The sequence below is a fragment of the Pyrgilauda ruficollis genome, unplaced genomic scaffold (genome assembly GCF_017590135.1).
Source record: "Pyrgilauda ruficollis isolate IOZ18807 unplaced genomic scaffold, ASM1759013v1 scaffold11, whole genome shotgun sequence".
Taxonomy (NCBI): Eukaryota; Metazoa; Chordata; class Aves; order Passeriformes; family Passeridae; genus Pyrgilauda; species Pyrgilauda ruficollis.
Window position 1 is genome coordinate 12634256 of NW_024509210.1, and position 56632 is coordinate 12690887.

Consider the following 56632-nt stretch of genomic DNA (forward strand, 5'->3'; position numbering starts at 1 on the left):
CTACAGCTTTCCTTCTCACCACCACAAAGAGCATGGAAAACTTGGCTCTGTCCACACAACAAACCACACTCTTGGGTTTCCCAGAAAAGGAGGAATAGGTGCTGGGTGCACAGTGGATGCCTGAAGTGTTTGAAGAGAATCAGATGCAGCCCCCAAAATCTCTATCTCACTGCAGTGGCAAGCAAGGAGAGAGCAGTAAATTCCTCCCAGCCCGAGGAGAAAAGGTGCCTTTTGGTGGATGACACAAATTTGGGAGCAATTCATAATTAAATACGAGAGCAATGTGGCGGGGAAAAGGGCAAATTAGATAGCCTACCTTTGAATTGTGGCTAGCTGTAGTCAACAAATTCCAGTGACTGCTACAGCAAAAAGTGAATTCACTTTAGTTGATACTTGACCTGAAGTGTGTCCTGCAGAGGCACAGGACTGCAGACTGGCACCTGCAAAGCAATGGCATAACTGGACTGATCTCCCCTGACAGCTCCCCTCTCATTCACTTTCTCATGGCATTTGTAGCACCATTCTGTGATCTCCTTGGGGCCACTGATCCTATGGACAGCTGAAGTCCATGGAATTAGGCCGGTTTAACCGGTGGAGCAGCACATTTTCTCCTGAGAGTGCTCATGTCAGCAGAAGTCTGGGGGGAGCAATGCAGGGACTAGTGCTCTCTTTGCAAGCAGAGACCCTGTATAGGTTTTGGGGCTGCTTGTTGTAGGGAACTTTTACTCCTTGAACCTAGCCTAGGGGTAATTTGCCATGTTTCCCAAGACAACACTCCAGTGGGCTCAACCATGCCCAGGGCATCCCAGAACACTTCATGCCTGCTTGCATGTTTGGAGTTCACTGGTGACAGTGCAAATCTGCCCATGGGAGCTTGCACCCAGGACAGTCCTGACCTCTTCTCACCCCTGTTACCCATAGCCTGTGGCACCACTGATAACCAAGGCAGTTTTCCATTATGAACACATAACATGCAATTTAAATAGAGAACAAGAAAAAACATGAAAAAAAAACCAAACAAAAAAAAAAAAAAAAAAAAAAACCAAAAAAAAACCCTCAACAAACCCACTCTGCTATTTTACTCTCTCTCCTCCCCACCCTAAACATTCCAGCCTTCCCTGCCACTAGAGAGGGGAGTTATTTATTGATATTATGCAAGTACTGAAATATTTTTATTTTTCTTCTCTGCTGTCCATTTTCCCCGCTCTCTCCCTCTCTTCTCCGGGGGTTGCAAAGGTAGTTCAAACCCCTCCAGTCATCTCGGCTTATCAGCCACAGGAGATACATTCCTCTGGGCTGCTCCCTTTATAAGTCACTGCTGGCCGGGCGCCCGCCCGCCGCTCCGCAGCCTCCGCGCCGGCAGCGCTGCCCGCTCCGCGCTGCCCCGCCATGCCCTAGCCCGGGCCCGCTCACCCGCCCGCCGGGGGCCGCGCAGCAGCTCGGGGAGGGTCGGCAGCGATGGCACCCCCGCCCCCGCGCCCCGCCCGCCCCTGAGGGCGGCTGCTGCCGCCGGGATGTTCAGCTGGCATCGGAGCTTCACCCTGGGAGCGCCCTGGAGGAGAGGTGAGTCGGCCGCCCCGCCGGGGCCAGCCGGCGGCTGCCAACACCTCCCCAAACCCGCACCCCCGCCACCCCCTTCCTTCCCCTCGGTGGCCCCGCAGACGATACTTAGGACAAGCCCATCCCGGCCCGCCCTGCTCCCGGGCCCCGCCGGACGGGCAGCGCGCCGCTGCCGGCCCGGCCCCATGCTGCGCTCGCTGCTCTCCGGTTGCCTCTGTCCCCTCGCAGGTAAGGCTGCCCGAGGCGCGGCCCCCCTCAGCCTCCGGTCCGCCTGCCCCTGCCCCGGGGCCGGCGGGGACGAAGATCGCGCTTAAGGAACCGGCTTCTTTTCCTCATAAAACGGGCTTATTTCGCCTTGGTAAGCGTGGCAAAGCTCCGAAGAGAGGAGCAGGGCAGGCGGGAGCACTGTGGCTGCGAGCGGTCCGCGCTGCCGAGGGAGCGGCACCCACCGGAGCGGCTGCTGCCGGACCTCCGTGAGGCGGGTGGGCTGCCCTCCGCCCGTCACTGCAGGGCCACGGACATCGGCTCGCTTCCTAGGCTAGCGTATCGCCATCCAACACGGCTTGTCGCGGGTTCGAAGTGTTGTACTTTCTCCCGCCTGTGCAGGTGAGGTGACCCTGGCAAGAAAGGCAGCTATAGTCCTTCAGCTGATCACCTGTAACTTTTTAAGCCTGTTGTGCAAACAAATTATGTGGTCTCAGTATGCCTTTTCCAGGCATAATGGGGCCCCTATATTTTATGCCTTAGCCAGAGTTGCAGGCGTCGAGATCACAAGCCCCATGTAGCAGAATTCTCTTGGCATCCCTGTTCACCCCTCAGCTTGGCTTGTAGCAGCTGTAAACAAGATCGGCAAGTTCTGTGTCATTGGCAAGGCTGCACTGGGCTGGCTTGCTTGGCACGGAGGTGGCTACAGAGTTTGTCAGAGCGTAAATGGAGTGTGCAGTGCAACAGCAGGACGGTAAAAATGTTGCAAACCCATGTGTTTGGAGTGGTGATACCTCCTGAGGTCCTGACTTTCCATCCTTATGCCAAACTCATGTTTCCTTGGAGTGCTGCAGCAATGGAGCACTCCCATGGAGTCATCACAGCTGACACATTCTTGGGCATCCACTCAGGTACTGTCTGCTTGGATTGTGCTTCCCAGCTGTCCCGGTGTGGGGCAGCTACTTAGAGCTCCGTGTGAGCTGGAGCCTCTGTGAGGTGCCCCAGCAGGTAAGCGTTAAGTGCTGCTGCCAGCAAGGCTGCTGAAGCAGGTTATTCTGCCTGGATTCAGTCTGGAAACTGCTACCCAATGACACAAAGGGCTCTAGAGCACTGCTGCTGTGAGAACATGCCAGCATCTCTGTAAGATGGGGAGGGTGTTTGAGGAGTGTTTCACAGTATGGTGGGAACTGCTCCTTTTTGCCCTGGTTGTAATTTGACCATGAACTTGTTTCCTCCAAGATATATAGTGCAAACCTGATGGCAGGGTTAGGAGATGAAAGGAAGCTTGCTCTTCCACATGGAAGTGTCCCTCACCACGCAGACACAGTAATATTGTTAACAGGGTAGGTGAAAGCTTTGGTGTGGGAACAGAGTTTCCTACAGAGCACTGAGGGATCAAAAAGAGGTTCAGCTAGAATTTATCCAAATAAGAAACAGCAACATCACTCTCTAATCACTTCAGCTAGGAAAAAGACACCAAATATTATGTGTGTCCAGATTTGGATGCCATCTGTATTCAGAAACAGCATTCTTGGCTCTTGCTCTCACTGCAACTATAAAAGATTTCAGACATGCCAGAGTATGGTTACGCCTGTCCAGTGCTACCTTGTTTGAGCAGAAGCAGCTCGCCAGGGTTTTATCAAGGGACAGCAATGACTGCTCATGAAGAATGGCTTAACAGCGACCTTTCTAATACCATTCTCGAGTTCCTTTGGCTTCATTTGAAGCACTGGTGTCTAAATGGCCTTGGTCTTTGGGGCTATTGAACAGTTGTTTATCCAAGCTTATTATAGGCAATAAAACCTGAATAACTACATACCTGTCATCCCTGGGGGGCACGTTCCATGCTTGCAAAGGGCCTCCAGGCTCCTAGTTAATTTCTGGCTGAATAATCCATGAGCCAGCCTGCAGATCAGATGTACAAGGAAAAGATCTAAATTAGACAATTTTGCCAATGTGTGATATATTTGTTTCTATTGTTTTAATTTTCTGCTCAGGCATATCACTGAGTTGTGTGCTAAATAATCTTTTGCTGTTATACAGGGCTGCTCATCAAAGCACTGTTTCCTTTATTTAAGGTTTTGAACCTTTCTCTTGGAGGAACACGTGGGAATTTCCAAGGACAAGGATTTGCAGGTCTTTAGTGGCAGCTGTCATCTCCCTGACAAAAAATTCACAAATAAGACCCATAGGTGATTATGGGGGCTGAACTTCTTACCTCCCCCAGCCCTCAGGACTGGTTACATTGCAGAGTAGGGAGTACTTGGGCACTAATCCTTGTGCACCAAAATTATCCCTGGCCAGGTTTTCCCCCCGGGTCATAGATACAAAGAAATAAGTTGCAGTGTAAATGCAGAAACGAGTGGGAACAGTGCTTTAGCTGGTGCAATGAACAGGGTCAGGTGTTGATCTAAAAACTGGTGACTGCCAGCCTACACAAGTAACTGATAAACCAGGTGGTCTGAGGGGACCTGCTGAGCCCCGGGACTTTCTGCCAGAGGTCACTAATCTATCAGACCTGTCGTTTGGTTTCAAAAACTTCACAGGTCACTAGGAATGAATAGGAGCAAGCTGTAAAAGTGTCAAGTGGCCTCTCTACTTGGAAATCCATTTCCTCTTTAGTTCACCCAACTATATCACTCAGTAAACAATCAATCAAGCTCCCTCTCATTCCTCCTCAAATGCTTGAAAAGAGCTGTAATTAGCTCCTCTTTTCTAAAACATAGATACTAAAGCAATGAATGTCTCCTCAGAGAGTCTCAGTCAGAGTCCTTGAACCCTGTTATCTTTCTCTCGGCATCTACTTTATATGGATTTATCATTACCAGCTGCACCTGTGGGGACCTATGACATTTCTGGTCACTTTTTATTACCAAACTACGATCCTAAGGAACTTCACACACTTAACTAACATTGAGACTAGAGACCACCTTGGAGCCAAAGGATCTAAGTACTTTGTGCTTTTTGTTCAAGGACTATCTAAAATCTCAGCTTTGTCATAACTATTCCTATGCATTCAACATTTTGAGCAAATCAAATTGTATATGTATGCTCATGAAATCCACGTGCATTTCACTTCTCCAGCTGGATAAATTAAAGTTTAGAGAATCGGATCTATTGTGCAAATACTGTTACGACATGGCAGCATGTTCCCCTGCAAATGTGATTTTTTCAGACACAACTCCAGTAAAAAAACCCCAAAACAACAAGCAAACCAAATAAAATAAAACAACAAAAAACCCGATCTTTCTTCTGACAGTGATTTTCATGCCTTCACAAGTTTCAGCTGTTGTAGGTAGAAGTTGTAACTGGTGCACTGAAGACAACAGACCCTGTGATAAGCTTTCTGTATAATTTTTTCAGTTTGTGATTATCCTAATTATTTAGGAGAAGCTTTGCTCAGATTGGGCAGCCCAAGATCTGGCAGCACACTCAGCATGCTTCTTGAAAATATTGGGGAAGGCAGATAGTGTGCAGACTTTTGGTGACAAGTAGCACCTCTGCCATTGCCAGGACTATGATCAACAGTCCAGTAAAGCGCCAGGTAGGGATCAGGAGATCCACACCCTGTGGAAATCCATGGCAAAGCTGTGTGGAGGTAGATTTGGCTCACGGAGGGTCAGATGGTGGTGGTTACTGATTTTTTGGGGTGGGGACTTTGTTTGTTGGGTTGGTTTGGGGTTTTTGGAAGCGTAAGAGTAATTCAATTCTCATGAGCACTGAGGTCCTGTCCGTGCAGGCCTGCCTGAGCCCACAGGGCTGTGCTGGGGACAGCTCTTCCCCAGCCCGGGAGGTGACAAGGCTGCCGCGGGCCCTGCGTGGGGGCTGCTGAGGAGGTACCAGCACGGCCCCAGCGCCTGACCCCACCCTTCAGCACACATCGGGGAAAAGTCATCAGCAAAAAATGCCTATTGTTTCAGAAAGGAAGTGACCCCTTCTCTCTTAAATGCTGGGAAATTGAGACCTCATCATTGGTGAGGAAAAAAACCCACCTCTTCGAAATGAAAGGGAAATACCACCTGAGCCGTCCTGCCAGCGGTGCTAGAGAATGTGGCACAGTGACAAAACTAAGGGAGTCTTTTTGTACGGGAAGGAAGGAAAATGAGGGAATGCAAGGACTGAATGGGAGAGGCAGCCTTTCATTTCTAGGTCATGAGTCTGACTCCAGTGCACTAGTCACTGCTATCTAGTGATTCTTCAAAAGGCGACAATCATCTCTTAGTCTGTTACTTGGAGGCCACAGCCCCATCGCAGAACCAGTCCTGCATGGCAGGGTTTCATCCTTGGTGCAGATGGAGCCAGAGAGGAATTGCTAGGCAGGCTGTGTCCTCTATAGGATGCTGAAAAACCTTTTCTAGCAGTTTGCATGTGCACCTTCCTCCTGTACTCAGGGCTAAGCAGAATGTTAGGAGTGCTGTGGTTTGACTTTGGTCTTCCTTTGCAGGGCAGCTGTGCAAAGTCCCTGCTACTCCAACAGCCCAAGTCGTTGGTGATACCCTTAAGTTTGGTGGCACAGTAAAATTGGAAAGTACTGGCCTTATGAACTGCAGTGTGTAGGATGCTCCATATCTTGTGGCATGTGTGGCACACAGTAGCAGGGAGAGGAAGAGATTCTCTGAGTATCTCTGGGCTGTTCATCCTGTACAAGCCTGCCAGCACCACCCACTGTGGATGGGTTCACTGTGCACATGGACCTTGCAGCAGTTCTAGAGACAAGCAGAAGGCTGCCATGGCTCTACCTCTGCTATCCTTTGTAAGACAGTGGTGGATGGAGACAAGCAAAGCTTTGGCTCCAGTTGTGCCATGTTTAACAGAGATTCTCCCCATGACAAGTAGCCTAAAAATCAGGATGAGCATTTTGAGACAACAGGTGGGCAGAGACTGGGAAGGAAGAGAGCAGCAAAGGGCAGTGCTGGCACGGTATGGCTCTCTACTGCCAGTAGAAGCACTCATTCCACTGTCACCCTGGCCTCTTCCTGTCCACTAGTGCTTCCATTAGTTGCATACATCAGAAAACCATGTGCTATGATACTTAAGTCAATGGATCAGAGGCCATGGACCCTCTCGGGGATGTAGCAGACTTAACAGGTCTTGCACTGAAGGAATTGCCAGTGAAACACAACTTTGAGTCACAGGCATAGATGCAAGAAAGAAAAAAATCAGACATGGGTTTCAGTACTTTGGAGCATGGGGATTTGAATATAGGCTTTGGCTTGGTTTACTAGAAAGGTGGGAGCTTTTGCAAGAATTGGGCTTGAGCAGGATTGGAAATGTGAAGGAGTTTTTCCTGGGCAGTTGTTTGAGTTCATCTCGTGCATCCAACTTACTTGGGATAAAGAAATTGCTTAAAAGTAATTTTATATTGATGTATCTGCCCTCCTTCTCGTGGTCAGGGATCTCTGTACTAATACACTAGGCTGAGTCCTGGCAGCTGCTAGTTATTGTGCAACTGGAAAAATAACTTAGACTTAAAAGTCCCAAGAAAGTGAAGCCTTGGGACAGGAGATGGTTATTTACCTTTGAAAGATTTAAGTTTCTCTATTAGGCTATGCTAATTGCAACATAGAAATATCCTAAAAAGCAATTCAAACATGATGCAGAGCAAAGTTCTAGAGACCTAGGTGGGACACATCTGCTCCTTCCACTCCCTACCAGTTACCCTCAGGTATTAGCTAGTTCATTGTCACAATCTCCCTGTGAGTTGGGAAGCCGTCTGATTCTCCAGCTTTACAGGCACAGGAAACCCAGCTTCCCAAGGCTACACATGATCACTTACCACCAGTCACTGGCGTATATTTCAATCCAGGGAACGGTGTACACCTCTAGGGTGATTACAGAGCCATAAAACTCTTTGAAAGGGCTACTAGGCAAGTAGCACAAGCTACCCTGAGACAATGTTTGGCCTGGGCACACATGTTGAATATGCTTCAGGAACCTGTACTGATTCTGAAGCATGCACGTGAAACTCCACTCCTTCCCTGGCTGCCGCACCAGTGTACCAGCCAGCTTCCTAAAAACTACAGCATTTGCTATCTTACCCCCACTAGAGAGGGGTGTGGAAAACCGGTCCAGGGGACAAGAAACAAACAACAACAACAACAAAAATCTTGGCTGAATTCCCAGGAACATCAGTGTCAAACCTGGCTGGCCTCCAAATGGTAAATACATCTTACCATTGTTAATGCCACGGTTCAGCTCTCTACAGTTCTTCACACCTCCTTTCAGAAGCTGCTGTGCAGGATTTTTTGCAGCCATACCCCTGCAGCACACTCCCTCCAGTGCCAGGCAGGAGTTATCTCCCTTCCTTGCTTTACTCAGGGCCCCTGGTATTGCTGAACAAAGCACTTACAGACCAAGTCCTCAGCCAAAATTAGCTGACACAATTCTGTTAAGGGCCCTGGAAATTAGTTAATTTATAGCAGCTGAGGGTCTGGGTAGCTTTTTTTTTTTTTTTTTTTTTTTTTTTTTCCTTCTTCCCTCAATTACACAGATGAGCTTTAGTTGCACCATTCTGGTGTTTGTTAGCAAAATACTTGAAGGAGCTGAGTGTTTTTGTATGCCTCTTTCAAGATTTGTAGCAGGAACAATCTGCTTCTTAGAAGCCCCATGGTTTAGATTCTATATTCCAGTTAACAGAAAGGAAGAAACAACTGTTCTGCCAGTGAGGTGCAGCAAGAATAACTTGAGTTTCAGGTTACTGCCTTAATCATTGGAGATCTTTTTGCTGTAGCACAGATGACCTCACTGACCATGGGAATGTATTATTAAATGAATGAGGATGAGGTGCCTAAGTGTGTTGCAAAGTCCTGTTTTCCTTTGCCAGCATTCTGGTCTTGTGGTAGGGGGATGATAACATTTTGCCTCATCACAGGGCGTTGGAAGAATAAATCAGAAATGGTCTGTGGTTTGCAGGACCTGACAGTGCTGAGAGCAATGGTTTGCAGCCTAGAACAGATAAACAATTTTTGTAAAACATGTCGCTAGTGACCACAGTAAGGGGAGAGAGAGCAAAGAACTGTTGTTGGCATCAAGGCGGCCATCCCACAGACGGCCAAAGATTTCATCTTATTTTCTATTCTTTCTACTCCAGCCAAACCTTGTTCACATTGCAGCTTTTGTAGTCCTAAAAGATATGCAGTAAAGCATCTGACATCTCCTCCTGTAAGTAGCAAGACCTCATTTTAATATGCTGCTTCCTGATTTTAGACAAAGCAATATTTGTGTAGGCCAGGGTGAAACCAGTTAAGCAAGAAAAAACAGGGGCAGATTGAAAGAAGTGAGAGAATCTCCAGTCAAAGGAAAGCATGGCATGATTAATAAGAGAGAACAATCAGTCTGTGGGAAAGAACTACCGTTGCATATAGTAATTCCTGGTAAGAGTGACAGCTGTATGGTTTGTTCTTAAAAGTAACTGCAGGAATGCAACTGCTCTCCTCCTGACTCTTTTTGTTGGCCAGCTGGGGTAGTGGTGCCATCAGAAGAGCCTGTAAGCCTTGTATTTTTCATGCAGATACAACATTTTGTGTCTGGCTGCCAAGAGGTGTTTGCAGCTGAGCAGGTAGATCCTCTTGACTCCAAATCAAAGTGACTCAGTTCCACCTCCTCCTTCCAAGACCTGGCACCCAGCTCCCTCTTTGAGCTGATGTTTTGCTGTATGTGAAGCTGCAAACCTGTCCCCCTATTTCTTGTCCTCAGGTCAGGGTCCCTCATACATATCCCAAAAGTGAGAGTAACAACAGAGCCTAGTACAGGCAGCTCCTGATGAGCTTTCATGGGTAATGTCTTTTTCTTGTCCCCCATCACAGCAACATCCTGGTGTTGTATTGCTGAGGTCTGGCACTGACTGTTCTAAACATGGCTCTTTGCACTGGGAAGATGCCTGTGAATCCTGCTAAGGGAGGCAGTGAAATTCTGTATATGATAAACAATTCTTATATAAGGGGTATCAGCACTCCGTACCACAAGAAGCCTATCAGATTATTTGTCACTGACTGCCCTTTATAAAAATCCAGTGTAAAATATTAAATCAGTGGGTGTCTGTGAACAGCAAAGGGCATATTTCAGTGGTATGCCAGGAAATTCTCAAGATCAAATGAAGGGAATTCAAATAAAGTAGAAAACTATCTATGTAAGAGTTAGCTTGGACTTAACGAGTAAAAGTCTCCCTTATCTAAGTACTTTGCAGAAAGCAAGCTGGAGGAGGTAAAGATGGGTTATTTCTGAAACAGGGAGCTTCTGGGTTACCACAAAGGAGAACTGCACAGCAGAGCTCTCTCCCTGATCCACTCACTGCTGGTGGGGTGGATCCCAGGCTTTCCTGCCCACCTAGGGACATTTACTTTACTGGGGGTGAGTTTGTGAAGCTGCTGCTGGGTCTGATTCAGGCAAAAAAGAAAGAGGAGAGGGGAATGAAGTAGAAAGTAAGACATCCAGAAAAGTGTATGCTCTGTAGCCCTCTTAGGCACTCTGGGTTGAGCACTAAGGGAAAATATATCAGGGAAAGTGAAGTTTTGTTCTGCATCAATTCTTGGTTCCAAATCCACAAACATACGTATTTGGAACTGAGATTTGCAGTTTGCTAAAAGGTAGATGCAGAACTTTCACACTGGCTCTCATATCATTGTGTTCCAAGTGTTTGCGCTATGAAATATTATATTCAGAAAAACGGTAAGAAAAACCTGGGAGCAGATCTTTGACCCCTGAAGATCAGCCTTTCATCCAGAGATTGTTCTATCACATTACTGTGTAAAATAATTGTGACTTGAAAACAAGTCTTCTTTGTCTGTGTGCAAAAGCTCTTGAGCAAGGCTGTGCCCATCTCTTTTGTCTTCACAAATAAGGTAGGAGCTCACTTAAAGACATTACTTCATAACTAAAACCATAGAGGGAGTGAAAAAGATCTACAGTGCTTTTTACACTTGCTTTTCTAATCAGAACTTGATTTTTGTCACATATATGTGAGCAGAGAATACCAAAGAATTTTCAAATTGCTTGTTGCAACCAAAAATTCACTTAAGCCTGTGGGAAGAGTAATTTCATTTTACTCTTCTTTCTGCTGGTTCAGAATACATTTATTTGGAAAAAAATATTTGAGCCTTAAATTATTGTCTATCGGGCTGAAAGAACATGTACATCTCTCCATCTCTATGCAGATAATTACAAAAAAGTTGCCTGCCTACATATGTTGTTTTCTACCTATCTATTAAATCAGAATTGTGCTTTTGTGAGCTCCCCTGGAGGACTCTGAGGCTATGAAACACAAGCCTTTTGTTGTAGCAAAGCCCACAAGAAAGCTTCATATAGCTCAAGAAAAACAAATTAGGGCTGTTCCCCTCTACCACCTTGGTATAGGCAGTTTTACATTCCACATCCCTCAGGGGATGCATTAGACACTGAGTTTTGTAGCCTCCTGTGACCTTCTACTTGTTTCTTTTCAGCAGGTAAGAAGAGCCCACCTGCTGAGGACAAGGTTGTGTTAACACACATGAAGATACTGAGCAATGAAGGAATTCAAAACCCAGGGTTAATCCCAGAGGCTCCAGCTGACACAGCCTGCACAGAGGAGTCCCATCTTCCCGGTGCCAGTGTCCCACCAGACTGCCTGGGAAGTCCAGATGCCGCAGCTGCAGCAGCAGATCCAGACTGTGTGGATGGCCCGGCAAGCACTGACTACGTAGCCACCCTGCCTGACCTCAGCACCTTCGAGTCCAAGTGCCGGCTTCACAGATTCTCCAAATTCGAATCTGAGGACTCGGGGGTTGAGTTGCCAAGCGGTGCTAATTCTCCATCTACACCCACGGGCTCAGAGAAGAGCTTTGTGCTTCACAGCAGAGACTCATTTTGTGACTCGGGTGTGCTTAGCACCTCTTCTTCTCCAGAAATTGACCATCAGTCAATGAGAACATGTAAAGAACATGCCAGAAAAGTTAGCCTACAAGATCCAGAGAGCAAAAAGCAAGCTGATTACTATAGTCAGGAGGCAGATGCTGTGCAGGATCCTACAGCTTCCCTTGAAGACTTCAATGACCCTCAGGAAGAAAGTCCTGATGATCATTTTCACCAGGATGACAAGCAGTCTCCAGAAAAGGGACCTACTGCAGAGATGGACCTTTCCAGGGAAAGCACTCTTTCCACCCCAGGTCCCATAGAAGAGCCAAAGACCATTACTGACAATCTTCCAGAGAATTTTGGCAGCATGCAAGACCTTCAGATCCCTGAACACCAGCTGAAGAAATACCCCACAAGTGATAGTCTGGATGAGTACATGGATGAATGCTGTAGGCTGAGTGAGGTAAGAAACACCTGAACTAGGTCATAAATTTATGCCTGTCCAAACACCCCGGTTCATGTCCTGTTTGTCACAAATTAGACATATCTGAGTGAGTTTAGAATATCTCCCCTGAAACTTGTAAGCAGTAAAAAATGGTAATTGATTTTTAAGGTTTCTTTTCATACCAGTAAAATTCTGAAATAATTCGTAAATATCAGGTCTGGGAAAGGACAAAAAATGACTCATTGAGATCTAGTGTTTCTAAAAGCTCTAGGTGAGAAGATAGACTTGATTCTGGTCTCAAAAATGAAGGTTATGAAGTTAAGTAATCATTCTCTGATACACGGGGTGGGGGTCAGAACATAGGTTTATTTTCAAGACCAGGTTATTCCTCTCTCTGGGAATAGCTGGCTTGCTTTTGGGACACTGAAGTTTGCAAAGAACTTGTCTAAGGGTTAATTCATTTCTGTCCAGGCCTGTTGTGCCCTGTTGAGTCAATTGTCTCAAATAATGCACAAGCAGGGAGCTAATTCACAAATTCAGATTTTTGTCGGGCTGGAGCTGGAGATGCTGTTTTAACTTGCCAACGTAGCTGTGATGGACCAAACTGCAAAGACCTAATTTCAGCAGGTTGTGCCACTCCTTACTCCCTCTCTTTCCCCTTGCTGGGTACCTTGTGCCACTGGCAAGAGAATAAAAAGCCCTTCTGTGCACCTTCTCCCATAGTAGGTGCTGTTAAGAGCTCCCCCCAGTTCTTTGCCTGAAGCCTCATGCTGCTGAAGTGAGGACAGATCACTGCCTTGCCTGCACACTGCGGTGGGTTCTGGGAACCAGCAAAGCAAAGATCTCAGTGGGGAGCTGATTCTTGACAGAGAGACAGACCAAAGAGCCCCATGAGCAAAGGGAAAGAAAAAGGAGAACGGCAGACTAGGTGAAGAGGGTCACAAACACACAAAAGCATCAAATGGTGCCTAGCGGGGATTTTTTTTGGGCGGTGCTTATTGTGGTAATAGTGATGAATTGGAATTGGAGATGGGTGGGAGGAAGCCAAGTAACAAGTGATGTGTGCTGTGCAAATAATTTAACCATGACCTCACTGCCCTGAACAATCGGGCATTGGACTTCCTTTCCAGCATGCCAAATCCTCTTGAGCAGTGAGGAAGGTCAGAGATGTCTTATCTCTGCTAACATTGCATATCAAGGCAGTACAAGCAACACACAACCTATCTGAGCAGTGTTTTCCTCCCCAGAGCTATCTCACACATGGCAGAAGACAGATGTCTAATTTGCACTGATCCCAAACAGATCTGGCCATTTGACAGAGAGTCCAAGAAAGGATGACAGCAGCAGAATCTGACCATAAGGAGACTTCATAAAAAGTTACCTAAATTCTCTCTTGCACTCTGCAGAGTTTGCACCCAGATTTGGTCTTGTCTGACAGCTCCTGTATGCCTGTGAAATTCCTTTAAATTCTTAGTGAAATGGATCCTCAGTTTACCAAAGCAGAGCATTTAAATAAACAAGAGAATAAATTAGAAAGAAGCTGAAGAGGAAATTAAGCTCTTGGTGGCTTATCTCCCCTCCTTTTTAATATCCTCACTGGCTGAGTGCTAAAGCCCTGTGCCCTAGAGCACTTTTCTTTGTTTTCTGAGCTGTGTAAATACAGCTGTGACCTAGATGCTGGGGAAGTTTGCCCCTCTTCACAGCACACCCCCAGGCTGATGTATCTCAAGAGCAGCACTCCTCAAACTGCTGGGATGCCAGGTAGCACCGAAGTTGACTGGGAAAAGAAATGCCCATGGGCTGCTGCACAGCTCTGCAGCAGCTGCTGCTCTGTGTGCCTCAGAGCAGCAGGACAGCCTCTGGCAGATGCAGAGTCCTCTGCCCTCACCAAGCTTATAGCAGGCTGACCTGTCCTCACTGTCATACAACAGAGACCTGTTCAGAAGTGAGGTCCAGATGATCATTTGACCATACAGCTGACAGATGCATCTCGGTTCATCCCATCTGAGGCTCTGCTCCAGGCTTTCTCTGTGGTTTTCACATTTGCCTGTAACCTGTCCAAGACACAAATGGTACTTAGAAACCAATCTCTGCTATGGCCTGTTGTCTTCTGAGGGACTAAGATATCCCTAGAAATGAATCACTGTTGCCTGAAAGAAAGCAGGCCAGCACAGTGTATTCCTACCCTGCTTGGCAAGAACATGGCAAACCAAATTGCTCCATCAAATAAATTCCTGCTGCATTAAATTAATGTTGATAGAAATGCAAAAGTGCTTACACTGGCTTATAGCTAATGCTCAGTGAGAGCATTATTTAGTTATAAGTGACACCATCTTCCTCAGTTCTACTGATGGTTTTGGGAACTTTCAAGTAACAGAAGAGCAGTTGAGTTTCCCCAGCTCAGCTGACTGTGGCAGTGCCAACTGTGCTTACTGGCTCACCACAGCCAAACAAGGATTCAGTCTCTGGATGAAGTTGTCCCTTGATGTCCTCCTGACCATCCCTCACTGCTGAGGCCACTTCCAAGAGAACAGGAAGGAAAATGCTGAAAAAGAGAGACTGGAAATGACCAAATGTTTTGACCACTTGGATTCAGTTGGTGAATGGCTTTGGCTGAAAATATACATCAAATCATTTCAGTGCAGCATTTTTAGACAAATCTTTCTGATCTTTTGTTTTGAAGTGTTGTTATTTTGAAATTGGCCTACATTTTGAAAGATGAAAGAAAATGGAAGCTGTCAAACAACAAGAGAAACAACTTTGAAGCCTAAATAAAAGCATTTCCTTTTAAGCTTGAAGTTTGAAGATACATAGCTTTTGATGCTTTTGCTTTACAAACACTTCCTCACACTCTATACAGTTTACATTTAAAGTCAGCCCAGCCCATACTCCTAGAAGAAAAAGGATGGGAGCACTGTCATCATTAAGTGAAAAAAAAATCATTATTCATGCAGTGCTATTTGTCCTGGGCCAAAGCAGTCAAAATGTTTCTCTACAGAGTGGTACAGTTCAGGGGAAGGATAGGGGTACCTATGATGGTCAGGCCCCTCGCCTGTGCGTGCCACTCAGGGGAAACCAGAAGCTATCAGCAAGCACAGCCCCTCCTGGACAGCAGGGTGGAGCCGTCAGAAATACACAGCACGATCCCTCTCTTTCCTGTTATTCACAAGCCTTTTGGTGCTGTCAGCTACCAGTGACAAATGCTTCCCGCTCAGCCTGTGGTGTCACTAATTGGTTGCTCTGGGTCCGGGATGGGAGGGTTGAAATTACGTTGTTCCCTGTCGGGTGGCACAGTGACCGTGCTGCCTGCACCAGCTATGCTCGCAGTGAGGGATGTATGGCAGGATGCAGCCTAGTATAACCCAAAACTATGCAAAAGAAAAGTGAAGAGCATTGTGTGAAGCACAGAAACCTAAGGTACATCAGTGAGCATTTTTCTGAACAAAGAAAAGCTTCCCCTGCAAACTGCCCATCATCTTCAGCTCGTGCTGCCAGGTCCAGCCCAGGACAGTTCTCCATTGAGCCCAATTGCAGAAAAGCACATCACATGCATCCAAGTAACGAAATGAGGCTGGGCAAAGTGCTGGCCAGATGATCAGACATACAGATTTTGATTATACATCAGTTGGACAAGAGACTTGAAAGCAACTCTCACTCTTGCAGCTCCCACTGGACTTCAAATCTTTGTAGTGATCAGATGCTGCAGTGAGCACAATATTCCCCAGAGACAAGAGGACAGGCTCCCACCTCTGTGAGCTGTGTAGCCACAGAGGAAAAGATATGATTTACGCCAATCAAAATATTGACTAGAGGGCTCTAGATAAGCCAGAGTTCCCAGTGCAGATGCTGATCCTGTATTTTTAAGCTTCCTAAGAAATCTGTGGGCCAGCACAGCTGTTGTGGTTTATTGCCAGGGACACACATACTGAAAACCTGTGCCCAAAACTTAGTCAGGTGAGCACTGACAAGGGCAGAGATCCCTCTTTGGTTACACAGGTGTCCAGTCAATGTACTGCATCTTAACTCCTCAGGGTCAAAAAACCATAATGTGAGTAACTCAGCATAGCATAACTGGGAGCCTTTAACTCTGTTCCTTCCAGATGAGGGTCTGGCTCAGTCTCATGCCTAAAAGCAAAATCTGGCATGTATTTATACATTACATTCTTACTTTCCTAGAGAAGCTTTAACCATGTGAGTCATAAATTGTGTCTTTATGATCCTCCACATCTTCACCTTACAGAAAAGTAGGCAAGATATTTTTCCTTCTTCATAGGCTTCATCATCTCAAAAACAGGCACACAGCTTTTGTTCCAACACTATTTGACAATTACCATGTGGAGAGTAGGACAAATTTCAGTCATGAAGCTTCAGCCAGGAGGACAGAGAATGGAAGAGTCATCCTGGAAAATGTTTGCAGTTTTCTTGTGGTTGCTGACTCTTCACTTCTCATGAAACTGTCTCACATGCTGAGAGGAAAATATTTAGACCAGAACATGACAGACCAGAGTCTATGCTGCACTTGGCATCACCAAAAGATAGCTAAGGGTCTTTAGGTATTTCCAGTCTATGAAAAAACAAAGTCTTTGAAGGGTTCCTAGAGAGACTCTCTCTGTGCAATTGTTTTGGGGACAACCAGGTAAATTACACAAATATTCTCTGTGGAGCACTTGCCGTATCTGAGCAATCCTAATCCTAACCAACCCTGTGGCAGGGTGAAGCACACCCCTAAAAGTTTTTACCATTGCATTCTGACCACAGAGGAGGCTGGCCCTGCAGAAGTGTGCAAGCACTGGAGGCTCTGCCTGATTTGTGCTTTCTGAGATTACTTCAATAAAATGCAAATTCATTTGTTATTAGGTAGCCCAGACTGCCCTAAGCAGCCTCTGAAGGCTGGCTGTGAAACAGGGATCTTCAGCCTATTGAGTCCAGTCTGGTTTAGGTCCTCTACAGGGGTAGATCCACCTTGCCCCAAGACCTGGAGCAACTACTCTACAACTTTTCCCTCTCATTTTCTGGGCACCTGTATTTACTCTCAGGAGTTAGAGATTCTCTCTAACTTTTGCTAAAAGCCAGTTTTTTTCCATGCTCGTCCCAAACACACCTTTGCTTTCCAGAGCCTTCAGCCCTAGACACAGAGCATGGAAAACCAGGACCTTCTTCTCTCCTCCCCCTGCTCATTTTGCCCTACAAACCCAGCAGACACAGACATGAAGCAGGACTGTACAACATTAAGCACAGGACAAATATGGAGCAAAAAGAGGGTCTTAAAGTGGAAGAGGTCACAGTCAAATGCTTCATTCTTTTTCTCCAATCTAAGAGCCAAATGTTTTACTTTACCCTCTTCTCCATGACCTTGTCTGTCCCTTGTAGACTCCTTTTGTGCTTCCACTGCTATAATGGGTTGGATTTGGCTCAGTGTCTCCTTAGGGCAGTACAGACATGCCAGCAGTCATGCAGTAGCATACTAGCAGGAAGGGGAGTTGCTAGGTGTGCAAAAAGAGGTACAGTGTGGCAGAAAGCCTATATTTTCAGAGGTAATAAGGAACTTCTGACTGTCTGTTGGACCAGTGTACAGAAAATGGCTGTTCATTTTGAGACAGCTCGAAATGGTCAAATTTTCAGAAGCTGATACCCATGTACTTTCTGAAAATTATGCTTCTCAAGCTGGGCACCCCCAAATCCTTAGCTGCTTTTAGATACGTTGATTATAGTGCTTTTGATTCAAGCTTTTCCCACCAGATACAACATAGGCTTTGTTCTCCCTTTCAGTCCTGGGGCTGTGCCCCTTCCCACTGCACAGCCACAGTAAATTCTCTGTTTTACGGCTGAGTAACTTTTGTCTTGCCACCACTTCTTGCAGGCTCTGCCTGAGAAGAAGATAAAAGTCATGAAATGAATGACTGCTTGACTTGGAGTCAACAATCTCTGTCCCAACTTCAGACACAAAAGCATCTGGATTTAATAATACCTGTTTATAAATATTGTTGTATCATCATTTGTTTAAAAAAAAAGTAAATCCTAATGCTGATTATTTTTGAACACACCATGAGCTTTCTGACATAATGAAAAGACAGGAAGAGTCCCAGGGCTGGCATTTCCCCAAAAATGTAGATTGTTGTGGGAAAGGAGACAGAGTAAGCTTCCTGCTTTTGTAGAGGGAACTTATTTTTTGAAGTAAGATAAACTTAGAGCACTGCTTTTGTAAAGATCGAGGCTTATTTTACTCACTGATATCACACGCACATCAACAGGCAGCGCCAAGGTGGAAGTGAGTCCCTGCATGTGTTTGTTAGCAGCACGTTTGACACAGTCTGATCACGGCACAGGGGAGGACACTCGCTGTGCATGGGGAGGTCTTGGCACCAGAAATGGTGAGGTGCAGAGCAGGAGGCTGGGAAGCATCATAGCTTTTCTTCTGCCATAGGATTACTCTCTTGTCTCCAGCATTGCCCTTGGTTGAGCAGCAGTGAGACTCTGTCAGGTCCTGGGTGAAGAGAAATCGGTTGTAGAGATTATCCTTCCACAGCCAGACAGCAAAGTTGCTCCTGCAAACTTTCTTCAGGCATCTCTTCAAGACTGTGAAAGTAGCAGCAGGGATGTAAGCTGGGATCTACTAGAGACTAGTGGAAAGATGTTCTTTCACTTTGGCAGCTTGATTCAAGTACGTTTCTCTCACAGACACACCAGTGATGAGGGCCAGAGTACAGCAGAAAAAGTGTACCCTCAAGGTGGTAACAAGTCAGCAAATCAATGCAACCTGCAGATACATGCCTTTGGGTAGGAGCTAAGCCCAGCTTCAGTACACATAAGTGTGACTTGCACTGAGGATTGTGGGCTAAGAGAGCCATACTAGTTCCAGCCATCCATTGCATACAGTTGAACCATATTTGTTTGTGATGCCAGTAAAAGACAAAAATTAGCCTGGGAGGTGGGACTAGAAACAGGCTGTCATGAGGTTTTCCTCTGCATCAGCCTGTGAGCAGCCAGAGGACTCCCTCTGACAGTGGAAATTGCTGAGTAATCCAGAAAAGAGCTTCAGCAAGTGATGCTGTAGCTCAAATCTGGTATTGGTATGATCAAAGCCCCTTGCAAGAGCAAGCCTGACTTTATCACAGGACATGACTGTAAGGAGTACATAGGGCTCTCAGCTCCTAGTAAGAATTGCTCTCTTGTTACTCCATGGTCCAAGATGCATTGTCATTGCAGGTGAACCAAAGTAACAGCAAAGCTCTGGGATCTGGTCTGGGATACCTAGAACACATCTGCCAACTGATTGAGAAGATTGGGCAGCTTCAGGAGCACAACCTGCATCTCCAAAAACAAGTGTGCAGCTTGCAGAAAGAGCAGAAGATGAGTCAGATAAAAGAGGTAAGCAGACACCATAGTATCTTCCATTGAGTAACACATCTTAATAAATTCAAGGCCCAAACAGAAAGTTTTGTGTGCGGGAAGATGACAATTTACCACATCCAACACCTGCCTGGGCTGGGTAGGGAGGCCTTACCCACCACAATGGGTTCAGTTTCCTGAGGCTGGGCTTGAGTTTCTGTTCTTATTCAGTTTTGTTTCCCAAACGTGCTTGCTTCTTTTGAGTTAAAAAGCACCCTTCTCACCTCATGCAATGGCCTGCTCTAAGTCACTAACTTCTTCGCTACAGCTGTAAACTTCCCAAGAACACATCTCCTCTCCTCAATGCTGTCAAAACAAAATCCACAGAGCTCCATAGTAATTGTGTTTTGAATTATAAGATCTTTCATTTCCTTCTGGTTTCAAACTGTCAAAATCCCAGAATTTTTCACAAAACAGACACAAGGGGAAAGAGAAGCAGAGATACCATGACCCAGCTCCATGCTTTCTTTCACTTCCTGTGCTCCTGAGCTGCCAGATGAAGAATCTCTGACATGAAACCATTTCAGTGTTCCCATTTGTAATTTTTTCAGCCAGAGCTAGATGGAAAATCTCACTGAAATTTGCAAATAATTTCAGGGTCTTCCTAGCATTTCCATCAGCATTTTTTAGCCCCAGCATATTTCATTGAGCTATACCCCAACTCTTCTTCAGTCATCATGCCAGATTGTCCATCTTTTTCCCTCCCCTGCCTTTTTGTTTATTTTAACACTCCCTAAAGGAACATAAAGGGTTTATCACACTCAGCTATTTCTTCCCACCTGTGCTGTGGTGAGTCTTTTATTCTCCTGATAGCATCATTTTTCCCCTGGTGCTGCTCTCCCACCTGCTGGGACTGGATCTGTAGTAGGTGACTGACTCCTCAGAGCCAAAGCCAAGTTCTGAGTCAGGTTGCAGAGCAGAGTAGCTTGCCATTTCCATGTACCCATCTCTCACACTCAGAGGAATGCAGCCTCCTACATAGAGCCTGGGAATCGTTAACACATTTCCTGAAGCTTTACAACTGTGAGTCATTGCTCAAAGTAACTCTTCCAAGCTGCAAAATCATCTGGTGTACATGCCCCCTCCGCAGCTCCCACTGAAATAAAAGGCACTGTGCTTTCATTTAAATATTTGAAACTTTGATCTTTTTGGTACTTCTGAAGGTCTCTCAGCAGTGTCTTCTCAGATGCATTTGTCTCATACTGTTCAGTGGGGAGTTGGATCCTCAGATGTAACATTCAGTGCTTGCTGCGTGGTCTAAAAAACTGGACACTCTCGGGTATCCTGTGGTGCCTGGATCTCCTATATTTGAGCAGCTCTCCATCATTTTGTTCCTCAGTCATAGCCTCTGAATAGAAGAGGAGCACTGCTACCTCTATTTGCCATGAAACATGAAGATTGCTATCCACAATTTGGAGGGCATCCAAAGACTCCTTTAGAAACCACGTTCACTCTCCATGTAGACTATGAGCATGAAAGGTTTCCATGTCCCAGGCATGGCTAGGGAAGACACAACCCCCAAAACATGGGGTTAACATGGTATTAAGAGCTGGTCACAAGGATTGCAGATAACCAGTGCTCGCAATGCTGTTCTTGAGAGGTGCACAGACATCACCACTGAAATGATGGCTTTGATCCTGGAACACAAAGGGAACACTGCTGCTCCACATCCTTTCTTTACAGGGAAACCTGTAATACCATGGGCCAAAACCAGCATCTTTCATCAGATTTGCTAAGCATCTCCCAAAGGTATTGATGATGCAAAGTGCCACACTGCTGTGACAACATATTCAGATGAGAAGTGACATTGAAACTGTCGGTTGTTTGGGGGCTCCAGAGGTGCTAAACTGGTGTTGGCCTGTCCTGGTTCCAACACTAGAAAACTGTTTGGTTCCCTTTCTGCTTCAGCTGGATAAAGCTCTCCTTCCATCCTATCCTCCTAAACTCTTCTGCAACATGGTTGTGCAAGGTAGAAGATCTCCCCTTCCTCACCCCACCAGCAAAAGCAGAAGTACACTGACTGAAATACCACATACAGTCCATCTGGCTGGTAACACACAAGAAAACTGTGGCATCCCATCAATAAACATACAAGATATTGTTGTCTGTGCATGCTCCAAAACAAATAACATCTTAAAATATGAGTCATTGTTATAACTGATCTGTTTATTTACACTAATGCCTTAGCTGAGCAGCTCTCTGTTTAGAAACTCGTATTCAATTCCTTCCGGGAAACAAACTGAAAAGACACTGAGTATCAGGCAATTTAAGTTAATGCTAATGAAACCATGAAAGCTGTGTATTACTAACTACAGGCTGTTCAGCATTTTAGAGAATAAAATAATTTGTCTGGGTTCTGGTGGGTCCTAGGACAAGGATGGACATCCCTGGGCTGGAATGTTTACAATTTCTCTGTAGTGTCGCACCACCCATTACCTTGGATTGTTGCAGCCTGAGAGCCTGCATACTTTCTTTTTGTCTGGTACAGGAATACATTCTGCAGCATTGCTCCTGTGGAGCTGCCAGTATCTTCCTTAACTCATATCAAGACATGAAAACAAATTTTGCTGGGAGGAGCAGACCTCACAGCCTCTTGGTTCAGACTGGAAACCTTTCTGATCTTTCCATCATCCCAGAAATAGGAGCGAACACCGAGAAGCTGAGCAGCTGCAATGGTGAGTTCAAATACCTCTAACGTGCCCTCCTGTTTGCCACCACTTGGTCAAACAAGCTGACCAGCCACTTTCTTTTCCCAAGGAAAGACAGTTGGGAACAGAGGAAGGTTTTAGTAGAACTAAACCCTAGCTGAAATCAAAGAGAAGCAATTTAAATTGCTCTGTCTGTACTTAGGATTTTAACACTAGCTGCTTCATGTGTGTGAATCAGGGGTTTTTGCTTTATAGCTGTGGCTTTAAAGATTAGGACAAGTGAATTACAAAATAGGTCTTTTGGAAAATTAGCATGCCTGAATGGGACCATTAGTGGAGCTCCCTCCACCCAGGAAAGATAGGATTTGATCTAAGATGGAAAACCTTATGCCTGTTGTTAGTCTTCTACCCTCTCAAGTAGGCACAGAATCCATTCCTGGAGGGTGACATTCTACAGATCAAGTGGAAATAAGCCCCAGCTGCAAAGCTTGGATCCAGAGACCAACTTTTCCACAAGGCTGAGAAACATTTGGCTCAGCCTACTGATGATAAAACCAGATGAAAAGTCTGTTAGATGTGAACTAGCTCACTAAATAAGCCTGATCAGTTTATTTCAAACCTTGTTTCTAATACTTGGTGAAACACAGAACAACTTCGTTCAGGATTAAGTCAGAGCCTTTGGGATCACATGGGGTCTTATCCCATGTTTAAGTCCTTAGGGTTCTCATCCCATCTGAAGTCATAACTTGCTGCCAGCACTGCCCAGAGGCCATCCTAGCAGGACACTGCTAAGAAATAAATCCTTGCATTTCATTGCAGGAAGTGAGAGATATCTGGAATCAGGAAAGAGCCAGCCGATGGTGGGGCTCAGGAAGTCATCAAACAATAGGAACAACAAGGAGAATGAGTTCAGAGAAGTTGGGAGTATGGTTGAGGGACAGGCTTTTCTGTCAAAGGACCCTGCAGTAAGAAAGGTGAGTGATTAGCTTGGAATCTGACTCTGAGTGGGACCCATGGGAGAAGCAGAGAGAAGTTCTGCTCAGGCAGATCAGAGTGAGGTGCCAGGAGAGGAAACCAACCTTGTCAGCTACTGAGTGGAACTGGACCCAGCAAGGGTCAGGGGCAGTCTGTGTCTCTCTGCTCCCAACCTTAAATGAAGAAGGACTATATCTTTATGCCAAGAAAGGATCTTTATCTATAAAGATCCTATCTATCTTTATCTATATCTTTATACCAAGATGGATCACTGGTGCAGGGGAGAGGAGCACTGCAGACAGCAGCATGAGGTTTAGTCCTCACCAACTCCAAATAAAACTTTCTGTGTGGACTCAGTCATAAATATCTCCACTACTGATGCTAGTGAGATTAATCAAGTATTCATTGCCACTAATTAAAATTTTAGTGGATCAATCCTTAGCTGGCCACACTTATTACCAGACTGGCAGCATATCAATGTAATTAGCTCCAGTCCTCAAAAGCATGTTCCAGGGAATATGTTACAGCAAATCTGTGTTACTGAAGTCCAAGGGAGTGAGGATGAATGCTTTCTTCTCCCTTTCTTTCCCATTGTTTGTGTCTGCCTCAGCACTTTCATGTTCCGGTGGGGTTAAGAAGTGCTGAAATGCCAGAGCAGAGACTCTAATCAGAGTATTCCCAGCCCTGCAAACAGGAAAGAGGAAGGAGTAGGTCTCTCACGGGAAAGAACTCATGAAATTTCCACCCTTAAGTTGCAGATAGGTCACAAACACTTCAATGAACTTCAGAGCCGAAATTAAGGCTGAGGCCTGAAAGGTGCTCTATGCTCTGCCTTGTGTCCAGCCAGCTTCCGGAGGATTTTAAGCATGTGGGAAGTTCTGATGACTTCACAGGACCACAGAGCAAAGAACCATGCTCTTTAAACTGAATCCTCATCCTCACTTGTTAAACCACAACTTGGTATTGTACTGTCACTTTGTATTGCATTTTGTATCCTGAACATGAAAGGCCCCATTTATTCCTACAGTGCAGGTACTGTATGGGAATTCTGTACTGTATGGGAATTCTGTCTGTTACGCTTATCCCCAGGCTACTAGGTACTATACACATTAATTGGCAGTTTAAATACAAAAGAGAGCTGAGAGGTGGAAGGAGAAAGAAGGGATTATCACACATGTGAGTGATTGAGTCTAAAAAGAAATAAAGAACTCGACCTAGGCTATGAGTACGTTCCAGTGCAGAGCTGAGAACAGAGCCTAGTCTGTTGCAAACGCTGGAAGATGGTCTCGCTGTCTTGTTATTTATCAGTGTATTTCCCTTTTGTTCTTAGGCTCTGGACGTCAGCAAGAACATCTCGGTACGTACTGCCTTTGCAGAATATATTTAACTTGTGTCTACATTATCAGTGAGTAAGCCCGTGTAGTGCACACCATTGTATGAACAAAAGAGGTTTACTCACCCCCGGTTTACTCTCATGGACGACAGGAGCATCAGCTGCTCAGGCTTTCTGCGGTATCAGCAGTGCTTGCTTGTCTGCTACATCACCAGCACAACGAGGGACTAACTGCTGAGGCCTCAAAACCCTTCCATAGCACACATTAATCCTAGCAGTAAACACAGAGGTTTGCTATTTCCTTGAGTAAACAGTCTTGCTTACGTGCAATTAACTCAATAGCACTGAATCAGGTGTTGCAGTTCTCAGCTGAGCCATGGCCTCATCTCAAGTTTTGAACTGAAAACTTTGCAGATTCCCAAGAACTATTGCAATAGGCATTGCTGGGGCTGGTAAGTGTGGCTGGGCAGCTGCCAGGTTGTGCTCTCAAGGTGGCCACAACTCCTGTAGTAATGGCTCTGCTGGTGGCATAGCAGCACCAGCACACAGTGAGGAGGAACCTCGGGACAGGGCAGAACAATGTCAGGAACGTGACATTGATTTGAGAAATTCACTGAAATGGGAATAATTTCCCTCCGTTATGCTAGTTCTGGGATATGATAATTTTGTTTTGTTCCCCAGATTTTCCAGTCATCACTTTAGGAAATTTAAAATAATATTGGAAAAAAAATTTAATTTTTGGATTCATAGCTCCATTTAGTTCACGGGTCCAGATAAGCCCAGCCTGGAGAGACCAAAGATTAGAGATGGCCTCCTGAGACTCCCTGACCTCCTGATAATCTCTATTAGCATTTCAAATGTAAGGCCAATAGCTGTGGCTTGCTGAGTGACAGGGAAACAAAGGCTTGATCTCTTCTAATTCATGTTCCACAAAAGCTACCACCTTAAAAAGGCTGATACCAATGCACCTGGCCTAATAGAAAGGATAAGAGAGTAAAACTGCTTTTTTGGGTTTCGTTGTAAAGGCCCCCTGCATGCATGTGAGTAGGTAGGAAACCAAACCAATCTTCTCCTTTAGCACAGCATAACAATAGGGTAAAACGTGCCCTTAGGCAGCTACTCAGCATTCACAAGTGATGGCACCTCACTCTCTGAAATCCTAAATCAGAAAGAACAGCAGAATCCTAGGCAGAGAAATGTTGCCAAATAAAATATGAAAAAGATGGCATTACTCAGAGTTCATCAATCCTGTCTCCTTGTCCTATACAGGTGCAGGCTGGCCACTGGGTATCATTGCAGTGTTAAAAATTGTTTTGTGGGCCCTGCACCCTATCTGTCTGAAATAAAGAAACTTCCCTCTTCCCACGACCCTGGAGTACCCCAAAGAATCATGTGTTGACCAGATGAAGTCTGCTAGCAACTTGCCTCTGGTCTTTTAAGTTGAGGTTTCCTTTTGCTCCCTAGGGTGAGAGCCATGCTTGGAGGAGAATGAGAGATCTTATGAGGAAGACACGGTTGACAAACCAGAACAAGCTGGGGCTGTCCTCTGCTGCTCTGAAGAGGTCCTGCCCACAGCTGTATAGGTGAGCGAATGCTGTAGGAGATTTTCACTTAGTGTTGGGAGGAGGTGGTAGAAGCTTTACCTCTGGTTGTTGCTGCAGAGAAGACCATTCCTTACCTTATTTCCATTGCATATGCTGGTCCTGGCTAGCAGTAGTGTTTGCTTCCTTAGTGCTCAGATGCTCCAGGATCCCAGCTGGATGTTACCTGTGTGAGAATCATGGAAACATTAGGGTCCCTAAAATAGGGCGCTTCTCCCCAGCAGGCCAAGGGGATGATGACAATTAGCCAGAGCCATTCTATAGCCTAGTTATTTGTCTTTCTTCTCCCTCCTAAGCATTGCAGTCAGCATTAATGTTCTCTTTTGTCCACTTTCCCACCTTTCATCCAGTGGAACAGACCTTATTGTATGTGATGTGTGTTGGGATGGGACAGTCAGGATCAGCTGGATGGTTTTGTCAGAGGAAGAAGAGATGAAGTTTGCTGCTTATGGGTGGGACCTGTTTGTTGCTGTAGATGAATATTTGGGTCAAGTATGAGGTCTTATTTCTATTAAGGGATCCATGCTGCTCCCTTGGGCAAGTTTGTCTACCAGGTTGGTTGTAGCTTGGCCTCTTAAACTGTGTTGTGCACATCCAACTGACAGTTCTGCCAGCTATCCCTTGCACAGATATTCCCTGTGCACTTGCCAAGTCCTCCCAGCTAGTCTGGTGAATTTGGAGTGTTTGTGTATGTAATCAGGTGACAGGAAGAGCCTGGGTATCTTAGTCACCAAAGCTGGAGCATTATGTGGAGCTGTGCACCTCCCTGTATGTTTTTTCAGCTGAGGTCTCAGTAACCTTCAGCGGAACAGCTCAAATGTGCCTAAGTCCCCCTCCAGTTTCAGAGGGGGTGATGGTGGGGAAACAGCAGTTGGTTAAGCACTCAGGAATGTCCTATTGTTCCCCTTAAGACAGCCTGTACCTACCTTACAAAATGGATAAGGGAACTGGAAATCTTATAATTACAGCTGGAAAAAAAAATCCTCTGTAATACATGGAGTGATTTTTCCAGCTGGGAAAAGGTTGGTTGGGGCCCAAGCACACGTAACAGGAGAGCTTCCTCCTATTGTTTGGGAAACTGAAAGAAACACAAAGCAGAGAGAGATCAAACAGTTCCATCTAAAATAGATGGTGAACCAGCTGGGGTAAAAATACAAACTCCTGTGAACCTTCCCTCTAAACCTGAATAGAACCAGCACTTTTATTTGGGTTCCAGAAAAGTTTTGTCTCTGTAACTCTTTGCTTGCCCCATCTCCACAGCACAGAGGATGGCACCAGCAGTCTCTGCATAAGAATTGAAGGCTAGGTCATCAGCTGCCTAAATTCATGTATTTCCACTGAAGGGTCGGCCCTTATTAGGGCTCCTAGCAGAAATTCTAGATCCCTAGAAATTAGTGTCCTAGAATGGTCAACTACGGCTGTCATGGAAAAACTGTACAATGAGATGCCAAGTGGACAGTTTTTTGCCTGGCTGTATCCAGGCATCTTCAGAGCTCTTGTACACTGATTTTTGCAGGCTGTTTCCAGTAGCTGATGAATGGCCTTTTCTTCTACTTTCTTCTCCCGTATATCTATATAAAACCCATCCCTCTACTCATGCCCCTTATCTCCCTCTATTTCCTTTTCTTCTTCATTTTAGCTCTTATTCCCCAGCCCTACCTGTATTTGATCTTGCTCTTTTTACCCCAAACCCAGCAATACAAACCCTGTCCTTTTCACTGATGTGTGAAAAAGGTGGCCACCATGTTCATGTGGCAGTTTGGATATGCAGTTGCCCTCAGGCTCCTATGAAGTAAAAAGTTAGGCTTAGTGGAACAATGACAGACCAGCAAATGCTGCTGGAAAGTGAGACCCTTCCAGTGGCAGTACCAGAATGGTAAAGCAATAAAGTCTCACTCACCTGCAAATCTTGGCAAAGCAAACCTTGAAGCCCTGATACTCTCAGCATTTAAAGCCACTGTCTTTGTTATAATTTATGAAACATGTTTGTCCTGGCTGCTGGTCCTGTTTGTATATGCAGACATATGTAGTTGGCCAGCTTTTGCTTACCTGGGCTTTTTTGGGCTCCAGGTCTTGCACTGGAACAGGCTGGAGCCTGGTGCCTTGTATTAACATAAGTTCTGAAGGAGTCAGAGATTTGTTGCTTTTGACACCCAGTCCCACTTGAGTCATTTGGGCAATTAGAGAAAGTCTCTTTGTTTTTATAACTAGGTCGAAACAAATCCCCTTTCATGCTCCTACTCTGTGTATGATGAATGATCTGCTGCAGGGTGGTTGTTTTGTTTTTCTTTTCTGTCTCTCTTTTTTTTTTTTTTTTTTTAAACATCCACAGAAGAATTCTCATAGCAGAGAGAGCTTAGTTTCTTTTAGCAGGAGAGAGGGGAGGCCTGCCAAAATAAACATACTGGCACAAGACTCAGTGGTTTGTCATACATTGTTTCAAATAGGCTCAGGTTTTCATTTCATTTTCTTTTTCTTGCTAATACATTTGCTCCTGCAAAGCAACATCTATTCTGTGCAGAGGACCAGAACAGACTGATGACTGACTTCATTATAGTTTTGTGAACTTAAGCAGCACATGGTCCTCCACTTTCCATGGCAGGATCTAATGTAGGCAATCCCCTCCTGACATTCCAGTGCAGATACACCCACCTGGGTATCTATGGGAGCTGTAGCTTTAATGCAGATGCATTGGGAACGAGCTAACCTCAAATACAGTATTTTTCATGGTAAAGATGATGGTTTCAGTTTGAAGCCACCAAAAGCTTGCTGCCATATGATGCTTACTTTGTGGTTAGTGTGAAGTAAGCTAGCAAGGACAGTGCAGTTCTAACATTACAAAACCCCATCTTCAATATTGTGTAGTAAAGGTTGAAAAGGGCACAAGAACCTCAGACTCAGATCTGAGTGATGCTCTTCACATGGAAGATTAATACTAAGGTATTCTCAGTCCTGTGCTCCGGGTTGAGAAACCACCAAAGAATTAAGAACATCAAGGCAGAAGATTGACTGGTCCGTTGTAAAAGAGCTGAGAGCAGAACAGAACATAAAAATGTATAATATTTTTAAAAAACACAATATAGTAGTTCACAAAATAAAGATTCTGCATGACATTAGTCAGGACTTTGAGTTGAAAATTTTTCAAATTGAATATTTGAAGTAAATAGCTATTAGCTATTCATTTTCTGTAAATAACTTTTGAGTATTGCTTTAAAAAATCCCAAAAATGACAGCTTTTTTTTCTTAAACGGAACCTATTTTAAAGATGTGTCTAGAAAGTTTCAAAAGGTTTGTCTGTCATAAGTCCTGGAGGCCTGAGCTAAGTAATTTCAGCCAAACAGGATGTATTATACTTGTTTCAATCATATATAATAACATTCAAAAAATTAAGCTGGAGACAGTCTACAGGACCTAGCACAGTATTGTTCTTCAAAACACTTCATTTCCTTACTATTTTAGGCCAGAAATTTTAACTTCTGTGTGATGTTCAGCCACAAGTCTATCCCCCGTCTTCCAGCTAGGCAGAAAATACTGGTTGCTCCAAACAAAATTATATTTGTGTCCATCCATTACAATGTGGCTCCCTGCCAAATGCTGCATCTTGTACTCTTTTTTTGAATGCTGCCACAAAAGTCTGGACAGCATCTGTTAGGGAATTTCACACTGGAGAGGGGGAAGCTGCATTGGGTATAGCTTAAATACATATGCATAGCATATTAATGTTAATAACACAGCCGTGCATTCTGGCCACTGTCAACTTCACTTGTATTTTTCCATTTGTTAAGGCCAGATATTATGTCTTCAGAGCTGAGGAAAACTGAGAGGAACTCCATGATTGTTCTGGGACAAAATACAAAGAACGAAAACTTATGGCCTTTCTGATAACCTGAGGCAAATGGAGCAAGGTAAAGTAAGTAAAGCAGCATGCCTTTCTTTGTGGGTTGGGGTTTTTCACCTCTTCTTGGCACGAAAATGAGGCAGTCCTGTTCCTTCATCCAGACACACTCCAGCTTGCAAAGTCAGAAATAAGTCCAATTTTTGAAATTAAGTTCAAATTATGTGGATTGATGTCTACAGAGAACTAGCCCATATATCTTCATTTTAATAGTCCCCCAGCTTTTGGCTTGTTGTATTTTTTTTAACCCACAATTTAAAGGCAACTATAGTCATACAAGCTATATCACACAGCCTTTTTACAAAACATAAAAGACACTAAATTAATTTATCTGCAGTCAGTCAAAAGACTTCCAAATAATAAGACAATGAGATATCTTGGGAAAGAGAAAATCTGTCCCTAATAAAGACTAAAAGAAAACCAGCCTCAGCTTCATCTTCCACCTTCCCAACTCAGCCCACAGGCTAAATATAGAGAAACTCTCTCTAATCTCACATTCACTGCATGTTTCTGTTTCAGAAAGTCAAGGCAAGAACACCAAAGAACACAAAATCAAGAATCCCAGGGTTACTCTGTGCAATCTACATCCTACAATTGTCAACAGAGCAACTCTGAATTAAGTGTTGGAAGGGAAAGAGGGAAGGGGGATGTTGAGAAGGGTCTGTGGGCAGATACATGCTCAACTACGTATGGCTTCGCTCCCGAATCTGAAGCGTACTTTAAAAAGTCAAGCCACAGATGAAAATTGCTGTTAGCATCTTGGCAACACAAGCAACAGGGACTTTTAAGATTTGGAAATTCTTCCTCTTCTCTGGGTTGGGAACAGAATTACCTGAAACACCAAAGCTTTTAAACTATCATTACTTTCTGGGGACTTCTCCAGCTGAAATAAACATTAGCTTTATGGGACATAGCATCATCTGGAGGAGTGCCAGAGACTCATTGCCCAGGGCAGAGGTGGCCGTTGAAAGGACAGCCTCCTCCCTCTGGGAACCTGAGTTTCAGTCTCTGTCCCCAGCACAGTTCCTCCCTTCAGAGCAACCTATAGCCAACTGTGCCATTTCACTGGAATCCAACAGGAAAACAAAGTATGTAAAACTAAGGTCATTCCTGAATCCACTACTAGCTTCCTGTCCTGTGGGCCTGCTCCTTCTGCAGAGGTCCCTGGACTCTAGTGCTACCCTGCACAGAAGTTGGCATTGTACACACTCATTGTAAAGACCAGAGTAAGCAGCACTGCAGGAATCAGCCTTTCAAGAGACTGGAAGGACATCCAGGGCAGCCTCTGCCCCAGCCATTGTGTAATCAATCTTTTTCTCTTTTTTTTTTGATGGGGGACAAGACACCAGGCTTGAATTCCTGCTCTTAAGTCCCATTGAACTGCTCTGTTGTGCTGTATGGCTCCACCTGCGCTCTCTCTACTAGCAAAACTTGAGCAGAGCAAGGCTACAAGGGAAAGAAATTCAAATACATCCTTTATAAACTCATGCTCTTTTGGGATACACTAACAACTGTGAAACACCATGACTGTGTGTGGCGGCTGCCTTATTGCCACATGTCCACTGCTTCCTACTCAAGGACCAGGCAGTGCATGCTTCTGAACGTCCCATGGTTGCAGAGGTCTCTGCACACTTAGCTCTTATTGGTACTAGCAAAATAATTAATACACATGGGGTAAAGATTTAAGTAAACTAACATTGCCTCTTGATAAAGGATTGTTCTACCCCATAAATTAAAATATAATTACAAGTCAAGCAATTGCTGATTACAAATCCCTCCCCAACCCCAACTTGCCTGAGAACCAAGATTTGGCAAGCTGGCAGGAATGATCAGCTTCAGCAGGCTTAGTCTTTCCATAACAGATGCTTCTCCCTTGCTCATCCACATCAGCTGGAACCATTGAAGTCCTCCAAAATAGAACAGGATCTTTTCTGAGACTCAGAGCATCTCAGCCATGCCGTTCCTGGGCTAGTATAGTTTGCAGGGATGAGTGAGGGCAGGGTTCAAGTACTCAGAAGGATTGCTACCATTGTTACTTAGCATCGCAATAAAACCCCACAAACACAATGACCAAACCCCACAACCCAAACCCAAATCCCCATTAAAAAGAAAAAAAAGGTTGTGCTGACTCAAGGTTAGCACCCTAAAGTAGGTGCTGTGTTTAATGTTTCAGCTGTAGCTGCTGCTGCAGGACTTGGTTATTCACTGTATATCTTGCTAGCTTCATCCAAAGCTAGACAGATTTATGACTTTATTATTCTGTGAATATTCTGTATATATCTCCATAAATATAGGGGACAAAAATCCTGCATTAACTTACATCCTCCATTATCCCTCCAGCTTTTTTTACAGTGACTGTACAGAATGTGAATCAGTGCAAACTGAATTTAAAGTGTTTTAAGACATAGCATTGTGAATTGGTATTTTCTACAACCCTCTCTATTCATGGTATAAGTTTGTTGGGTGTTTTGTTTTTTTTTTTTTAAACTAAAATAAACTAGCACTCTTCTTTATTATAGCATTATGTTAAATATGCTCATGTATTTTTCAGAAATAAATGTATTTATAATGTGTAATATACTGTATAGTTCTCCACTCCAGGATCCATTGTAATCCGAGCATAAGAAATTTAATAAAAGTATCACTATTATGGTAATTGTTTTCAGATATTTTATTAATGAACACTTGGCTTGTAGAATAGCAACTGCCACACCTTTAGGGTATCAGGTGAGCATAGCTAGTCAAGAAAGGAATTGTTACCTCCAAGCTTTTAAAGATCTTCTTTAGCTTTGGCAAAGAAGCAAGTTTGCTCTTTGGAAGCAGGTGCTGTTCTGAAAGATCTAGAGGGTGAGGAGAACTTTTTGAAAGTTCAGGTATTACAAAACACGTGTTAATTTTGAGCAGCCTTGTGTTAGGTGCTGCTGCTGGACTTTGCTTCCACAGACAGGCAGCACACGCAGCATTTCCAAGAAGAATCAATGAAGGCACTGGGACAAAGTGTGCTGCTGCTCAGCACAGGGGTTTCTTTCTGAAAACCTGGATTCAGTAGCAGCACTACACAACAGCGTCAAATGACAGATCCTAGCTGGCCTCTGAGCTGCTCTTCCTCAGCCTTGATTCCCAGCCAGCAGCACCCTCCTGGAAAGAGCAGCTTCCTTTCCCCTGCAGGTATCTAAGGCACTGTGTACAGCACTCCCAACACCTTGACCTGGACTGCATAACCAGGTGATACAGAGTGAAGCTAAAGAGAGCGCTGGCATAAGAAGTCACACACAGGCATTCAAAAGAAAGTCATGGTGAAAAGTCAATGAGACTTAACTAAAGACAGGCCAAGAAAACAACTTAGACAGAAGTGCCTCTGTGAAGGTGGAAGGGAAATAATACACTTTCTGCAGAAGCAAATATTGCATTACAGGAGCCATGAGAACCACTAACACACCAGTGGTATTGGAGAACAGGCAGTGCACACAGGGCTAGGGCAAAAGAGGAGGAAATCTCCAGGATACCTTTCACCCTGTACCAGTGCTTCAGAAAAACAACTCCCATCTCACTGCTGCTTAAAGCCTTCCTGCCTACAGCTGAGGACCAAGTAGCAAGCCTTAAACACAGAAGACGCTCCAGAGTGGATAAGGAAAATAAGTTTATTCCTTTGCTCACCCACCTCCACTTAGCACTGCAAGTACTCTACAATAAGCATCATACCAGTGTCCTACACACAGCCCTGCACCAAAAGACACAGACCCTGCAGGGACGCTATGCAATTCCCACAGGGTACACACCCAGAGTTCCCTGCCACTTAAAAGGGATCTGTCAAGGTAAAGCCATCAAGATCAATTCTTGGTAGTTTAGGAAATCATTGTACCTAGTCTCCCTGAACTTGCAGGAGCTCATGTAGCCAGAATATGGCTGGGAGACACCATGCACATATTCACCTGCTGACCCTGCAGAGAGGCTCAAGTCCCCAGCAAGTTGGTGGCTCCTATGTCCAAACATCTGTTCATGGAGTTTCTGCACAGTCTTTCTGTAAGTCCCCTTTCCTAGCCCCCAAGCTGACTATAGGAACAGCCACCTGAAAGGAATGTCACCCTTTTGATAGTTCTCATACATTACAGTGACCCAGCTGTAAGCAGCAGTTTAGATGGCAGCCAAGACCAGCACAGACAGGAAGGACATGCAGAGGATGAAGGAAGGTGAAGAAAACCTCTCTGTGGACCACTAGTCTGATCAATGAGTGTCATGGGAAAAAGGGAACTTTGTAGACAAGGAGGTAAGGTCATGAACGCTGCTAGGTGGCAGCTACCTCATGTGGAAGTGCAAACTCTCATGAACTTCACTTTCATTAGATGAAAGTCCATGAACCTACATGAACTTTCATGAACTGCCCTGACAGCATCTGAGCTGATGCAGGAATGTGGCCAGCAGACCAGCAACTAGCCAAAAGTTGTTGGCAATTTGGTTTTTCCACCAAAGTATTGAGTATGGCTCTAAAGAAGTAAAATAAGATTTAAAATGAACAACTAGAAAATTATTGCACCCATCCAAGCGAACAAGGATGACTTAGAACTCCCTTGTGTAGGGAAGGTACAAAAACTTTTGCAAGGGATGGAGATCTTCACTAGCTCCTCTGAGTGAAAGGGAAGCTCACATTAACACGCTGCTGTGCAGCAAACACAGCTTGCCCCAAGGAAGCACTCAGTTCACCCAGCTCTCTTGCTATTTCACACCAAGTCCCACATCCCCTATCCTTGCAACACCTTCTGATCAGCTTTGCCTGCAAACGTGTCACAGTTTGGGAGAGACAGAGGGTTAAGGCCAGACTGAACAAGCTGAGCACAGTCCTGAGGGCTGGTTCTACCAGCCCTTGCCACTGCCTTGGGATCCCCCCGTACACAGGCCCTGTGCAACTTGGGCAGGAAGCCTCCAGCTCTTTTTTAAGCCCTTGCAACACACCAGACATGCTCTGCTGTCTCCCAGAGCACCTAGGGAATTTCCAGGGCACCTATCTAGTTCCTCATAGTGGAGTCATACTTCAATGAAACAAGAACGTGTGTGTGCCAGCTTCCAGCAGTAGGTTGGATGAGCTGCTTTGGTAAGTGCAAGGACTAGTTGCCAGGTTGCAGTGGCCTATACTCAGCCTCAGACAAGTGCATCTCTGTCCCAGCTTGGGAAGCCATTTCCCAGAGACTCTCTCAAGTTCTGGGTTTCTCTCTTCTCTGTGTTTTTCTCCTTTTTTTCTCTAGGAGCCCTTGCAGAGGTCAATCTCAATGTCTCATCCTCTTTTCTGACATCTTCATTTTGTCTCAGCCAGCAAGTCCTTTCTTGTCTATTGTCAAGCCTGGAGACCTTTCTAGCATTGCTAGACAAATATTTTATACTCTCCTCTCCTGTTGTGAGGGCAGACACCGCTAGGGAGAGAGACTGAGGCTATTGCTGTGCAGTTGCTGAGGAAAACAGTTGCATGTTCATTGGCAAAGCACACGCAGTGTGAACTTTACTGATTACCTCTGAAGATTTCAGGAACAATGAAGGATGGCTCACACCACCGAGGGCTTCCACAATCAATAGTGAAGAACAGAAATCCCAAATGTCACTGAAGTATTTGGAAGATGCTCTTGTGACAGTGAATATCTGTGAGTGCTTCAGTAGGACAGTGTGAACCATGATTTCTTTAACAATTAGCATTATGTAAAACAACATAGATTTTGTGAGCATATTACATATATTTCAGATTTCCTAATCTCTGCCGGTTGTCATCTGCAGTTGTTTGAGATAAGGTATGTCTTCAATGAATAATTAATACCAATAAAAGTCTTAGTTTCATAACACAGGGCAATCTAACAAATGATTGACTAGTAAACATTGACTGACTCAGCCATGTGACCCACAACCTGCTCTTGAGCTAACACAGACCTTCAGTATATAAACTCAGATTCTGACAGCCAGAGTCACTCCCTCCTGAGCCACAGATGAAAATGGAGCTCCTGGGAGGAGCCACTGTTGTCCTCCTGGTATGCATTGCTTGCCTGCTCTCCTTTGCAGCATGGAAAGGAAGGTCTGGGAAGGGGAAGATGCCTCCAGGACCAGCTCCCCTGCCCATTCTAGGTAACCTGCTGCAGGTGAAACCAAGTAACTTGGCCAAAACCCTCCAGAAGGTAAGGCCACTTCTTCTTCTCTCTTTCTGCTGTGGGTGAGAAATGTGTGGCACCTGTGCATGGGGTCAGCCTGTGGCTATGGCTCAATGACTTGCAATTCCAGAGGAGCAGAAAAGGCATGGGCATTGCAGCTGCTTCCCCTCATTGCTGTTGCCATGTTGTTCAGGGCCTGATAAGTGGGACCCATCTGCACAGCCACAAAATCGTACTCTCTTGGTTTAGAACTAGTTACCGACGTGTGAGGCTAACTGCCTGCTTTGGGAGGCAGCAGCATAGAGACTTTCCCATTCTTCCTTAGTATTTGCTCCATGGCCATGTTCTCTCTTGCATTTTTACAGCTCAGTGAAGCGTATGGACCAGTGTTCACAGTGCACATGGGCTCTGACCCAGTGGTGGTGCTGCACGGATACGATGTGGTGAAAGAAGCCTTGATTGATCGTGCAGACGAGTTTGCTTCCAGGGGACACATGCCAATTGGAGAGAGGACTAACAATGGATTAGGTAATTTGCTGACTGAGCTCCCTCTGAAGGAGAAGGGAAGGGCTGAGGATGTGTACAGCAGATCAGAGCTGGAGTGTACCTTGCATGAGGGAAAATGCCAGGGGTGGGTGCAACCCACCTGGAGAGGGGAAGCCAGAGAAGGCTACAGCCACTCAAAGGGTGGAGGTGACAGAGAAGGGGAGCCAGATTGTCCTCAAAAATAGGCAGGGAAATGGCAAGGGGCAACAGCCAGCTGCTGCAGCAAGGGAAATTGTGTATGGGTGAGTGATGAATTATTCACAAGGATGTTGGGCATGTAGCAGAGAAGGCCAAAAGCAGGCAGTTGGACTACAGAACCTCCAAACCACACTGTGACGCTGTCTTGTCAGTGCTCTCCAGGGACAGGATTCACTGTCACCATGAGCCACTGTTCATCTCCCACCCAGCATGCCCAAGACAGGTCATTCCTCTTCCTTTCCCCTGTAGGGATTATTTTCAGCAACAATGAGCCATGGTTGCAAGTCCGGCGGTTTTCTCTCACCACTCTGCGGAACTTTGGAATGGGGAAGAGGAGCATTGAAGAGAGGATACAGGAGGAATCTGACTACTTGCTGGAAGAGATCCACAAAACAAAGGGTACAGTCCATTTTCAATATATTTTATGTTTGAAACAAAAGAGGCTATATTAAGGGAGTTCACATCTTTAGCAAGGAATGAAGTTCCTGTGGATTTGGTCCATGCACCAGCTACCCCTCATTACGAAGCTGAAATAATTTTGTGACCATGTCCTGCTCTGTTTGGAGGACCCTTCGGTATCACTCAGAGACTGATCTGATATTTCCACTAACAACCAGAGTTCAGATTACCCACAGTAGCCATAAGTAGACATACAATATTTCATGGGGTTTTTAAAAATAATCTTAACATTTCTGAAATCACAGGAACAGCTTTTGACCCAACCTTCATGCTGAGCTGTTCTGTCTCCAATGTCATATGCTCCATTATCTTTGGGAGACGATATGATTATAAAGACAAGAAGTTCCTGGCTCTGATGGACAACATGAACAACATCTTTGAGATGATGAACTCCCGCTGGGGACAGGTACATTCAGCAGGCATTTCACAGTGGCAACATTCTCCCAGGGGAGCAGGAGACCTCCTTCCCAATCAAGTTCCATTTCAGTCCTCTAATTAGGACCCCATCAATGCTTTGCTGCACTGAAGGCATTTCATTCAAGGGCAAGAAACTCCCTCACCAAAGCTGGAATTGGCTTTGCCAGCTAAGTGCCCTAGTTCCCAATAATCCTGGACACCTTTCTTCTCCACTTCTAAGGTTCCTACTATTACTACTAGTAAGCAATTCCTGCCAGAGTGCCTAGACTGATATTCCTTCTGCTTGGCTCAGTTGATAGGGTGGTGGCTTTCCTGGGCATTTGGGTGATATCAAAGGATGGGGCAAATATCGTACTAGGGACCTTCCTGTTTCTTTCCTTCCAGCTCTACCAGATGTTCTCAAATATCATGGATTACCTGCCTGGCCCACACAACAATATATTTGCAGAATTTGATGCTCTAAAAGCCTTTGTAGCAGAGGAGGTGAAGTTGCACCAAGCCTCCCTAGATCCCAACTCCCCTCAGGATTTCATCGACTGCTTCCTCAGCAAAATGCAGGAGGTAAGGAGACAGATGGCCCCAGCTTGTCCCCAAACACACCTATGCTGTGTCCTTCAATCTCATAAATAACACAGATATGGGGATGACCCCTTTCCAGTCAGCTGTGCAATGGGAAAACAGCAACAATACTCCAGATACTGCCTGTATTAGAGCTTATAGCTCTGGGTCTGCATGCTCTGCACCAGGCACCACTATGTGCAGCTGTTGGGAGAGGGGGAGCTTGCTCTGCTTTCACCAAAACACAGGGACTTTTTCAGTCTGGTCTTGCAGTTCTTTCACTGGAAAGCAATTGGAACAGCAGACAAGCAGTAGTGTGTCATTGAGTGCACAGCTTAAAAGGAGGTTGGCACTGAGCTTACTGTTCAAGGCTGCATTGCAATGCCCCAGATGGCAGCTGCACCTTAGTAGAGAAATGCCACAGCTCAAGGAGAAAAGGAAGGTCTGGGAAGACATGAGAAAGGGCCACTTCTCTCAGCTCAGCCAGAGGAAAAACAAAGCCTTTTCTTTAGGAGCCTTTTGCTTTCCTTAGGAGAAAGACCATCCCAATTCTAGTTTCCACATGAAGAACCTGGTAACAAGTGCTTTTGACTTGTTCATTGCTGGAACTGAGACAACAAGCACAACTGTACGATATGGGCTTCTGCTTCTTATCAAATATCCAAAGATACAAGGTACCAGTTTGTGACCTCTTCCTCTCTAGCTCTTCCCCTGGGCTGGGCACATGACTAATACCAGATCCTCCGCCCAGATTTCCCCCTCATCTCTCTATCTCGGTTTCTCTCTCTCTTTCTCTCTCTGGGACCTGACTGTGTCCACATCTTTATTTAGCCAAATCAATAGGAGAGCTTTCTTTGCATGGGCAGCAGAGGAGCTGTGTTCCAGTCTAAACCAAAACCAACTTAATGCTCCTGCCATCTGTGATTTGTAAACAGCTCAGGGCAACCTATTTTGACTGGTTTGGTTTCATTTACTCATTTGGTGGTTTATGCCTCTCATGACAGAGAAAATTCAAGAAGAGATTGACCAGGTAGTAGGACGATCAAGAAAACCCTGTGTGGCTGACCGGACCCAGATGCCCTACACAGATGCCGTGGTCCATGAAATCCAGCGCTTCATCACTCTTGTCCCCCTGGCTCTCCCTCACACTGTGACCAAAGACACCAGCTTCAGAGACTACGTCATTCCTAAGGTTAGCTCCCTCAAGTACAGCAGTTCTTGGGCTGTCAGTTAGAAGCCACAAGGTAGAACTGTTGTGGCCTGACCTTGTTTTCACCCCGTCCTTTGTGAGGCTTTTATCCTCAGGCAGCTGTAGCTGACTTGCACTCTCTTGTTGATGTTCCATGGGCCAAGACTAAAACAGTAGCTCTGAGCAACACTTTTGTTCCCTTGCTCTGCAGCTTTAAGATTTGCAGAAGCACAGAGGGTTCACCAACACCCAGAGCAGTGATTCTTCACACAATAGGCAGCAAAGCTGAGGAGCAGCTCACCACCATCCAGGACAGCCTGTGCACATGCTTGGGAGCAAAGTCAGTTGCTGGTTATTGAGCACAGAAAGACTCTGAGCCACAAAATGCTGTAGGTGATGTTTGCATTGAATGCAACCAGCCAAACCTATTGGCTCTGCTCTAGCACACTTCCTGAGGCAGTCTCTGCCGGCCACTGCCAGAGGCAGGCTGGTGGGCCAGAGCAGCGCATGGCTTGGCCTGGCCTGCTGCAGCAGTGCTCGTTGCTCTTCTGGGTGACTGCGGGCAGCTGGGAAACAGCAGTACATGGGCTGCTGGTGGTGTGATTTCCAGCTCTCTGTGTACAATCATAAGGCAGGACCCAGAGAACTGCTCAGCTACCAGCAGAGAACTCTGGTGTCATTGCTGCTGAATACTCCAGCCCCTGTTAATGGCTGGCCAGGAAGAAAGAGAAGAATTAGGTGGGGCCCTGATAACCAGAGCAGGGTGAGGATGAATGCTCTGGAGACAAGAGGGAGAATTCAGGAAGAGCAGCCAACAACTGCTGTGACATTCAGTAGAGTCTCCCTAAAGCTGCCTCCTCTAAAGAAGGGTCCCCAAAGGGAAACCAAATGCACTGGTAGGGTTATACAGGGAAGCACAGTCTCAACTTGTCGGGCAGTCACATTGAATGACCTCATTTGCCTGCCTCTCATGTTCTGCTCTTCTTGTGTTACTTCAGGGCACCACGATTTACCCTGTCCTCGCTTCTGTCCTCTACGACAGTAAAGAATTTCCAAACCCACATGAGTTCAATCCTGAACATTTCTTGAATAAGGATGGCAGCTTTAGGAAGAGCAACTACTTCATGCCCTTCTCAGCAGGTAAAGCACACGTTTGCTCTTTTCCTCTCTCTGTCGGCCTCCCGCCTCTGGTGACCACCCTGCCCTTCCCTGCAGCACACAACTGCCTCTTCCTAGCACACTCCCACAGGTGTTTCCTTGGGGTTTACTGCTCTCTGGATAACTCCTCTCCATTGCCCCCATCTTCAGTGGCATCTCCCATCTCCTTCAGGCCTGATGGCTTCTCAAATCTCCTGCTAGGAGTTGCCAATGTAATGACGTGAATAGGGTCCACTGGCACTAAAATACCTGTCCCCTTCGCACACAACCACCCAGGTTAAGCCCCTGTTAATGGCTGGCCAGGAAGTGGGAAGGTAGAGGATTGTGGCAGGAGAAATTTGTGAGGAGAGGGGAATTGCACAGGAGCTTGTTTTCCACAACCTTGTGTGCTTTGGATATTTTGGACTCACAGAAAAGAAAGGACATGATGCATCTACAAGGTCATTATTGTGAAACACCAAGAAAGAGAAGAATTAGGTGGGGTGTCCCATGATAACCAGAGCAGGGTGAGGATGAATGCTCTGGAGACAAGAGGGAGAATTCAGGAAGAGCAGCCAACAACTGCTGTGACATTCAGTAGAGTCTCCCTAAAGCTGCCTCCTCTAAAGAAGGGTCCCCAAAGGGAAACCAAATGCACTGGTAGGGTTATACAGGGAAGCACAGTCTCAACTTGGCAGGCAGTCAGATTGAGTGACCTCATTTGCCTGCCTCTCATGTTCTGCTCTTCTTGTGTTACTTCAGGGCACCACGATTTACCCTGTCCTCGCTTCTGTCCTCTACGACAGTAAAGAGTTTCCAAATCCACATGAGTTCAATCCTGAACATTTCTTGAATAAGGATGGCAGCTTTAGGAAGAGCAACTACTTCATGCCCTTCTCAGCAGGTAAAGCACACGTTTGCTCTTTTCCTCTCTCTGTCGGCCTCCCGCCTCTGGTGACCACCCTGCCCTTCCCTGCAGCACACAACTGCCTCTTCCTAGCACACTCCCACAGGTGTTTCCTTGGGGTTTACTGCTCTCTGGATAACTCCTCTCCATTGCCCCCATCTTCAGTGGCATCTCCCATCTCCTTCAGGCCTGATGGCTTCTCAAATCTCCTGCTAGGAGTTGCCAATGTAATGACGTGAATAGGGTCCACTGGCACTAAAATACCTGTCCCCTTCACACACAACCACCCAGGTTGTCCTGAACAAATCTTTTTGTGACAGCTCCACTTTTTCCCCAGCACCTTTTAAGTACCTCTTAAGCTACATGCAACCATTCACCTATCAATAGTCCCAACCTTCCTCTTCCTCACCTGTGCTTTATGTCACCCTGCTCTCTCTCATCTTGACTCCTGTCATGTTCCCTCCACAGTTAAGTCTTCTCCTGCTCCTGTCCTTCACACACCCATCCAAACTGTCAGGGGTCTTTTGCCAGCAAATTCTTCTCTTGAAAATGCCCTTGGTAACCCTGACAGTTGTCTCACTGCTATGGCTGTGTGTAGCAAACAAAGCTTGCAACACAGCTGCTTAGCACAAACTCTGCTCTACTTAGAAACTGCCATTGAGTTTCATTTGCTGCTTTCACTTCCAGGAAAACGAATTTGCCCAGGAGAGGGCCTGGCACGAATGGAGATATTCTTACTCATAGCCACCATCTTGCAGAACTTTACTTTGAAGTCTGTTGTCAACCCCCAGGAGCTCAGCATAACCCCAATTCTGAGTGGGATAGGCAATGTACCTCCTGACTTCCAGCTCTGTGCTTTCCCCCGCTGAAAAGCACTGAACCACTCTCCACTGGCCTGAAAATGGCCATTGCTTTACATGTTCTTTACTAAAATCAACAGCAGGAGCATTGGCCCACCTTTCCCAGGCCTTCAGGAAGGCAGTCCAAACACAGGAACAAAGTAGAGACCTTTGAAGCCTCCAGACCTCCACCAAACCGCAGGAGGCCCTGGGTGACATTGCAGCCTCTGGCACTGCTGCTCTGTCCCCGGATCATTGAGGACAGTGGCTGCATCAAACAGCCACTCTTGGTTTTCTCACCAACACAGCTCCCGTGGCAGCACCTGCAGCACGTGTCCCACCAAGACCTGGCTTTGCAGATGGACACTGCTGCACGTGTGTACAGTCATGTAAATATCCAATCCAATAAACACAAATCTGTTTATGACGATTTGAGCTGTTCTTTAATTTGGATTGGGGCAGTGCCCACATCTGCTGCTGCACTGCAGAGTAGGTCTGCAGAGCCTGTGGCCAGCAGCCTGTGGGAAGGGCTGCCTCTCCTGGGCAAGGATCCTGCCTTTGTCATCCACTGTGCTCACTGCTGCTGCCTGCAAGGAGCTCCAGAGCAGCCACAGCACACCACCATTCGGGAAGGCTCATAGTGCTGGAGGAGAATGGTATCCTGCAGCCTGTCTGCCAAATGAAATGAATACATTCATGCTTTTTGCAGCCTGTTGCAAGGAGATCACTTACCTGAGCATTGGAGGCTGCAGCCAACTCTCTGTTGGCTGTTTTCTACCATCAGTATCACTGCATGGATTTAGGTACTCTTAATTAAAATAAATGGAATTAGGAAAAGGGTAGTGTCTCTTATTTCCAACTCCAGCTACAATTTGGTGCCCTTCTTTCAGTAAATGGCCAGATGGTTTTCATAAAAATATTCCATACCAGATTACTTCATCTGGGCTTCTTTGCTCCTGTGGCCCTTTGTTGAGTCAGGATGTACAGTTTGTCTTGATCTTCATTTGCATAGATACTTGTCCCCTGCATCATGATCATATAAAAGTCCTAGTGGCAAAATATAATTTCTGTGATTGATTGTCATGTGGTACTCAGAGACCACGTGAGTACTGGAGAGAAAAGAGTGTGCAAGAATTCCCACCTCCCATTGGAAAAGTTTAGCATTATTTTGATGGAAATATCACATTTGCCCACAGCTCAGGTCCATCCCTCTTTCTTCCTCCATTTGTTCCCATGAAGACTGCAGCTCTAATGCCTGTGTACTCTAAAACTATGGCAAACCATTGCTGACTGCTCATCTGGGATGGCATGAAATGGACAGGCGTGCATCAGAAACAGCAGCCATGTATGAGACCCAGGCACAATGGAGAGGAGATTGCCTTGAGGTTTCCCTTAGTCTAAGGCTGCCCTTGGAGCCGGTCCTGCAACCCAGCAGCATGGGTGCTTTGTTGAGAACAAGTTAAAAATGGCTTACATCTGGAGGTCTTGGAGGGGATGATTCATATTCCTGTCCTTCCTGCCCACTGGCATGCTGATTCATCTCAGGCTATGAACAAAACTGTGACAAACAACATCTTTCAACAATTCACAAACAACTGCATGAGAAGCACGGGGCAGTGAGATAATGTTTCCTTAGTAAAGAGCACCAGAGCACAGGACATGCTCAGGGGATAAATAACCACACAGGGGATAACATTGGGCATAATATTCAACATCTCCTAAGCTGGATGCAATAATGCTGTGTCATTTGGAACAATGACAGCATCCTCTTGACACCTACCCATGAGAATGACCTTGCAGAGGTCCGTGCAATATCTAGGGCACCAACCTCCTCTTTGCTCCAACTGCCCTAAGACCCAACAACACCTCCAGGACAGAAATGCTAAAATCCAAGCAGGTATTTGAAACCATCTCTTGCACTGTAAGGAAAGGCAGAGCTTATGAAGGAGTTGAGTTTGGTTGATCTGGTTGGGGCAGAGAAAGGGAGGGTTAAACACCCCCATGGAGCTTTTCAACTAATCAATAGTTGGTGCAGTGCCTCACCTCTCCTGCTTTCTGACATCCCCCTGATACTCCCATCCAACGACCCAACTCCCACTCACCATTTCACGCTTCTCCATGAAAATCCTTGCATGCACTATCAGCAGACTGCCCAATGTCAGGGTTAGTGCTCCCTTTAGGATAAGATTCTCTTCCTGCTAATACATGCAGGACCTGCAAAGCAGAAGAGATGATGGCATTTCTCTTGGGCTGACTCAGACAAACTGGCTGGGGCCCAGAACATCCAGGCTCTGGCACACACCTGGGAAGCTGGCCTTCAGGGCACTGGAGCTTCCATACCTTCTCTATCAGCTGCATGGCAAATAAGGCAGCTTCTGGCTCTAAGGCTGCACTTCAAACGAGGCACAGAGGGGAATCCTGCTTTTGCTTTCTAAGGCTACCACCTCATCTGCCAGAGCATTTGCTGGAAATGCCAGGACAAAGTGGAAGATTTCTACTGGCTTGATGCTGAGACCAAGGAGCCTGCCTGCTCTGAGGCATCATTCTTTGTCTGAAGTAAGTTGTGCCACTGGGTCACACTGTGCCATGGTACTCGGCTGCAGCAGGCTACATGGGGATGCTTATTCCTTTCTTCATCTCCGCTGCTGCGTTGCCTTTGGGAACAGCTGGGAGAAAATTCAGATACCATGAAGGTTTGGGTAGCTGTGACACACACCACAGAGCTGTTCTGGGTAGTGGAACACTCATCAATTAGGAGTGTGCTGGGGAAAGAACTCAGGCATGGTCCTTAGCAAGCAGGGTAGACATAAAGCACTGGACAGAAAGAGGAAGAAAAGCATTTGAGTTGCTGCCATAGCAGCATTTTGCTGCCAAGGATTGTGGACTAAAACTTTGCAGTAAGGAACATCTGCCTCAGCCTGCTGTCCTTCGCACAGGAGTTTCAAGTCTCTGGGTGTTTGGCACCTGCTGCTGAAGGCCATAGGCTGTCATGTAGCAAATGAGCTGGTCCTTTGAGAAACACTTGTAGACTAATTCCCAGACCCCTGACCTTTACCACTGCAGACTGGCATCTCAGCCCCCTAAAGTGTGAGCAACAATGGAACAATCTAGCCCTTTGGCTGGCCATCTTCTTTATCTGCCCCACTTTCTAAATGCTCCCTTGATTGCAAAAGCCATTGCCAACCTAAAGGCCCACAGGAAAGTTCCTTCCCGGTATTAGCAGTAGACCCAAACAACAGCTGGCAGAACAAGGAATAGAATAAGTAGTTTCATCCCCGCGAGGAAGTGGAAAATGCAAGCATACAACAGAATGTTTTTCATTTTTGGAGGTAGGATTTGGCCTGCTATCCTGGTACCCATCATAGGCGGACCATGTAGCATCAGGAAATGTACTCTGCTAACATCCAGTGCAAAAGTGAAACATAAAGGTGAAAGATCTATCAGTCAATATGAGCTGGACTGCAAAGACGATTTTGAACCTTGGAGTTTTGGAAAAAGGTTTTCAGTATCTCTTCTTCTGCCAAAACTTAGTTCAGCAGTGGCACTGAAACAATTAGATCAACTAGGGCGTTGGCTGAGTAACGAGTTCAATTCTACCTCCCTGCATTGAGTGATATGCTAACAGATGTCAACAGTATTAGACATGCAACCTTGCAAAACAGGGCTGCAATTGATTTTCTCTTATTAGCACATGGACATGGATGTGAGGATTTTAAAGGAATGTGTTGTACAAATCTATCTGATCACTCAGAATCTATTTACAAAAGCATACAAGGAAGGTGTATCACAGATTAGAAATGATGTGAGAACTTGGTTAGATAGTCTGTTTGATGGATGGAATTTAACTTCATGGGTGGAAGAGCTTCTAAAAAGGGGTTTATACATTTTAGTCATCATAATAGTTGTGCTAATCATGGTGCCTTGTTTCTCCAATGCATTTGAGAAATGATCAACAAAGCTATTAAGGTAATCTACATGGCTCAAAAAGGAGGGGGGATGTTGCAATGCAAGTCTCTCTGAGTTCCTCAGAGAGAGAAACATATGCAGTGGTTGAATTAAAGCCTTTAGAGAAATTAATATATAATAAGCTGCATAGTCATGAAATAGAAGTGTAGATTTAAGTAAGCGGAAATGTAGGTTATAGTTTTGAGTAAGTAGAAATATATTTTGAGTGCCTTAAGAAACTGCATTAGCTAGTGAAGGCCCTAAGGCCTAGTTTAAAGTTCAGTAACTTATCTCCAGACATAACAAATCATAGCAGAGCTTGGCTTGCTCTCTAGAACAGATAGAACTATATGTGTAAATAGATAGAACTATCCACGCAAATAGATAAACTTATAAGCTAGAACAGAGAGAGCTATATGTGTAAATAGATAGAACTATCCACGCAAATAGATAAACTTATAAACGTAAATATTAGTAAGAAAACAGATTGTATAGTTGCATAAATATATAATATTATATAAGTAGGTTTTTAGGTAAGAACTGACACTATTTTCATACTACTATAGCACATTAGAATTAAGTTTAGATTGGTTTAGAAAGAATGTTTGAGAATTGTGCTTTTAGCTGATTGGATGTCTTATGAATAAAATGCCCCTCTATTGGGGTGGAGGGATGGGAGCAAGGGATGGAAGGAAGAAAGAATAACAAGAAGAAAAGAAGAAAGAAGAAGAAAAGGTTGTGGTTCCTGCTGCTCAGAACATTGGACTCTATGCCAGGGAACAACTGTTGCTGCTGCTGCTGCTGTTCCTGCACAGAACCTGGGACTCTACACCAGAGAGGAGCTGTTGCAGCTGCAGCTTTGCTTGGGACACTGTGCCAGAAAGTTTTTAGCACAGACTTTCATACTTGAGCATGGACTTCAATACCTTGAACTCTTTACCTTTGAGACTGATGTATTCATGCAATAAACAACTTTACTACAACTAACAACTGCTCGTATCTTTGAAGGACAGCCTCGACAAGATTACTCCTGAAGTTTCTTGGAATACGAAAGGAATTAAAACATAGATCCCACCACTCGTTAACACCCTCCAACCACAGAGGAGCAACAGAACCTAATTAAAAAGAACAACATCTGCGGCCTCAAGCACGCTACTGATCAGATCTTTGCTTCCACATGTAAGTGTTACTCCCCCCTTTAAAGGCCCCAAAGCAATACAATTAAGGCTTCTCTCCTGCCCTTAACAGGAAGGAGCTCGTTAACACCCTCCAACCACACAGGAGCAACAGAACCTAAATAAAAAGATGCTTCCACATGTAAGTGCTACTCCCTCCTTTAAAGGCCCCAAAGCAATACAATTAAGGCTTCTCTCCTGCCCTTAACAGGAAGGATTTCTAATCAAGCCTTAGAGGAAAAGGGGGAAAAGCATTTTTCCTTCCCCTTAAGGACTACCCCACCAGCTACAAGCAGAGCTCAGTGTAAGTGCAAGCACCAGAGCTCCCCCAGGCTGGGCAGGAAGGAGGGGGTGGAGCCCCATTTCCCCTCTACTGCCGGCAGAGCTTTGCTGTGCTGTTTTCACATAGGACCTCAGAAAGCCAAGAGGGATGCTGCCCAGCTGCTGGGACTGACAACACCACACTGAACCACTCCAGATGCTCAAAATGGCAAGTTTTTTTCTCATCTAAAAGAAATAAGTTCAAAATTCAGAAAAGCGCTTTTATGCCAACAGCGATGTCAAATTAGCTTTGACCTAAGACCTTTGAAGATTCCTATCTGCTGCTGTCATGCGAAGGCTTAAGAGTAAGCACGAAGTAAAGTTAGAATTTTTTTTTCCCCCTGAATTTCAGAAGGGCCACCTAGGCCCTTTTATTTTTATTTTTTTTTTCCAGTTGATATGAAGTTTCCGTGTTCTCATTCACCAGAAAAATGCCACCTACCCTTTTCTGTTTCTAGGACAAGAAAGGCAAGTTCATCCACAGCATCATTAGCAAGGCCCATTTGTGTAGTGCTTTGGCATCCTTGCTTTCCAGTCCTGCCACATGAGCACAGCCCTACCTTACCTAGTGACATAGGGACAAGTGAGCGACTCCCAGCTCCTCAGTGCAGTCAAAATACCTGCTCTGCATCTTGGAGAGAATGGAGAGAAGGCTCCTAGAATGAAGCCTAGGTCACTACTTTTACAAGCCACTATATTCATTAACAGAAATGCCAACACCACCCAGCACCAATCCTGCCTCAGTCTGCAGCCCAGGCCTTGACAAGGTCTCCGGTTTGTCCAAGGCAGACAGATAACATCAAACCCAGAGTAGAAGAATTCCAGAGTGAGATGAATTCAGAGCACTTGGAAATCTTGCACAGGCAGTGGGGTAATTTCTGCCTTGCAAATATAGTCTTACAGCTAGGGTCTCCAAGGGAAGGGGGACCACCAAACAAACGGGTTTGACAATCACTTTATTGCAATCCATTGATTTCATGCATGGCTGACATCTTCCTTTGCCACAGCACAGAAACCACAAGCACCACACACAGAGCTGTCCCAGTTGCCACAGCAGCAAATCCCAGAGCCCAGGGGGCTGCAGCATGCACAGCTGCTCCCGTGGGGAGAGACACCCCAAGGAATGCTCCCAGTGAGGCACAGGGATGCCTTAGGGGCTCAGCCTTTCTGTAGAAAAGCCTTAGACCAGCCCCCTTCCCCTGCTCTGCTGCCACACTTACCAAGGCCATCCTTGGCTGTGTCCTGTCTTAGCTCATCCTGCAGGAAAATCACAGGGCCTTTGCTGGAGACATGGGAAGTACCTTCCTGAAAAGGATGCTCAGTACTCCTTTTACCCACTACAGAGCAACGTGAAGGTTGTAGGTAAGAAGAGATAGAGCCCTGAAGGTCAGCAAACTTTCTCCAGGTCAGCTTCTCAACACATGGGGAGCTCTGAAGGCACAGTTTCCATGTGAGACCACACAGAGCTAAGAGCCCATGAAGACCTCTGTCTTTTTGGCATAAGAAGAGCCCTTGGTCAGTGGAAAGGAGCAGGAAATGCTTTGTCAAGCTGTCCGTGCCTTAAGGGAATTACTCCATAGGCTACATGTCTCCTACTCCCCAGCTTGGAGACTAGGCCCTTGCTGCCCCTTTGGCTAGGGAGCAGAAGGCCAAGACACTTACTGACTCTGGAAGGACAAGTGGTGATGCAGGACTCCTTTACAGACTGGTGGCACACCAAAGCACTGCAGTGCAGGTACACCTAGAGAAAAGTGGAACACAGCCTGAAATCCCTCAGGCACTGTCTGGGGCCTGGCGATATCCTAGTGTGGCACACTGAGCCCAGGCAGCAGCTAAGCGCCCACACAGCCGCTTGCTCACTCCCCCTACTCTGCCCCAGCAGGGCAGAAAAAGAATAGGAAGAGCAATAGCATGAAAACCTGTAGCTGGAGAGATAAAGACAGTTAACTAAGTGAAGGAGAGGAGGAGAGGGAAGAAAAGGTCTAAAGCACAAGCGATGTAAAGAAAAGTCACCTACCCTGCGCCTACAGGCAGGTCAGTGCCCAGGCAGTTGGGGCATCAGCTATGCTGAAAGATCAAATCCCCCAATGTTTGCACTGCTGAGCATAAAATTGTGCAGCATGGAATATTCCTTTGGCCACTTCGAGTCAGCTCTGCTGCCTCCTGGGTTCTAGCCTGTCCCATGCCTACTCACTTGGGGTTGAGAGACAGCAGAATGAAGAGAAAGTCTTGGTGTTCTGCAAGTGCTATTCAGCAATCAGCGAGAACATCTGTTTTCACCACTGTTTCAGGGACAAATCCAAAGCCACAGCACCATCCATATGGGCTGCTAAGGGGAGAGTTAGCTCCATACCACGGGCCTGGTCCCTAAGGGGGAAGGCAAGAAGGTCTGTTCGGCTTGTTTCACATCCAGGCTGTAGCCTTGGAGCCCTCTGCTGTCCGCTCCAAGGTGGCTTCGAAACTTTTACACATACACTTGCAATCTCAGTCCAATGCAGCATTACAGCACTTCTCCCTGACACCTGCAATACTGCTGCCCGGGCACCACTTCTCTGGGAACCTTGTTAAGTACAGCTGAGACCAATTTTGTGTATTAGTCGATCCCAGGAGCACTGAGCAAACAGTACAAGGCAGGGTGAATTTCATGGGGCTTAACTGGAGGATCTCAATGGAATTCAGAGCCCAGATGCTTCAAAAGATACTCAAAGTTTATTTCCAAGTAATTTTAGCCAAGAAATGTAGTTTAGAGAATATTGATTAGTGTAGCTAGAGCACACACCCTAAGCTAATTCACCAGCCAAACTAGCACTTGCTTAGGTAAACTACTATCCTTCTAGTAGTCACATTTTCTGTCACACTCCAAAAGTGATGCCTCTTACCTCTACCACATTCACTTCAGGGAATGAAGCTTTTGGCATCAACCTCTCCCCTTCTCTTTCAGCAGGAGATTTTCCTAGTCTTTGCCCCACTCCCCAAAAGAGGCCAAGAGACTCATAGTCAAGAAGTGCTTCTTATTGCTCACACATTTTACTTGTCTTCAGTGTGAAACTAGGCAGGCAGGACAGCTGTGTCTGATAGCTGTCCCCTGCATAAGGGCACCTGAGGAGGAAAGGTAAGCAGTGAAAAAGAGCAAGTTATTCCCTTGGCCCAAAGTTTTTTTCAAGTCACTTACCCATCCACCAAAAGTGGCCACTGCTGCTGTTGCTGGGGGTTGGTGCTTGGTGCGGCCCAGCAGAGGTGCAGAACTAAAATCAGGTCTGGGTCTGTTCTCTGAAGGATCTTGACCCCTACATAGAGAGGGTCTCTCAGAGTCTCCACAACAGGATAGTCACTGTCCATACAGTAGGAAGTATAGCTTCCATCTGGGACAGAAGAAACCTAAGAGCCATTTAAAAGCAGGAAGAAACAGGAATAGGCATCCTTTATAGCCATATCAGTAAGTTCCCACCATGGCAGAGAAGCAGTGCTGGGTTAACCCATCGATACTCCACTGTTACTCATCAGAGACCAGAGCCCTGCACTGAGAGCCTTGAGCAGGTCCTGCAAACCTCTCCTACCTGAGGCAACATGCAGCTCCAAAGACAGAGGGCCTGGCTGGGACAGAGCAGGGAGTGGTGGCAACCTGCTCAGTGGTGGTGAAGACCTGAACACTCAAGGGAACGGAGCTCCCACTGATGGAATAAGTACATTGAACATGTAACCTGGTGGGAAAGCTCCAAACCAGGCAAATAAGAAAAGCCACTCTGATACCCCCTTTCTCCAGTATGGCAACCTATCATCTGCTTTCATTAGTTCCATCCCCTTTCTTCTGTCACTTCCTTTTAACAAATTCTTCAAATTCTTTTTAATGTTTAGATTTGAGAATCAGCAGATTGTCATTGATCAATACCAGCTTTATACTGACTAATTAGAGCTACACCATTCTTCAAGCTACTCCAGCGCCCTCATGTGAACTCAGAGCTTGTGACAAGCAGGAATTTCTCTAGTGACATTGAACCCAGACACCCAGCAACATCAGCCTCAGGGTAATACCTGAAAGTGCTATCCCTAGTGACAGAGCCAAGGCTCCCAGTCTTCACATCCCTGCTTGCCACCAGCTCATTCTCATATATGGCCTGGTCTCCAGTCATCTGGAATGACAGATAGGCACCATCACTGTGGTAAAGTCAGGCTGGATCAGTATGATGCTGGAGAACAGCGTTTGGCCTGTGGAAGTCTGCAGGATGTCCATTAAGCAGCCAAAGCCATGTCAGGCTGTTCCAGCTCTTCCAGCCTAGCAACAGCTGCAGCTCTTACCTGAAAATAGTGCCACAGGCAGAGAGCGGAAACTGGTACACAACAAAGACATTGTTTGTTAGGACAGGGACACAGCCAGTACTGTGTCCACTGGCCAGTTGCACTGAGTCCAGGGCAACAGGTGGCAGGTCACATCTCGAGAAACAGCAATGGAAAACTGGCCATCTGGTGTGCAATGAGCTGTCACTGGAGAAAAAGATATAATCAGTCTTGAGCACAGAGATAAGAGCGATGGAAAGGAAGCCCTAACATAACAACCAAGACCAGCAAGTCCTGCAAGTTGTTCTGCCTTAAACCCACAAAACAAGGGCTAAGTTTGGCAAGACAAGTGCAACCGGTTCCAACAACAACAACACCACCGATGCCAGGCATAAAACCAGGTGTGTTGCAATACAGTGGAAAATGCTGGACACTTCACTGGGACATGATATTCTTGGCAGCCAAAAACATAGCCCTGAGCCACCTGCAGGAGTGGTACACAGCAAGCACTGGCTTGCCCTGCCAGCAACATGAGAAACCCTGTTTTGCAGCAGCTCAGGAAGGAGGGCGAACGGCTGATCAGGCTTACCTGTGTTACCAAAGTAGCACAGCTTCACCCTCTCTCTGGGGTCATAGCAGCAGCCTCGTGCTTCACAGTCTCCCTGGCTGATGGGCAGGGAGGCACAAGGCAGCCGGTCCTGGCTGGGAACAGCCGAGCAGACACTACTGCTTGGACAGGGCTGGAAAAAACAGCATGTCTATGCAGATAAAGCACAAGAGCAGGGGGACAAAGACATGAAGGACACTGGCTGAAGGAGTCCTGGTGATTCTGCATACACATGAAGGGAAGTGAGAGTTAGGTGAGGGTCAAACACATGGCCTGGATCTGGCATGGAAGCCTGCTCAGGAGGGACCTGCATTTCCATGGAGCAGAGACTCCCCCTGAGGCCATGTACAGGAAACTGGTCTTACATTAGATCTGTCAAGATAAAGTCATTTAGATCAATTCTTGGTAGTTTAGGAAATCATTGTACCTAGTCTCTGGCTCAATCCCTGAACTTGCAGGAGCTCATGTAGCCAGAATATGGCTGGGAGACACGATGCACATATTCACCTGCTGACCTATCAGAGAGGCACAAGTCCCCAGCAAGTTGGTGGCTCCTATGTCCAAACATCTGTTCATGGAGTTTCTGCACAGTCTTTCTGTAAGTCCCCTTTCCTAGCCCCCAAGCTGACTATAGGAACAGCCACCTGAAAGGAATGGCACTCATCAGCACAAGATTCTGCCAAGTGCTTCTGTCTTACCAGGAAGGTCCACAGAGCACCTGAGCAGCATCTGCTCATGAAGAACCTTTTGCCCAGCAGCATCTGTTCCTTCAAGCCCAACCAGTATAAGGTAGTTGTGATCCTAGGGGAAAGCCACACCAGTCAGGACAGCCAGAGCAGCAGCAGGTACAGCCCCAGAAGAATCCCTAAGGCCACTCACCCACTCAAAGACATAACAGCCTGCATAAGACACCGATACTTTCCTGGAGCCCTCTGGAGTCCCAGATACCAAGAGTCCACAGCCAGTCATTCTGCAGAACATGTGCCTTCCCTTCAGTATCCAGGGAAAGAGGACACAGCAGCAGGGGCTTCAGAGTCCCACATTGCAGATTAGACCCACTGCAATCCTACCTTTCTGTAGGAAATAGGGACCTAGACAGTATTAGGGTCTGGAACAGCAGTGAGAGAATCCAGCAGCCAAGACGTCTAGACCCAGGCACAGCACTTCACCAAGTCCTTGACTGCTGTGTCATATAAACACCCCCTGATTATGCAAGATGCACAGAACTTCAGTGAAGTCCAACAGCACTTCACATCACTACCTGTTTCTTTCTTTTCAGTCCATGCACCTCTACATTTGGGCAAATGCATATGGCTAAAAATACCACTTGATATTGCCTCACCCCAAGTAGTCAGCACAAATTAAGCAATCCAGTCCCTGCCTGGAGATAAGGTGAACTGTAAACTTTTATGGCCACAAGTCAGCAGGGTAGGATCAGAAAAAACACTGACATGAGCCCCCAGAACCAAAGCCAGGGGACCAAGAAACACCCAGAAGAGCACAGCTCCTGATGCAGCCCTAGACCACCCTACAACACCCATCCTGCTCTCTTGCTAGGCTCTTAGCCTAGTCCTTTTAAATTGTGGAGCCAGCTGGGACCAGAAACCCCTGAAGTGCCCAGGTGGACCCAGCCCAGCAGTTAAACACCTTCCGTTGCCCTCACCTGAACTCAGCAGAGTCTGCTTGCACTCTTTCAAGGAAACCAAAGGGCAAGAGTTGAGCTTGTGTCAAGAGACGGGTCTGTATTCGTACTGTAGAGCCCCAGGAGGGTCTTCAAAGCTTCTTTCCTACCCTGAGTCCTTCCCACATTTGGGACACCTAGGAAATCTGCTTGCTTCTCCCCATGCACCCTGTTCCTGCTCATTACATGCCATGAGTGCAAGAAACAGTGACAACACTCTTTTACTCTTTTAAAGATTAGAGGGGTTCAAATGCCATCCACAGGGGGCTGACATAAAAGCACAGAAAGAGCCCTCTAGATAAAATCTGTGAGAAATCATGGAGCTCAGAAGGCTTTGCACACCTAAACAGTGGAGATGCCCCATAAGCACTCTTGGCTGTGGACTTACAGCCCTGTTTGCAGTGTGTTTGTGGGGATAGCTGCAGGACTGGCTCAGGCCTGGCTGCTAAGTGGAGGGATGGTGTACTCTCTGGGACTCCTTCCCCCAAAAACTGGCAGGTGGGCCTCTGATATGGGCTTGAAACTCAGGCAGGGGGGGCCTCTGTGATCCCAGAGAAAACTCTGCCTGCCAGCAACCATTGCCTGCCTGTAAGTGCAAGGTGTCATGGAGAGTTTTCTCCTCAGCCACACATCAGGCAGCCACACCAAGCAAATGCCTCGTTGTCCATCTTTCCTTGCATGTTTCTGCATTCATGCCATGGATGCCCTCAGCAGACCCTCCAGCTCCTGGATGTCTGCATGATATTTTATACTCTCCTCTCTTGTGAGGGCAGACACCGCTAGGGAGAGAGACTGAGGCTGTTGCTGTGCAATTGCTGAGGAAAACACAGTTGCATGTCTACTGGCAAAGCACACGCAGTGTGAACTTTACTGATTACCTCTGAAGATTTCAGGAACAATGAAGGATGGCTCACACCACTGAGGGCTTCCACAATCAGTAGTGAAGAACAGAAATCCCAAATGTCACTGAAGTACTTGGAAGATGCTCTTGTGACAGTGAATATCTGTGAGTGCTTCAGTAGGACAGTGTGCCCCTGTTAATTTTTTTAACAATTAACACTAGGTAAAACAAAATAGGTTTTGTGAGCACATTACAGATTTCCTAATCTCTATTCACATCTGCAGTTGTTTGAGATAAGATATGTCTTCAATGAATAATTAATACCAATAAAAGTCTTAGTTTCATAACACAGGGCAATCTAACAAATGATTGACTAGTAAATATTGACTGACTCAGCTATGTGACCCAGAACCTGCTCTTGAGCTAACAAAGATCTTTGGGATATAAACTCAGATTCTGACAGGCAGAGTCACTCCCCCTGAGCCACAGATGAAAATGGAGCTCCTGGGAGGAGCCACTGTTGTCCTCCTGGTTTGCATTGCTTGCCTGCTCTCCTTTGCAGCATGGAAAGGAAGGTCTGGGAAGGGGAAGATGCCTCCAGGACCAGCTCCCCTGCCCATTCTAGGTAACCTGTTGCAGATGAAAACAAGTAACATGGCCAAAACCCTCCAGAAGGTAAGGCAATGCCCTCAGCAGACCCTCCAGCTCCTGGATGTCTGCACAGCACTGTACAGCACCAGTTCCCTGGCCCCAGCCAGCCCTCATCACAGGCATGGTGGGTGGGCAGCAGCTGAGTCTGAGGGAGGCATTTCCTTTGCTCTTCCCCCTCAGCCCACAGCCCACCTTTGCTGCACAGCTGTACAAGGTGCCATGATCCCAGCTGGTCAAGAAGGTCACTGTGCCTACCTCTGCTAATTTCATGCACCAACCAGCAGGGCTGCTCCACAAAGTGTAAGACCTTGTCAGCAGCTCTGCACAACAGGAGATGGAGACAATGGATCTTGGCAGGCTGCCTCCCTGGCTGAGGCTTGAGCAGCCCTCATGAACCAACTGCTCCCCACAGAGCCTGCCCAGGCACCGGGCAGCAACAGAGGAGAGACACCCAGGGAAAACGTTTGGACTTTGCCAGGGAGGCAGGCTCCATCTCTTTAGAAGCTGAGCACTGGGCATGCTCAAATCACACCATCACTGAATGACTGCCAAATGCTCCCTTTGACTGCATTACCTGCTGATAATTGGGTAAAAACCAATAAAGTACTTTGGAGCTTTATGGAAGTACTTTGATTATACTTTAACCCATCAATACTTTAATTCTGCTGACAGAAAAAATATCTACATGGCCCTGAAGAATAATTCTACGTGAAAGAACCCCAGAAGTGCTGTAGATCTGCCAAGGAGTACCTGTGCTGAGAATGTTTTCAGGTAACTGCCCTTTCCTAGTTCCTACACAGACACCAAATAGCTGTGGTTGATCATGTAGGGATGGGAGGCTCTTCAGATGAACCTGAAATTCAGGGAAATTAAATGCTTTGCT

The 56632-nt window shown here is 46.0% G+C and overlaps 3 protein-coding genes across 5 annotated transcripts; 2 read left to right on the top strand and 1 right to left on the bottom strand.

Annotated features, from left to right (window-relative positions):
• Window positions 1-1314: 1314 nt before the first annotated feature.
• LOC121356851 lies at window positions 1315-32534 on the top strand. Its single transcript, XM_041473692.1, has 9 exons — window positions 1315-1563; window positions 11202-12055; window positions 19244-19405; window positions 21915-22101; window positions 22894-23048; window positions 24380-24406; window positions 25847-25965; window positions 29769-29888; window positions 30398-32534. The coding sequence occupies exons 1-8, from the start codon at window positions 1515-1517 to the stop codon at window positions 29863-29865; spliced, it is 1650 nt and encodes a 549-aa protein (XP_041329626.1). The 5' UTR covers window positions 1315-1514; the 3' UTR covers window positions 29866-29888; window positions 30398-32534.
• A 1456-nt stretch (window positions 32535-33990) lies between these two features.
• On the top strand, window positions 33991-43510 carry LOC121357631 (cytochrome P450 2C8-like). Of its 3 annotated transcripts, none has more exons than XM_041475146.1 (10): window positions 33991-34145; window positions 35918-36030; window positions 36369-36531; window positions 36997-37146; window positions 37452-37612; window positions 38008-38184; window positions 38714-38855; window positions 39186-39373; window positions 40369-40510; window positions 42102-43510. In XM_041475146.1, the coding sequence occupies exons 1-10, from the start codon at window positions 34106-34108 to the stop codon at window positions 42281-42283; spliced, it is 1458 nt and encodes a 485-aa protein (XP_041331080.1). In that variant the 5' UTR covers window positions 33991-34105; the 3' UTR covers window positions 42284-43510. The 3 variants fall into 3 exon arrangements, with proteins under 3 accessions (XP_041331080.1, XP_041331089.1, XP_041331071.1); XM_041475155.1 differs by lacking the exon at window positions 33991-34145 and adding an exon at window positions 35606-35652; XM_041475137.1 differs by lacking the exon at window positions 33991-34145 and having other exon boundaries at window positions 35662-36030.
• A 5140-nt stretch (window positions 43511-48650) lies between these two features.
• LOC121358315 (zona pellucida sperm-binding protein 4-like) lies at window positions 48651-56019 on the bottom strand. Its single transcript, XM_041476421.1, is given in 16 exon segments — window positions 48651-48787; window positions 48909-49031; window positions 49357-49435; window positions 50048-50061; window positions 50726-50793; window positions 50867-51056; window positions 51252-51312; window positions 51314-51395; window positions 51727-51832; window positions 51998-52117; window positions 52120-52176; window positions 52559-52698; window positions 53247-53377; window positions 53456-53540; window positions 53542-53577; window positions 55883-56019. Coding segments are annotated over 16 exon segments (1566 nt in total).
• Between the last annotated feature and the right edge of the window lie 613 nt (window positions 56020-56632).

Excerpts from the sequence above, each read along its gene's own strand:
- LOC121356851 (XM_041473692.1), top strand. The coding sequence starts at position 1,515 with ATGTTCAGCTGGCATCGGAGCTTCACCCTGGGAGCGCCCTGGAGGAGA. Across the intron at positions 19,406-21,914 it reads AGATGAGTCAGATAAAAGAG|GAATACATTCTGCAGCATTG; the intron begins GTAAGCAGACAC and ends TGTCTGGTACAG. Across the intron at positions 23,049-24,379 it reads AGGACCCTGCAGTAAGAAAG|GCTCTGGACGTCAGCAAGAA; the intron begins GTGAGTGATTAG and ends TTTTGTTCTTAG.
- LOC121357631 (XM_041475137.1), top strand. The coding sequence starts at position 35,845 with ATGAAAATGGAGCTCCTGGGAGGAGCCACTGTTGTCCTCCTGGTATGC. Across the intron at positions 37,147-37,451 it reads AGAGATCCACAAAACAAAGG|GAACAGCTTTTGACCCAACC; the intron begins GTACAGTCCATT and ends CTGAAATCACAG. Across the intron at positions 40,511-42,101 it reads CTTCATGCCCTTCTCAGCAG|GAAAACGAATTTGCCCAGGA; the intron begins GTAAAGCACACG and ends TTTCACTTCCAG.